This window comes from Apium graveolens, chromosome 4, assembly GCF_009905375.1.
Source record: "Apium graveolens cultivar Ventura chromosome 4, ASM990537v1, whole genome shotgun sequence".
Lineage (NCBI taxonomy): Eukaryota > Viridiplantae > Streptophyta > Magnoliopsida > Apiales > Apiaceae > Apium > Apium graveolens.
This window is the reverse complement of record NC_133650.1, coordinates 311,739,638-311,808,388: the sequence shown is the minus strand read 5'-3', so window position 1 is coordinate 311,808,388 and position 68,751 is coordinate 311,739,638. Positions and strand designations below refer to the sequence as shown.

Genomic DNA, 68,751 nt, shown 5'->3' with positions numbered 1-68,751 from the left:
GGAAAAGAACACCAACAGATTCGCAAGAGTGAGCTAATTAGCTCATCAAGTCATAATGACAGCACTGAGATTTTATAATGATCAATTGAAATGATATAGGGAATCAAGTTTCCTGATAAGCAATGATTAGAATTGGATATTCACTTTTATTTTAAAAACCAAGATTAGGCTGCTGATCAGTCACACACTAACCCCGAGCAAGGCTCCCAGCTTTGCTCTATAAACTAGATCCAAGGCAAGTATTGGCCTATTATGACCACGAATCTGGTCCGACCATAAATATGGTCCATATTTAAAAACAATCCAATTCTATAATAATAACATGATAAGGAATGTAATTCAATAAACAGAATCATAAACAATATTTATATTGAAGCATAAGATGACTCACAATACCATGAAGGTATAACAAGGTAAACAAGAATATTGACTTTCAATTCATGGAAAGAATCAGAGGGTAGAAGACCAATGGTGCAAAGGTTACAAGGAGTGGTCTTCTGTTGTACAAGGCATAAAGGTTTGTCTGATAAGCAATCTCATATCAAGCATCAGTATGTGGTAGATATGTATTTGTGGAGTAGTATCGGATATGTGTGGTTCGTATCCAAGAATTCAACAATCAATGGTTTACAAGAAATCAAGCTTGCGGCTTAAGATCAATATAAATTAAGGTTTAGGGTTAAGTACTGCAAAGTACTTGCAATATAGAATAGGAACTACTACAAGAAAGTTCAGGGACACTTGCCTTATCAATTCGCTTTCACTTTACTAACACTTGACAATTGGTTCCCACTCATTGACCACTTGCTTTCCTTTTCTACGTCTCGCTTCCTTTGTTTGACATCACATATACTCATCAACACTATTTCTCATCTCATTCTATTTAATACAAGCTTCTATTTACCCTTCGTTTCACCCAAATCCGACGTACGGATTGAAAGTTATAACAAAAACAATCAAACAATGCATATACAATCATATTATACAGTAATCAGATCACATAAAGCACATAGCACGTAAGATATTCAATCCAAATAATTTTTCAAAGAAAATTCGGGGTCAAAATGATTTTCCAAGTACTTAATACGAATTTTTGAACATTTTTCGGAATTAAAACGAGACTCTGAATCATTTTATAATTAAATAATTGGGTTCAAACACCCGAATCTGACTTTAAAATAATTTTATAATAATTATCGAGCCTTGAAAATAATTTAAAATAATATTTTAAAGCTCGAAACTATTTTTCAGGAATTTTAAATCGATTTTAAATAATTAAATCTAATTATTAAATCAATTAAAATTAATTAATAGTTAATTGAATTAATTAATCAATTAATATTCAATTAATCGATTAATTAAAGTAATTAAAATTAATTAAAATTAATTAATAAAATAAAATAAATTTATTTTTAAGTAAATAAATAATCAAAACAATTTTATGAATTAAAAATAATTTTCCAGAATTAAATATAGATTTTTAGAATTTAAAATGAATTTTTAGAATTAAAACAGAATTTTAAAAATAATTTTTAAAATAAAAGATATCAGAAACAGTTTCTGATTTTGAGTTAGGGAAAAATAGGATTGAAACGGGTCAAACGGGTCAGCTAAACGGGTCACGAAGAACCCGTTCGACCCGTCCCCAAATTCCAGAACACGGCCACCGGAGATAAAATCCGGCGAGCCTCAATTGTAACACCCCCAAATCCGGGGTCGGGGATCCGGGTTGTCACGAGTTCCATTTACCTTAATAACACCCAATCTTAATAAATAATCAACTACTCTGTACTGTGACCCCACAATAAACACACACACCACAAGTTATAGTCTCAGAGATGAATATCCAAAAATAATCACAAGTCATTTTATTCCACAATTATCTGTCAATACACCTTAAAAGGGTTTCTGAATAAATTACATTTCTTTGCCATTATTAAAATTCATAAATATACATAAATCTGGTACATCAAAAGTTGAAAGCCTAGACTATTGGTAGCTCCTACCTCAGCTACAGCTACATCAACGCCTATAGGAAACTGCGGAACATTTCCTATCCGCTCGCGAATTGGGAGCTTGGTCCTGTTCATCTTGTCTATCTGATGTTGTATGATGAAAGAAGAAAGCAAGGGTGAGCAACAAGCCCACCAAAATAATATGTATACTGATTAACAATATATGAGCATACTCATAGTACTCATGAAAGTCTTGATCAAAAGAAATGAACCAAGCTGATATCTTAACGCGACCAAGTCGCAAAATATTCAGTATATATATATACATATATATATATATACTTTTCACAATCTTTGAAATCCTCTGACATGTATAATATACACAGAGTTCCAGTTTATAACTGTATAAAAATATCGTTGCAAGGTGATCTCATATATCTAACCTTGTCTCAACGTTTTTCTGAAAATCTTTCATATGCATAATATAATCATTTACTAGATATAAGTTTAAAAGATGAAGTTACAAGATACTCCAATATACTTATATCTTTTCCGAATACTACTTGAACTACCACCGTTCAAGTTATAATGAGCTTTCAACAGTTCATCACATAGATGAGACTACAAGACAAGATTTGAATAGATTAAATCCTTGAATATCACTATAAATAATGAAGTTACGAGATACTTCACTAAGTCCCGATATATATATACACCTATATATATACATACGTTTCCTGAAAACCTCTGTCATGTAAAGTATGAACAGAATTGCAATATCCAATAAATTTGGAAAGGAAAGAATTTTGGCATAAACCTGATATCTTGCTGATCAGGCAAAGATACCAATAAGTAACCTTTTCTACTAGTAGATGGACGAATTCCCCACTGGTCATCACCCTGGTCGCAATAGGACCTTATGCTGGACTACCACTCAGTCACTTACGCATTTGATGGACTCCCACTGAGCCACTTACACTATCATGGACGCCCACTGAGCTCATGTTGCTTATGCCGACTCGATAGATGGACTTACTTCTCGAACGTTGGGTAAGTAATCAATTCATTTACCAAAACAGCAACCTCGTTGCGAATATAAAATACACCACAGAGCCGGATCCCTCAGGTTTTGAGCGAGTATTTAAATCCCCTTTAAAAGGAAGATCTTAAATATAAAAAGGAGTTTTGGGATCCGCTCTAACTTTTAAAAATCATTTTGAAGACTCGAAAACACTTTAAAGAGTGTTTGGAGTAATGCTGATTTAATGAAGTAAATCAGTCCCAATGTATTTAGAAAATATCTGAATATTATTATTTAAATAATATTCCCATAAAGAATAATTGAGGTAGAAGTTGGAAAACTTATAATTGAAATGAATAGTAAATAATCAAAGATATACTTATACGAAAGTAATATCTTTATTTGAATAATCAAAAGTAAGTTTGATTATCGAACATTATTCTTTAATAAAATAAAGAATATTAAATAATACACGGAGTCATAATACCTCGAATGAATATTATAAATAATATTCATTAAATAAATAAAGGAGTCATACATCCTCAAATGAATATCCAATTAATAATCATTAAATAATATAAACTGAGTCTTAAGCCCTCGAATGAATATTCGAAATAATATTCAATTAATACAATAAAAGGAGTCATAAGTCCTCAGATGAATATTCGAAATAATATTCAATTAATAAAATAAAGTTAAAGTTATCGAATAAACCTTATTCGATTAATAGTTTTGAAAACTATAACCATATATATATAAAATATATATAATACACTCGGGAACATCGACTCCCGGTTTAGAAAAATGTTCACCTTTGGGTCCCCTATACTAAGGGTAAACGCCACTACTGCTTATCTCTAACATAGGTATTATGCAACTATAAGCATTTTAACCAACAAATACATAATTCAAGAATATGAAACAGGCATGCATATATACCATATCACATGCTACAATATATCGAAAGAATTTGCTAATAACAAATATGCATTTATCACAAGATCATGCATATACACATATACATCACAACAACAGTTATACGGGTAGAAAACTTGCCTGAGTGCTCCCATATAGACTTAAGCTTAGAGTGGGTCCGATAACCTATGAACAACAACATAAGTCGGAATTAAACCCCGGTCGCTTAAGAAACTAGACTTTAACCATTTAGAGTCCTAACGTTCGCTTTCGCGCTTAACGACTTACTTAAGTCGCTCGAGTACCCTCGGCTCCACCATTTTTAATAAATTAACCATTACAAGTTTTAAGGCGATTCTTTCGCAAGTGTCTTACCAACTGCCTATTACACCTTACATAAATACTTCATACTTCAATTAGTCCTTTAAGGTCTTTAACCTATGTTTCAAAGTAAGGTGAGGGGTAATGATTCGTTCGCGAAACGTCGTTACTTAAAACGGCCGTTTCTCTTAAACCGTACATCGGAATCAAACGAACCACATATCAAAATGAAGCTCGTAACATGAGCTATCTAAACAAGGCAATGGTAAAAACGTAACAGTGAGTTCAAGGGTTATGATGTTAAGAACAAAAATAGTCTACGACAAATCGGGCATTACGACGGCTATGTTTACGCGATTTCCCAAATTTTATACCATTCCAATTCAACCCACCATCAATCCACAATCAAAACTCCATCCATACCATACTACAACAGCCCCAACAACTCAATATTACCAATTCATACTTATTTATCAATTATGAACTAAGAGTTTACTTAAGTTCATTAACTAATAACCAAGACTTCCAACTTCAAAAATATCACAAAACCAACCAATCTCTAAACACACAATAATCATGCCTCTCATCAACTAAACTACTCATAACAAGCTTTAAACATGATTACACACCCATTACACTAACCCATCATCTAAACCTTAGGAAATCTAAACAACAAAGCTTAAGACTAAGATCATGAAGAGTTATACCTTCCTTGAAGCTTTTAATCCATGAAAGATCCTTGGAATGCCCATGGAAGCCTTAATCTAACCTCCTACAAGCTTGATCTTTCAAAGAAATCAAGAACACAAAAATTAATTTCAAGAAGTACTATTCACCATCTTCTTCCTTGATTTATAAAAAAAGATTGGCTTGGAATTAGAAGCTTAAACTTATAGGAAGTATGTAACTATCCATGGGGAAGCTTAGATAAATACCTTGCCAAATAGTAAGTGGTGGAGCTTGGATCTTCATTTTTTAAGAAAAGGGCCGAGAGCTTCAAGAAGAAAAAGAAAGGAAATGAATTTTTTGCTTGCTTGGTGTGTTTGATTTGTTTCTGGGTAATTACTTTTCTAACCTTGACTTTGTGTGGTTTTAAATCAACCACATCTCTTTCCCCTTATGTCATGCTTACATAATCAAGTGATGTCACCCTCCCTCCTTTGTCCTCTTCCTATTGGTTTGATGACATCATCCCCACTAATCCCTTTGATTAGCTTCTAATTGTTTGCCTAATGACCACTGATCTGTTATACGGTTCGCTTAACTTTCGCTTTCGTTTATCGTTTGAGGGATCATACCCAGGATCTTATTACTTGGGTTTCCTTAACCTATCTCAATACATTATATTCCTTTTATGATCCTCTCCTATAATCCTTTAATTTAAATCCTTTTTATCCTGTTACCTTATACTCAATTCTTTCCGTATCTAGTGGATTTCCGGGAAAAATCAAAGTGTTCGGATTTGGATTCTGACGATCTTTACATACACTTATATACCACATAGAGTACTAATAATATCCCAGAAGATCAATAACAGAACCCCTACATAGTGTGGTATGAAAAGTTTTCTCATTCAGCATAATCTGCAAAATCACTATTCATAAGGGTTTCAAAATTTTCCAAAAATTGGGGATATTACAGTCACCCCTCCTTAAAAGGATTCCGTCCCGGAATCAGATAGAAAATGAATAGGGATACTCTCTTAGCATTGCACTTTCTAACTCTCGAGTAAATTTTCCCACATTGTGGTCCTACCACCACACTCTGCCTAGTTTGATAACCCTTCTCCTAAGCACTTGTTCCTTTTCGATCTATAACCCTTTCTGGTTACTCCCTATAGGTTATGTCTGGTTGCATGCCTATGCGCTCATATGCCCCTATTTATCTGGCATCCAAATTATACTTCCTTAACATTGATACGCGGAACATATTATGACTTGCTACATGTTCGGGGGTAGGGCTAGCTCATATGCTAACTTCCCAAAACGTCTTAATATATCCAAGAGTCCAACAAATTGTAGACTTAGCTTTCCTTTCTTTCCGAACCTTATCAATCCTTTCCAAGGGATACCTATAACATTACTAGGTCCCCTATTTCATACTCTTTGTCCTTTTGAGTCAAATCAGCATACCTCTTATGTCCATCTTGGGTTACTACCAGCCGTCCTCTGATTAGATCTATTATATCCCTGGTCCTTTGGACTACTGCGGGTCCGAGCATCTTGCGCTCTACAACTTCATCCTAACATAAGGGAGATCGACATTGTCTTCCCTCAAGGATCTCATAAGGTGATACCTCAATACTGACATATGATCTATTGTCGTAAGAAAACTCAATCCGTGTTAAGTGATCATTACAATTTCTTTCAAGTCTATTGCACAGACTCTCATTATAGCTTTTAGCATTAGAGCTTTTGCTTCTCAATACCCATTCTTTTCCAGTTCGTAATCGCTACTACCTTCCGTTCCTAATATTATACTGGTTATACTTTTGCTCGTTAGCGTTCTATAACCTTTTAATAACCACGTCAACCTTAGTATCACGAACGCGTTATAATCGGAATACCACTGTACTGATACTACTTCTTTTTCAGCTGTTTCTATTTTCCAAAGTTTGATTAATCATATAGAAGTAAAGGAATTTGTTGAGAGATCACTATGATCATGAACACTTGTTACATTGCATAGTTAGTACAGAAGGTGGCCAGCCTTTAGTACTTGACAAGCAATTAAACAATAGATGGTATCCTACTAGGCTTCTATCACACAGATAGATAGTCCTTCGGCAATACCTCCCCTTCTGGAAGGGTTGTTCTTCTCAGCTTATATGAAATGAAAAGAAGAGAAAAGAACGAATTGAAGAGAATTGTATATATGAAAAAAAATATACTGCCACAAAATATCTGGCTTGGAACCTACCTCTGAACTATAGAGGTTTGTCATAGGAGAACAAAACATACGGATATATATATCAACATCAAGTATTATCGCATCGCATTTTGCATGCTTAAATATTTACTATTCCATCCATCATTCTATGGACCCATGCTCTTGCTCGAGCTTATACACAATCACCTTCGAAACTCCCTCGACATCGAAAATCGAATCTGGAATCTCATTTTATACATCATCGTTACTAGAATTCTATGCTAGCATCGCAACCACCCTCGTATAGGAATACGACTCTCTATTTATAAGAAGGAATAAGTATTCAATAGGTAGATAATCTACTTAATTAGTCTATCAATGATAACTTATACACCACCATGACCCGATTAGTGGTACTCAATCTCAACATTCATTTCAATACAACTCTCATGGTTGTAATCGACTCATTACTCGCAGAATCATTGCTGCATTACTATGGTCCACCACTGACTTACTGTCGTCATTCATTTTCCATGAAATCTTAATATCTAACCATACGGAGTCCATACGTGTCGTATAGAATACTTATAAGGAGTTAACATAATCACCAATCATAATTCATGAAGAACAATCCAAACTCTGACATACTTTCATGACATGAAGTAGATAAAATTACAGAAGAGTTTCAGTCAAAGCAACGATAGCAGGTGAATACCATTCTTAATCGTATGCCTTAAATAGAAGACTTAACTCAAGGTTCGTTTAGTCCTTTTTGAAATATGGTCCTGGATAATTCTCAAGATAGTACCTTCTGAGATAGATAGCCCGCTCATGGCGATTACACGAATTAAACCTTTACCAACTACTATTACGGTTGGGTATTGCACAGTCATCAGAAGGAATGTCAATCTTCCAAACCATAATACAACCTGCATAGCTTTAACCATCATCACTGTATTCCTTTGGCACAAGCGCCTATAATTATCCTCTTACCTTTAAAGTGTCGGCCACCTCTTTGGCCTTTCCTGATAGTAAAATTTCCTTACAGTCAATGTCATTTTAACCACCTCCAAATAAATTTTCTACCTTATTTCAATCACAGCTTATGTGAAGATGTTTTCCTTAAAATATGATGAGTAAAAAAAAATTACCATTTTTCCATAAGTTATTGCCTCAGTCTTTAGAGGTTAATCACTGTCATGACTGACTCTCAATCATAATTAGAACATCTTTTATCTTAAGTCCTAATTGCCCTGAACAATTTCGACCATTACTGGTTCGATCCATACCTTCTCGTGGTTTAACACGTGCCTCACTTGGCATCATTATAATTACGTCATATTTCCTTTATCAACATTTCTATTCTTGAGAATTTTGAATTTTACCTTTCTCCTTGTAAAACCTCTAAGGTTATCCTTGAATCGTTCCTCCTGTATTCCCTAGATACAGGGCATATCAAAATACCATATACTAATACTAGAATCATTGTCTATATACTTTTGAAAAAAATTTCTCCACTGTTTCTTTAAAGGTTGTTGTTACCTTAATCCTTTCCAATTCATACTGTCAAAACTCATGATGTCCCTATTAAGGGTGAAATGCCAACCTTTATGCATTCCCCTATGATTCGTTTTAAGTTACCGATGTTCTATCCTTAATTCCACCTTTAAAAAGGTACATGCATCCTTCCATGGATAAATCAAGTCATATATCCCTGATAAGGGTGTCTTATTCAATCATTCCCACCTCGATAGTATATGCCTAATTTTCACAATAACATCTGTATTCAAAATGAGGTCAATCAATATGGCCTCCAAAAGATAACAACGGTTATCCGCTTTTCTTGCCTAATTTGGTAATGATAACAAGGATGTTCTGGAAGATATTGGTCGTGTTCAACGTGAACCTCTTTTTAATAATTCCTTATTTACTTTTGTTGTTTATCTCAACAGTCACCTCAATGTTGGGATATCTTTCATATCTGGCATCTCCCTTTCTGGGTATCATGCCACCGGTCTTACACTTCACCTTCTTGAAGGTCACTTCCTTCATCCAATTTTCTTAATTTCTTACTTTCTTGTCTCCTCAGTCTATCCGCGTCTCATTATTTATCCTTCGAATTATCTCAAGGTTTCCTCGAATCTTCCCAACTTACAGGGGATAAAATATATGTATCTCTTATGCCCTCAACCATCAATTTTAACTCATGGTGAATCACCCTCATCCTGACGAATGCATACTTTTCTATTTCTATTGCTACGAGTCTTTAGGGTTTCCTCATACCCAACTCCCTTATCATACCTCAAAATCCATTGCCTTTATATTCCTTTCCACTTCAGTTTCTTTTTATTTTCCTTTCTCTTATCCTTATTTCATGAACCAACACAATATAAGTATTGATTTCAAACATCCCGTCATTCTGGATTCGTGTCCTCAAAACGAATCTTGACAACTCTTACAACTTAGATTCATAATTCATCATACTCATCCGCTTTTGTTCTAGCTCCAAAGCTTTTACACTATCTCCTTATCTTTGGGAATTACTTTCCCAAAAACAATTGACTGAACTTAAATTAGTTTATTATAATCTCTTGCTTCGTGCCTTCCTTGGCCTTTCACCAGCGGGTGGTCTCTCTCTTAGGAGGGTAAGTGACAAAAACAGTCTTTTGTGATTCGTCAATCATTTAGAATCTCAAATGATTCCTATATTTTCTTTAGCCAGGCTCTTTCCTCGACTGGTTCAGCTTGTTCCTTGGAACTCTAAGGGCTTAGCGACTTAAAGGCCCTGAAAGAATTTCTCACCGTATTGTTTCCTCAGGGTGATGGTTGGGGATAATAGTCTAAGTTCTGTCTAGACAGGTCCATAAATTGCCGTATAGGAGTACCGTCTCGGGTCTCCTTTCCTTACTCGACTTTCTGTTTCCTTAGTATGAAATGTTTCAACCTTCTCCCATAATCGGGGTTATCTTATACATTAAAAACCTTGTTTTCCACTCTATTATGTTATGGGTTCTTTCTTTCTTGATGGCAACCTCCCTGACTATCACATTCAGGGTTTGCCCTAAATCTTATTCCTCAAACTATGGCTCTCATCTAAGTTCTCATCCTTAAGCTCTTAAACTTTTGGAACCCAATTTCTGTAGGAACACCTCACTATCCCCTTATCATCTTTCTCGGTATGGATCTCTTCTCCAGTCATTGACTCTCTGCTTTCATTCATCACTTTTTCTGGCACAATATGTTCTTTTCCAAAAATTCGGTCTATATTGAAATCTCAAATAGCTTTTCGGTACCGGCTCCGGTTACCTTCACTTCTATTTCCATTTTCTCAAAATCTCTTATAAACTCTCCCAAAGACATTATTATCTTGAGTCTCTCCTTTTTACTAAGGGCATCAGCCACCACATTGGCTTTCCCTGAATGATAAAGAATCTCCCAATCATAATTCTTGATTAGCTCTAACCACCTCATTTGGCGCATGTTGAGCACTTTCTGCGTGAAAATGTACTAGAGCACTTATGGCTTGTGTAAATCTCGCACTTTTCTCCATACAAGTAGTGCCTCCCATCTTTAGGGCAAAACTATTGCCACGAGCCCAAACTCATGGGTGGAGATATCGAATTTTATATTCCCTTAATTGTCTTGACGCGTACATGATTACCTTGCTGTGCTGTATGAGAAGCACCCTAATTCCTTATGCGAAGCGTCACTACACTTCACAAAATCTCATTTTCCATCCGGCAACGCCAACATAGGGAACGTCACCAACCTTTGCTTCGGTTCTTAAAAGTTGTTCTCATATTTCTCTGTCCATTCGAACTTCTCAGTCTTACGAGTAAGCCGCGTTAAAGGGGCTACTATCTTTACAAACTTGAACGAACCTCTGGTAGTGACCGGCCAATCCTACCTCTGGGAGTTGCCCTAACCATGGTCATCGATTCCTCAGTGGTCCTTTATTCATTCTTGTCAGGATCCTTCACAGGATCCTCCTCAGCAACAATCCCTTCTAGGACAACATCCTCAACCGCTACATCCTCAATATCAACATCATCCGGTCCTGCGTTAGGACGCTCTATCGGATCCACAATCCGATCTCCAATTAGTAATAAAACATCATCGCGCTGTTACTCCTCAACCTCAAGGTTCGGAGTCCCGCTACCATATACGATAACGAACTACGCTTCTATCACGATATTTATAAGGGTTCCCATAAGGGTTTTAACTATCAGTACTACATTAGGTAGTCCGACTATGAACTTGGCAAGAGTTCTTATTTATCTTAGTGTACTTATTATCTTAACGTCACTTCATCTCTAAGGTTTATAACGCTTAGCTCTGATACCACTTCTGTAACACCCCCAAATCCGGGGTCGGGGATCCGGGTTGTCACGAGTTCCATTTTCCTTAATAACACCCAATCTTAATAAATAATCAACTACTCTGTACTGTGACCCCACAATAAACACACACACCACAAGTTATAGTCTCAGAGATGAATATCCAAAAATAATCACAAGTCATTTTATTCCACAATTATCTGTCAATACACCTTAAAAGGGTTTCTGAATAAATTACATTTCTTTGCCATTATTAAAATTCATAAATATACATAAATCTGGTACATCAAAAGTTGAAAGCCTAGACTATTGGTAGCTCCTACCTCAGCTACTGCTACATCAACGCCTATAGGAAACTGCGGAACATTTCCTATCCGCTCGCGAATTGGGAGCTTGGTCCTGTTCATCTTGTCTATCTGATGTTGTATGATGAAAGAAGAAAGCAAGGGTGAGCAACAAGCCCACCAAAATAATATGTATACTGATTAACAATATATGAGCATACTCATAGTACTCATGAAAGTCTTGATCAAAAGAAATGAACCAAGCTGATATCTTAACGCGACCAAGTCGCAAAATATTCAGTATATATATATACATATATATATATACTTTTCACAATCTTTGAAATCCTCTGACATGTATAATATACACAGAGTTCCAGTTTATAACTGTATAAAAATATCGTTGCAAGGTGATCTCATATATCTAACCTTGTCTCAACATTTTTCTGAAAATCTTTGATATGCATAAGATAATCATTTACTAGATATAAGTTTAAAAGATGAAGTTACAAGATACTCCAATATACTTATATCTTTTCCGAATACTACTTGAACTACCACCGTTCAAGTTATAATGAGCTTTCAACAGTTCATCACATAGATGAGACTACAAGACAAGATTTGAATAGATTAAATCCTTGAATATCACTATAAATAATGAAGTTACAAGATACTTCACTAAGTCCCGATATATATATACACCTATATATATACACCTATATATATACATATATTTCCTGAAAACCTCTGTCATGTAAAGTATGAACAGAATTGCAATATCCAATAAATTTGGAAAGGAAAGAATTTTGGCATAAACCTGATATCTTGCTGATCAGGCAAAGATACCAATAAGTAACCTTTTCTACTAGTAGATGGACGAATTCCCCACTGGTCATCACCCTGGTCGCAATAGGACCTTATGCTGGACTGCCACTCAGCCACTTACGCATTTGATGGACTCCCACTGAGCCACTTACACTATCATGGACGCCCACTGAGCCCATGTTGCTTATGCCGACTCGATAGATGGACTTACTTCTCGAACGTTGGGTAAGTAATCAATTCATTTACCAAAACAGCAACCTCGTTGCGAATATAAAATACACCACAGAGCCGGATCCCTCAGGTTTTGAGCGAGTATTTAAATCCCCTTTAAAAGGAAGATCTTAAATATAAAAAGGAGTTTTGGGATCCGCTCTAACTTTTAAAAATCATTTTGAAGACTCGAAAACACTTTAAAGAGTGTTTGGAGTAATGCTGATTTAATGAAGTAAATCAGTCCCAATGTATTTAGAAAATATCTGAATATTATTATTTAAATAATATTCCCATAAAGAATAATTGAGGTAGAAGTTGGAAAACTTATAATTGAAATGAATAGTAAATAATCAAAGATATACTTATACGAAAGTAATATCTTTATTTGAATAATCAAAAGTAAGTTTGATTATCGAACATTATTCTTTAATAAAATAAAGAATATTAAATAATACACGGAGTCATAATACCTCGAATGAATATTATAAATAATATTCATTAAATAAATAAAGGAGTCATACATCCTCAAATGAATATCCAATTAATAATCATTAAATAATAAAAACTGAGTTCTAAGCCCTCGAATGAATATTCGAAATAATATTCAATTAATACAATAAAAGGAGTCATAAGTCCTCGGATGAATATTCGAAATAATATTTAATAAATAAAATAAAGTTAAAGTTATCGAATAAACCTTATTCGATTAATAGTTTTGAAAACTATAACCATATATATATAAAATATATATAATACACTCGGGAACATCGACTCCCGGTTTAGAAAAATGTTCACCTTTGGGTCCCCTATACTAAGGGTAAACGCCACTACTGCTTATCTCTAACATAGGTATTATGCAACTATAAGCATTTTAACCAACAAATACATAATTCAAGAATATGAAACAGGCATGCATATATACCATATCACATGCTACAATATATCGCAAGAATTTGCTAATAACAAATATGCATTTATCACAAGATCATGCATATACACATATACATCACAACAACAGTTATACGGGTAGAAAACTTGCCTGAGTGCTCCCATATAGACTTAAGCTTAGAGTGGGTCCGATAACCTATGAACAACAACATAAGTCGGAATTAAACCTCGGTCGCTTAAGAAACTAGACTTTAACCATTTAGAGTCCTAACGTTCGCTTTCGCGCTTAACGACTTACTTAAGTCGCTCGAGTACCCTCGGCTCCACCATTTTTAATAAATTAACCATTATGAGTTTTAAGGCGATTCTTTCGCAAGTGTCTTACCAACTGCCTATTACACCTTACATAAATATTTCATACTTCAATTAGTCCTTTAAGGTCTTTAACCTATGTTTCAAAGTAAGGCGAGGGGTAATGATTCGTTCGCGAAACGTCGTTACTTAAAACGGCCGTTTCTCTTAAACCGTACATCGGAATCAAACGAACCAGATATCAAAACGAAGCTCGTAACATGAGCTATCTAAACAAGGCAATGGTAAAAACCTAACAGTGAGTTCAAGGGTTATGATGTTAAGAACAAAAACAGTCTACGACAAATCGGGCATTACGACGGCTATGTTTACGCGATTTCCCAAATTTTATACCATTCCAATTCAACCCACCATCAATCCACAATCAAAACTCCATCCATACCATACTACAACAGCCCCAACAACTCAATATTACCAATTCATACTTATTTATCAATTATGAACTAAGAGTTTACTTAAGTTCATTAACTAATAACCAAGACTTCCAACTTCAAAAATATCACAAAACCAACCAATCTCTAAACACACAATAATCATGCCTCTCATCAACTAAACTACTCATAACAAGCTTTAAACATGATTACACACCCATTACACTAACCCATCATCTAAACCTTAGGAAATCTAAATAACAAAGCTTAAGACTAAGATCATGAAGAGTTATACATTCCTTGAAGCTTTTAATCCATGAAAGATCCTTGGAATGCCCATGGAAGCCTTAATATAACCTCCTACAAGCTTGATCTTTCAAAGAAATCAAGAACACAAAAATTAATTTCAAGAAGTACTATTCACCATCTTCTTCCTTGATTTATAAAAAAAGATTGGCTTGGAATTAGAAGCTTAAACTTATAGGAAGTATGTAACTATCCATGGGGAAGCTTAGATAAATACCTTGCCAAATAGTAAGTGGTGGAGCTTGGATCTTCATTTTTTAAGAAAAGGGCCGAGAGCTTCAAGAAGAAAAAGAAAGGAAATGAATTTTTTGCTTGCTTGGTGTGTTTGATTTGTTTTTGGGTAATTACTTTTCTAACCTTGACTTTGTGTGGTTTTAAATCAACCACATCTCTTTCCCCTTATGTCATGCTTACATAATCAAGTGATGTCACCCTCCCTCCTTTGTCCTCTTCCTATTGGTTTGATGACATCATCCCCACTAATCCCTTTGATTAGCTTCTAATTGTTTGCCTAATGACCACTGATCTGTTATACGGTTCGCTTAACTTTCGCTTTCATTTATCGTTTGAGGGATCATACCCGGGATCTTATTACTTGGGTTTCCTTAACCTATCTCAATACATTATATTCCTTTTATGATCCTCTCCTATAATCCTTTAATTTAAATCCTTTTTATCCTGTTACCTTATACTCAATTCTTTCCGTATCTAGTGGATTTCCGGGAAAAATCAAAGTGTTGGGAATTGGATTCTGACGATCTTTACATACACTTATATACCACATAGAGTACTAATAATATCCCAGAAGATCAATAACAGAACCCCTACATAGTGTGGCATGAAAAGTTTTCTCATTCAGCATAATCTGCAAAATCACTATTCATAAGGGTTTCAAAAATTTCCAAAAATTGGGGTTATTACATCAATCCCCTGCCAAACAACGATCTTCGGCTCTTGTGTTAACTGGGTTTCGTTTAACAACTCGACAACAATCTAATTACGGCAAAAACAAAAGCAAATCACGCCTGAAAGCGAGATGCGGGCGAAATCGCCATTAACGCCGGTGAAGCTTCAAGCTTTTCCGGCGGGTCGATTCCGGCATCCAACAGAGAACCTAATTACATAAACTGACTTATTTTTGAACGATATATACACTGTTGTCAACCAATCAAGCCCAGAATCCACGAAATCAAAAATCCCAAATTCGATTTAGAACATTTAAATATTCAAACCCTAATTTATGAATCCGAGAATCAAACCATAATTTGGACATGTTATTGAACTCGGTTTTTGACATATAATATACCAAAATGACCAGGAAGAAAATATCTACATGGTTATGCCATCAAATCATATCAAAAACATCAAGAACAAAATTTTCTAATGTAATCCATAAATAATTCGAATTAAAATAATTAAATCAGAAAAATACCTTGATTTCAGTACAAAAACAGATGATTGATTCAGAAAGAGGTTTTCGAGAGCTTCGTATTGATATATTGCCCGCCCGAATCGGATTTCGATAACACCTTCGTTTGTGCGTTTGATTTTTCAAGAACACAGTATTTTATTAGGGTTTTCTCTGGTTTCCAGTGGGTTGTACTGTCTGATTATGATTATACGAGTGAAATGAAATAAGAAAAGAGCTATTTATATTTACGGAATATTAGTACATTCTGGATCGTGTTGGAATGATAAATACGATAGTTTTGGATAAATATTATCCTGTTTTGGATAAGCACTATCCTGTTTTGGAAAAGTACTATCCTGTTTTGGATAATCATAATCCTGTTTTAGATAAGCATTATCCTATTTCGGATAATTATCAAAACCGGGCTTTTATAAAACTATTTGTACGAAGATAACGTTATCGAAAAGGATTAGCGTATCGAAAATATTGCGCCGGGCCGCGCACAGGTCAAACCGTAATCCGGATTGAAAAAGTCAAAACATGGAAAATGTCCAGAATTACTAGATTAGGTTTGGAATGAGTTTTCGGAAGAGTTTCGGGTTATAAAAACGTAAAAAAGGTTGAGGTTGGACGATTCCCGGCTTTGTAAAATAATTTTGTAATTATTCAGAAAATAATTAATAAATTCATAAATCAATATAATATCATATAAATTCCAAAAATTACCAGAAAAATACTTTAATTCTCTATATTTTATTCTGGACATAATAAAATTAACATACCTAGACATTATCACATATAAACATCCACATAACCCCACCAATCATCAAATAATTCACCAAAAAATCACATAAAAATTATTTATTGATAAAAATAATTACACGTCATGTCCCAGATATTACATAGGTTGGTTACTCCAAAGGTAGTAATGGATTGGAGTATCAAACATATTATGGATTGGAGGGAAGCAAGGAAAAAATTAAATACAATTCGGCCTCAACCGGGAATTATGGAGACAGAGAAGCGATTAAGTGGACAACTCCGGTGAAGGGTTGTGTTAAACTCAACATTGATGCTTCTGTTTTTACTGGTGCAAGCTCGTTTACTGTAGGTATGGTTCTTTATGATCAAAATGGTCAATTTTTGAGAGGTAAGAATCTGAGAATTGCAGGCAGGGTGTTAGTTTTCGAAACTGAAGCAGTGGGAGTTCAAGAAGCAATCTTGTAATTAAATGAAGTCCCCTCTAAACCTGTGACTATTGAGACTGATTCATTACTGGTAGTGAACGTATTGCAGAAAGATACACAGTATCAACATGAAGTGGGGAACATCCTGGAGGCTTGTAGGTTAGTCCTCAGTGAGAGGAGTTTTATTCAAGTAGTTCATATTAAAAAGTTAGCTAACAAGGCTGCCCATTTCATGGCTAGGGTTCCTTGTTCGCTCAACAGCTATATAATGTTTTTAAGTTTCCTACGCAAGGTGTGTTGGAGACTATCTTGTATGAATGTTCTCAGCATTAATGAAAAATCTTTTTTTTTTCAAAAAAAACAATTTTTTTATGTAAGAAGAAAAAAAATTCTTATGTACGAAGAAGGAATACTTGGATCCTCAAATAGGCTTTCCCCTTCAAAATATAAGCTCATTTTCATCTCCACCAGGGGCTTCTAACCCTGCTTTGTTTGATGATTTGTCAAAAAAGATTAGAAAATCATATACTATTACTAAGTCTAGAGAAAACTGGACTGAGCCTGAGCATGAGAAGTTTCTTGAAGCTCTTACACTGTGAGTTTTGGTTTAAGTTATTTTTTTTGTGTTTTGTGTGATATGTGTGTGGGGTGTGATTTTAGGGGGAGTTTGATGGTGGGTGTGTTTTGTTTTTGGGATTGGGGTTGTGGGTTGGTGAAAGTTTTGATTTTTATGAGTTTGGAGTTTGTGTGATATTTTGGTTTGGTGTTTCAGGGGGAGTTTGATGGTGGGTGTGTTTTGTTTTGGTGAAAGTTTTGATTTTTATGAAATGGGAGGTGCTTGTAAGTAGTAATCTTGGTAGTGGTTCTTGGTTTTTGTGACTAGTTTGAGGGGAAATTTAAATGAGAGTGTGTTTGTTTTTATGAATGAACTTGTGGGATGTTGCAAGTTCTGATTTTGATGAATAGAGTGTAGTGTAATCGTAGGTGCTTATGATTAGTACTTTTGGTAGTTTAGGTAGTCATTACCTATAAAGATTATAATTGTAGGTGCAGTTTTTAACTTTGACTTTACTAAAATTAATGTCTTTCTTATGCGTGCCTTGCTATGCTGATCAATTTTATGTCATGATAATTTATATAGCAAAAGGTGTTTATCGTATGCTCTCTGTCATGCTCGGCTGTAGTTAACTAATTTTCATTTATGTATTGTACATAGATTTGATCGTGACTGGAAAAAAATTGAAGCATTTATTGGTTCAAAGACTATCATCCAGGTAACCACAATAACAAACGTTTCATATTGTAGCTCCATCAATGAACGCAAATCAAGGATATTTACTTTTTTTTTTGCTTAATAGATATTTACTTCTTTACTTGTTAAGTTCCATCATGTGCTCTTAACATATCAATTGGCTCTCTCTCCCCCTCTCTATTTCCCTCTCCCATCCCTCCCTCGTCCTCTCCTTCCCTCTCTTTCTCTCTCATTCTTGCATGGACATTAAACTTAACTTCACTACTGCTATGCAGCATCTTTCAAAAGGGTAATACATGTGGCCTTGTATCGGATCAGACTTATATGGTTCTACAGTTAACTTGTACTATTATCCTTCATGATTTCTTGCTTCTAAATTTGATCTCTTGTACTATATTGGTGTATATTATATATTTTACTGGGGTTGTATGTAATAAGATTTAATATTGTCTGTTAAAGCTGTGGCAGTATTGCACGACATAATAAATCGGTGAGTGCACGCACAGTTATCATATCTAAGTTTCCTTGATTTTGCTTCAGTAAGCAGTTGTCCCAAAGTCTATAGTGCCAAGAGATATCATGAGGCATAGTTCAATTTTAGACTCTTTGAATTCTATATTAAACCTATGCTGACACGTAACCAACCTGAGGGCTGGTTAACTCAGTGAAACCAGTTAAATTATTTGAAACATAAGAATTGCCAACTACTTGAGCAGAACAATAGAAACTCATGCTTTTATATATGTTGCATTACTAATTAAACAAGACAAAGTACTAAAACTAGATTGAACAAGGAAATAGAATTGACGGAAATTAAAATACAAACAAGATTAAGAAATACTGAATTGAAATAACAGGAACTGAAACGAACTGTAAAAGATGATTGATTCTTGGATACCCGCCCCCTCCTGCTGAACAGTTGGGCTGAAATGGGCCTATAGCTGCAATTGGGCTTCTTGGTACTCGACTAGCTGGTGACCCAGCTCCTTATAAAACACTTCTCGACCCAGTCTCTCCTGCTGGTTACAATCCATACCCCTTGAAAAGATCCTTGTCCTCAAGGATGATTCAAACTTAAGATACACTTTGCAAATGTCACCCTCCCTGGATCATATACAAGTGTTATGACATTCCAATACCAAGCAAGGGCCATTAAATAATTCTCTTTCTTCAGTTTGCAGCAGACATTACTTATACATTTCTCACTTATTGAAACCCTCCCCTTACTTGGACTTGCACTCCTACCTTCCTCAGGACTCTCGTTCTCATAATTATTGTTATATCTTCCAACATGTCTAGTCAAGTCATTAACACTTTCTAAAGTCGAGATATTAATATCATAAGCTATATTATCACGGACCTTTTTATCATGCATGTTATGCAAAAAAATTTTTTTTAGTTGCTCAAACATGTCTGAAGTCACGCAACTTGAAGGTACAACAGATACGGAGAAATTGAGTACAATCTCACCTTGAGTACAAGTTGCTACTTTAGTGCTTTTGTGATCCATAGTGTTAAACAAGCTCCTTCCCCTGGTAGAATTTAGCACTACAAAGACATCTAACACGCCAAACAACCACTTTTTTTTGAATGTGAAGCATGATGATTAAGAAGTTGTATAAAGTTTAAACTAATCATCACTTTTTTGTCAGAACAACTTCCAAGAAAATGGCTGAATTCAACATATGTTTGCAGTCTTCTGTGCATAAACTTTAAAGGTCTTTTAAGTTGATGTTCATGGATTGCAAGGTTGCTAAAGTTAGAAGTCCCACCCCTTAACAAAAATAATCCGCAAGCTAATTCACTTGGGCATTTACAAATATGAAGCTCTGGATAAGATTTTATCTTCTGAACAAGGGATTGAAAGAGATTCAAAGGACCTATTTTTAATTCTTGACAAGCTGCTGGAATAATATTAGTAACATTAAACACCACTTTGTCAACAGATTTCCAAGACAACCCAGCAAGATCAGAATTTATAGGTTTTTTAATTCCAATCTTCTGTAAAAATTTAGCTTTGTCGAGAAACTTCAGATACCATTTTGGTGTTCTATTTATCCACATAACTTTAAAGTTTCTAACTAGGCATGAATAAGTCATTTCTAGTTCAAGAAATATACTGACCTCGTCCCAATCACAACAAGATCTTAGCCAATGGTTTATTCCACAACCATGTTCCTTTCTGAATGCTAAGTGCTTATTTTTAACTACTCCAACTACCTTCACCAATATCCAAGAGAGTATGCGATACTGCAGTTCATGAAGAAAAAATGGTAGAGCAGTACCTAGCTTCACGTTCCATACAGCACAAGCTGTATATGCAAGGACATAAGTCATGGCCACACGTGTCCATACGATGAACTCTTCATTGACAAATATATCAGGTTCGATAACTCTATTCTCCTTACGTATACCAAGTTCTACCAATGTTTCCATCAATTCCAAAGAGCTGCTAATTCCAAAAATATTATTCGTTTGGCCTTTTCTTTCATTATATCCATCCTTTAACAGACTTTTCCTCTTATCCTTATTAAGTAATTCGATACCAACCTCCATTACTTTGCAAAAGCAACAAAATGAATTTTCAAGAGAATTATATCCTTGGAAAATGACCATGAAAGCATAGTTTCTTATTATTAAAATTCCATCAGCCTGAATTCTCAATATGATCTGAACTTTTAGCAACTCTAAAATGCCCTCTACAATAGTAAACAAAGATGCAACAATTGTGCCTCCAGCAGGATCAAAGATTATCAGTTCCTCTTCATCAACGATATTGTTAAGCTTCTTATCCAACCCATAGGTATCTGCCACGTCAATTAAAGCCACAACACTCTCTTCAATCTTAGTATGAATCATCAAAAGTGTTTCTTCTATAGCCATTTATTTCTCAATTTTACAAACATCACTAAACATCTCGTTAAAATAATTAGTTGTGGTAGAAACTCCTGATTGAACTTGTGACTCCAAATCTTTTAGCCCTGTATCCGATTTCATCTCCATCTTATCAACCAATACATTCTCATCAAACAAGGACTGCTGAAATGCTGCCAGAGTAATAGCCTCTTGTAGAGTCCGCGGTGCCCATACTTTCAAGGCATCTCAAAGTTCTTCTTTCAATCCTTCAACGAAACAATAAGAGAGAAGCTCATCATCAAATTCACGCCTAAAAATGAACTCAGCCCTATTTTTAACATGTATAAAATCCTTAAACATACTATGTAACAGAACTTGATCTCTGATATAATAATAAGCTATCCAGAACAACTGAATCATCAAAAAAAATTTCAATTTTTCCGAGTTACTAACCGTTTCAGTCAAATTTGTTGAACTTCCATCATCCATAGTATTCTCATTTTCTTCGACACCTCTTTTCATTCCTTTCCTTTCGATATTGTCATCTTTAACAACATCTTCTAAAGTTATATCAATTTCTCCTTTAAATCCCTCTCATCCGTCATGTCCACCCACACATTTGTTAATACTTTCATCTTCACATTCCTTATAGCCATCAATTTCGACAAGTACAGAAACATTATTCACGACTTCATTTATATTTGTAAATTGTTCGCCACACACATGATTATTGAAATTTGAAATCAATTCAGTGCTAGATGCAATAGTAGAACAGGGAAGTGGTAATGGACTAGTAGATTTAAGAGCATAATAAAGTTGGCCAGTAGAAAGGGTATGACATGTCAGAGTATATGGTGAAGCAATTATGCTACTGGTGTCAAAATTTTCATCAGCCAAAACATATTCTCTCTCAGAACTTGTATCAAACATCTGATATGCACATAACTCATAAGCATATGGTTTTGATGCATCTCTGGGTTGTGGTTCATGCTCGTATGAATAGTACATGTCAGGGTTACTGACCTGATGTTGGGGAAAAAATACGTAGTTGAATATAATGGTGAAGTATCCTCCAAATTCATCCTTGTCATGTCCGAGGAGCGATGACTCTGATACCAATTGTAACCAACCTGAGGGCTGGTTAACTCAGTGAAACCAGTTAAAGAATTTGAAACAGAAGAACTGCCAACTTCTTGAGAAGAACAATAGAAACTCATGCTTTTATATGTGTTGCATTACTGATTAAACAAGGACAAAGTACTAAAACTAGATTAAACAAGGAAATAGAATCGACGAAAATTAAAATACAAACAAGATTAAGAAATACTAAATTGAAATAACAGGAACTGAAACGAACTGTAAAAGACAACTGATTTTTCGATACCCTCCCCCTCCTGCTGAACACTGTAATATAGTATAAATATTAGTTGGGCTGAAATGGGCCTATAGCTGCAATTGGGCTTCTTGGTACTCGACTAGCTGGTGACCCAACTCCTTATAAAACACTTCTCGACCCAGTCTCTACTGCTGGTTACATGACGACTCTAAATATATAACAAGGGGGGGTTTATGTGCAGATTCGCAGTCACGCACGAAAGTACTTTTTGAAGGTTTAGAAAAGTGGAACTAACGAACATCTACCAACACCGAGGCCAAAAAGGAAAGCTGCTCATCCGTATCCACAAAAAGCTCCTAAAAATGGTTATCATAGTTCCTTATTTTTGTTGTTATTATTATGACAAACTTATTAGAGCTTGATTATATAATACTTCACTGCTTTGACAGCTCCTGTACTTTCACAAGTCTACGCATCACTCCAGACGTCTTCCCTGCCTGAAACTGGTTATATGCGAAGGTCAAATTCTTCCCCATCGTTAAGAATTCCTGCAGCAGGCACAACAGTTGTGCGTTCCCACACCGAGAACTCTACACAAATAGTTGGTCTTTCAAACACGACAAAAGGTTTAATTATTTTTAGTAGTCCTCACAATATGGTATATATGATCGCATCTATTGTAGTGTATGGTATTTACTCTAGTGTGACAATTGATTATTTTTTTTCTTTACAGGAGATATAAATTCTACCAGGCAACCAGTGGCAAATAACTGTTACATTAGTTCCAAGAGCACACCAAAAATGCAACAGACACGTGAATCAAATGAACAAAGGAATCATGGGTCATCATTGAGAGGTAAAAGATATCCAATGAACTAACATTAGTTCTATCAGTAGACACTATTACTTAAGGCAATGCATTATACATGCATTTCAAGGCTTTTTCATCTTTAAGAATATGCATGTCCAGGACCTGAAGCAGAGCATATAAGAGCAAATTCGAGTAAATTGGGACACATTTTCCATGTTAGTTTTAGGAGAAGAGCATAGTAGTTATTATGGGGTGGGATATTGGAAGAAGTATATTAGGGAAGAAAAATAGAAGAAAAATTGCGGTTGCAATTATCCTAATTTCTTCATGTTCAAGCTGCGGCTGTCATTATATATTAAACTTTAATCACTTCAGAGAGAAAATTTATAGTCAGAGTTGTGTATATGTATTGAAGATTCTTAATTTGGATAAAGCAGCAAAGCAACAAATATATCTCATTTTTTTAAACAACAAATATATCTCCTATTCATCTAAATATCTAACCTTTTTTGGAGCTCCTTCCTTTCCATTTAAGGTCTTTATTCGGACTTGGTCTTTGCTTTCCGTTCTGGGCATGGGCTCTGTCCTTTAATTCCTGGGCTTGGGCCTAACAGTTTTGTTGCAAGAATCAGGGTCTTACAAATTCCATTGTCAGGATTTGAATAAATAATATTGTTAAAAGTTAAGAATAATCAAAGGTAGGTTTAAGTGGTGAATTTTGTTAATAATAGCTATAGATTTGTTATGCTTGACCCAATCTTGGAGGATAAACTATCCGAAGTTTGAGTAGTGTAATAGACAATGTTGGTAAATGCATGTAATTGTCTATTTATACTGAAGTATACTTCTAGCTACATGGTCTTGGAACCCTTTTGACACTGTGTTTTGTGTGGTTCATGTCCAGGTGTTACTGTTGATGAGAAACCTCTCAATTAATTCGACCAGCCCCAAGTTTGAGGATCATGTAAGTTCTCTGTCACCCACAAGCCATCTTATAAGTTTTTCAAAGATGATTGGTCTCTGATAAAAATTTATATTTTGAAAAGCTGCTGCGCATTACTAAAATTTGAGAAGCATCGAGTCAGGATGGCATATTCGGTGTCTTGCCTTGCACATTCAAGTTTGCTGGTTTTTGCTTATCAAACAAACACACAACATGCCTTTGTTTCTTGTTGTCTCCCCCCTACACAATCAAGTATTCCAGTTTTTACTGATCACACAAACAATATGCCTTCATATTTGGTTACTTGGCTACTGTGAAAGAAACCAAAAGAAGTGATTTCGAAATTAAACTATCCGTATTATGTAATGCCGGCTGCATTCTCTGTAGCATACTAGGGGCTCTATCGGTTTTCATCACTAGTAACTGATACATCTTCTATTCTCATAGTAAGTTGCTTTCATCCTATCAGATTGACTTGGAGAAAGTGAACACTGAATATATGGTTAACAATTTCCTCGACGACAAAACTGATCATAATGCTCAATTTGGGCAGACCACATAAAAGTGGTTAAGTTTGAATGAGTCGCGGGTTGCAGTCGGCAAGTACCAAGATACTGGTTGCAGGTTGATATGCTGAAAATTTTGGCACACCATAGGAAGCAGTCTTTCTTTCTTCTTGTAATGAAAGAAAGGAGTAACATGTAATGTGTACATTATCAGGTTGTAAAATCTTGGTTTGTGTAGTTGTTAAAACATGTTTCTTTGTAATTGTATTCTTTATTATTTATGTACATATCGATGCAATTTGAAGAAGTAAGATTTGTCATATATTCTCTGCAACAAAGCTTGGAGAAAAGGGCAATTTATATAGTTTGCAATTTTTTCATAAAAGTTTTGAGGTTGGTATTCAAATCTCATTAACTAGACTAATTTACAACCCTGCACGGTATCTTCAATTATTTTTTAATTTTTTATTTTGATTTTAATAATTTTATGTACAAAATCAGGTAGAGAATGACATGTGCCATAGCATATTCAGTCCCAATTTTTTCTCAAATGACACATGTCAATCTTTCTATTCTTGTTTTTCATATTAATAAATGTAAGTATATGACACGAAAGTGCACGAAACGAACGAATTGTCAGCTATAATTAATCACATTGTATTAAATATTATATTATCTTTGTTTACACTAATTCTCTCTTCTACTAATTTCTTCTTCCATTTATATTTTCACTAATTCTCCGTTAGTCCTTCCTCTTCATCTCTCTAAATCCAATAATTTTTTCTTTTCAAAATATATTAGTTTTCTTAATTAAATATTTATAAATTCTTTTATCAATACTTGTTCTTTGTCGCCGTCTTCTATTACAGCGACCGTTGTGGTACCGTACCGTCGTCGTAGCGGTTGTCGCACATTTTCTCCACCATGGTCGTTGTAATCTCCCGTCGTAATGGTCATCATTAAACTTCATATACAACATCACCAATCTTCGTCATAACTTCCCATCATCAATAGTCATGGTTAACGACTCCCATGCAGTAAGAGCCATATAGGGGGCGTCCTAGGCTCCCTTCGTCCCAATTTATCTGTCGTATTTGAATTTTTGCGGTCAATCTAAAACAGCTGAAAATTTTATATTGTACATAATTAAAAATATTTATAAAAATTATATCACCATAAAGTATATTTAATCTATTTTAATATTTATTTTCAGTTTTTCAAAATAATAAATGAATAAGTTTTTATTTACGTTCAAAATTGAGTTAATTTGAACATAAAAATTAAATTTGGATGGAGGGAGTAATTTATAGATTGAAATAGGAGTGTTTAGTGTTCATATTAGCTCACTTAGAGCAACTCCAACGGCATGGAGCTGTTAGGTATATTGTCCACATGACAGCCCAACAGTAGTGATTTAGCTATCGAGCAAAAAATAAGTCCCTCCAACGCAGTACACCTCTTAGCTATTATTTTAGCTATCGTCTTTTGGTCCTTCAAATCTGTTGATTCTCATCCCATCCTCTAAATCCAGTCCACCTCATCTCCTGCTCAAAACTATCTCTCCTTCTTCCTTTTTTTGCCTTTTTTTTCTCTTTAAATGAATTTATTAAAGTTAAAATTATTTTAATAATTTTAATAATCTACAAAATGAAATATTCATAAAACAAATAAATTCATATCGCTACCTCAAATTGAATTTAAATATAATATAAAATATATATTTTAATATTTTCATGTCACTGCCTCGAATTTTATTTAAATATAATATAAAATATATATTTTAATATTTAACTAATAATTAATACCATTATATACATATTTAAAATATGATGATTAAAATAACTATTCATTATTATTACTCATTATTTCATAAGTTACAAGTTTGATTTTGTGTATAAGTTACACAATCCTACTTATTCAGTAGATTGAATTCAATGTATCAGTAAATTGAATTCAATCTACCAGCAAATTAAATATTTAACTCATACCACCACCATGAATCATTCGTGTGGTATTTTCCATTACAACTGAATATTTTAGAGATGTGAATGAATTTGAGTTTGTCTTTGGTTTGTACTTTTTTATTCTGAATTATGATATTTATAACCATAAAAATATGACCGTTGTAATGTAGTTGTTGGAATATGACCGTTGTAATATGGTCGTTGTAATATGACCGTTGAAATATAACCGTTTGAATTTGAAAATAATATTAAAATACTGTTTTTGAAATATAGCTAACTATTATAGCTAACACCATTGGAGCACAACACCTTACAGGTTCAGCAAATTTTAGCTAACCATTATTTTAGAATATTTTAGCTAACCATTATAACTATTCCCGTTGGAGATGCTCTTAAACATTACTGTCTTCTTCAAACATGGCAACTGTATAAATTAGTTGTCCACTCACCCACTTTCTTCTTTTTCAAACATGACAACGTTATAAATTAGTTGTCCACCCATTTTAATTATTTACCGAAATAACTTTAATTTTGTTTTCTATCTTCATTTTGTCCTTTTACCATGATGCACGGGATCCGAGGGTTTCTTGTTGTGATTTTATATTAATGATTAGTTCAAAGTGTATGCTTCGTTATGGCGTAAATACTCGTTTTTCTTTATATCGCGCTCTTAATAAATTAATAAGAATAACTTAATAAGAAAGACCCCTAGCTCAATTTTATAATATTAAGTACAAGATAACATTATAATTCTTTAAATTTTTGAATTCATATAATATCGTATGTTTATTGTGGTGGACTCCTGTATATGATTATAATATTATTTAATTCCCCCGACCAGTAATCCTCTAAATCATAATCACATGTTAAACAAATATAATATTAAAAAGTTAAAAAAAGATTATAATTCAATTTTAATGACTATTTAACGAAACAAATATGAGATAAAATTTTAAAAGATTATAAGTTTAATCATCAAAACTAACATCGAACATAATCATATTAAAGCACATAGTTAATATTGATGACATTAGTTATTCCACTATTACATTATAATCATTGAAACTAACATGACCTTAATTTTAAATTATTTGTTCGTGTGATACACCGGTGTATTCATAAAATTAAACCTTCATACATAAAAGTTAACGATTTTTTAATAAGTGAACGGTTCTAGAATATATTTACTTGAATAAAATTGGGGTCATGAATGTGATTTCACATGCATTATTATGTAATTTACTCTGTCCTTCCGAGTTAGTTGTCTTAGTTGATTTTTGGATCGTTAAAATAAATAAAATTTGGCTAAAATTTTTATAAATATATTTTAATTTGAGAAAAAAATAATTCACTTGAAAAACATATTTAATCTTTTCAATATGCAATTTTTAGTTTTTCGAAATAAAATGAAGAGAGATTTTAATTTTATATTAAAAATTGGTTAATTTGACTAGTAAAAGTTAGAGAAATTACCAAAAATATTTTTTTAAGATTTTAGATTTTTTTGCAAAAATACGGAATTAACCAAAATCAAGCAGACATGCAACTAGTTGAATCAAGTTTTTTTAGTTCATTTGAGTTTGTACGAGGTTGCATGTACGGAATTAACCAAAATCAAGCAGACATGCAACTAGTTGAATCAACTAGTTGCATTTTAGTTCATATATTAATTGAAAATAATATTTTTGCAAAAAAGAAGATATTTCTGCAAAAAAAAATGAAAAGATGACAGTATTTTTGCAAAAATCTTGTAGGCCTTCTTTATTTTTCAAAAAAGAGCAGAGTTAAATAGGATAGTTAAAGAATGACGTTCACAAATTTATAATAAGGCTGTTCATTTTAAAATGTAACTATGTGTAAAAAAAAAACTAGAACAAAAACCAGTAACAACTCTTGAATGTCATTGTAATCAGTGTGATCAGGTTAAGATGAACTACGCTTTGCTTCTTTTTTGCGTTTGGTGGATTGGTTGTTAGCACTTAGCAGACACTAGTGGACTGCTTTCTCTTTCTAAAAGTAGTGATACAGAATTGCCTCTTTTCCCCTCTTTTTCAAGACAAATGTCTTTTTAAAAAGCAGAAAAAAAAGCAGTAGTTCTAGTACACTATATTACTTGTATTCTAGTACTCCTTCCGTCCTGGTCAGTTGTTTATAGTGTGAAGTAGTAGAACTTATTGATTTTTAATGTATAAAAAAGAGATAGTGGAGTAAAATTAGTGTGAAAAGAAAAAAAAGTAGAAAATTGGCAAGACCCATTACTATTTTTGTAAAATTTTGAAATGTAAACAATTGGATAGAATATCGTAAAACGAAAATATAAATAAATTGGTGGAACACTTGCAACCATTTCATCCATCTCAATATTTGTGCTTCCTTCTTATCAGTACTCTTGCTCCGTCCTTCTATTTCAATCTTCCTTTTCTTACACTTCAAATTGAAACATATTATTACTATTATTACTATTATTATTTTTGAAAAAAAAACTAAAAATCATGGTGGGTGTAGCTGACATTCCATGCATCGGAAAAGTTGTTGACAAGGTATCAGATTATACAGTTGAAGCTGTGTTTCGTGGTTTGAAGTACATGTTCTGTTACAAGTCTCTTGTTGACCAACTCAATTCCGAAACTGACAAGCTTAACATTCAGATGGCAGACATGTCCGAGAAGATCGAGGAAGAAAAAAATAACGGTAAAAGTATTAAAGTCCATGTATCTGAATGGAAAAACGATGTTGAAAAAGCTATCCAGAAGAGTGACAGAGAGTTATCACCTTCATGCAGCTGCCTGCCCATTCCTAATCCTGTGTCTCGTTTTCAAATCGGGAGGAATGCAGCAAAGAAGGCCGCAGCCGTGATTGAACTCGCGGACACGGGAAATAAATATCTTGCTGGAGACATTGCATACCTTGCACCGGTTATAATTATGCCAAAATCTGATACCACATTCGAAGAGTTTCAGTCCAGAGAAGATACTTATCGAAAGCTCTATGACGCGCTAGTAAACAAAGATACTCCTCTGGTTCATGGCATCTATGGAATGGCAGGGGTGGGCAAAACTCGCATGATGGAAAAATTTTGGGAAGATGCCATAAAAAAGGAGATTTTTGACAAGGTGGTACGCATAAATGTAGGGAACGAAAACACGGGCGAAATAAAGTTACAAGACCAGATTGCTGGCCGTCTAAATTGCCATCTGGATTCGCAAGATGTGGTGGAAGATAGAGCTTCTCAGCTGGAACAGAGTCTAAGGAATGGGGGTAAGATTCTCCTTATATTTGACGATGTTTGGACTGCAATTCCCTTGGACAATATTATTGGAACTCCATTTACCGATGATAGTAATTCCAAGGGTTCTAAAATCCTCTTCACATCTCGAGAGAAAGATGTGTTAGAGAAGCTTAACAAGTGCGAGCATGTTGTCGAGATCAAAATCTTGAGTCCTGGTGAGGCTTTAGATCTGTTCAAGAACACTGTTGGTCCTGATACAATTAACTCTCTACAGGATGAATCCTTGGTACAAAAAGTGTGTGACGAGTGTGGTCGTTTACCATTGCTCATTCAAGCGGTTGGCAAAGCACTGAAATGCGAGGATCAAGATTTGTGGAAGGATGCACATGATCAACTTCGAAAGGGGAAATTTGAAAAAATTGATGGAATAGATGGACAAGTATATAAATGTATTAAATTAAGTATTGATAAGTTGAAACAGAGAGATGCAAAGTCATGTCTTTTTCTGTGCTCTTTCTTTCATGAAGATGCTAACATTGATACAGAGTGTAATATGGAGATGCTGATCCAGTTAGCAACAGGCTCTCAACTTATTCCTGAGGGAAGGTCAAGAATACTTGCTATGGTTCAATCTCTCAAGAAGTCTTCTTTGTTGCTCGACTCTGGAACTTTCTACCATAATGAAACTAAAGTTCACGATATCATTAGAGACGTAGCAAGATCCGTAGCTGTCTCAGATTCAAACTATGCTTTTTTACAGGTGACGTGCAACTCAAAATTCTTGCCTTCTAATGCCGATTATAGTAATCGGAAATTCTTACGTTTAGAAGTGGAGACTGATGATGTCCAGTTCCATGAGAATGTGGTATGCCCAGACGTGCTGCGTACCTTGTGGCTACAAAGCAACGACCATCCGCAACAGTTCTTAGGTGGCTTCTTCATAATGTTTGCGAATCTCAGTTTTCTGATGCTACAAAATGTAGAAATATCTTTGGAGAAGTTCTCTCTTCAATCCTTGGATAATCTCCGGACCCTTAGTTTATTAAGGTGTGACATAAGTAAGACAGATGTCACTCTTTTTCCCAAAAAACTAGAATCTCTTTGGATTTATGAGGGTAAACTCCCAAGTCCGCTGGATGTAGCAAACCTGGAATATCTTCAAAAGCTAGAGATTCAACATTGGAAAGAATTTGCAATGCGGTCAAGTGTCAGATCTAGTCTAGCCTGTCTGAAAGAGTTAAACATATCAAAGGGTATCATCACTGACCGTGAAGAGTATGATTCGGTAGTGATGGAGATTAGTAAATTGACTGATCTCAGAAGTTTACAATTTCATTTCGAAGATGATGATACTTTTCAAGGTAGAGATGTGTTTTCTAATTTAGATAGATACAAAATATCTGTGGGTGAGCAATTACAGTTGCTGTTTAGTTTGCAGAGAGTTAGAATTTTTCCACCAGGATTTAATTTTGGGGATGTATTTTTGAAATTATTTAAAACTTTTTCACCATTAAGGAGGTCGATTGAATTTTATGGCAATCACTGGCAACCCTGGGAAGGTTTGATGGCGAGGGCTGAACAAGTGAGATTCGGTAAAAGCGGTATTGAAGTGAGTAGCATTTGCAAAGGCCGTGTAAAAGCATTTGAAGACTTGACAAGACTGTATATTTACGAATGTCACAACATGGGGTATCTAGCAAGTATATCACATGAGGAGATCCATAATGAGGCAACATGTTTCTCTAAACTTACCATTTTAGATATTATTTTCTGCTCTAAATTAGAATACCTGTTCTGCAACAGCATTGCAAAAAGTCTGGTACAGCTGCAATACCTCAGTGTGATAGATTGTGAATCTATGGAAGCCATCATAATGAATGACGGTACAAGTGATAGAGAAATCATTGAATTCCCTAAATTAAGATCACTGGAGATAGAAGGTGTCGGAAGACTCACAAGCTTTTACGCGAAAAAGAAAAAAATGCATGCAGCTGGTTCAACATCAGCAATGGACAACTCTTCTCAACATCAACTTCTTTTCGATCAAATGGTATGCTTTCTTTCCTTTCTAAGAAGATTACAAAAATAATAGAAATAACTGAAATTTTTAATAAAATTTAAATCAAATTAAACCGAAATTAGCTGGTTCAATTCAATTTTTGGATTTAGGTTTGGTTTTACTCAGCTGTACTCCATATCAATATCATTCTTTTTTTAATGGAAGAGTAAGTTTTTTTACTTTAAAATTTATTGTGTTTTTTTCTTTATAACAGGACCATTAAAAAAAGGACAAATGATTGTAAAAATAAAGCTCATATTTATTAGCTAGATGTTCATTTTTAAAAAGTATATATAAATTCTTAGGCTCTGAATTTAAAGTTTATTATTATTATTATTACTAGTTGGTAACCCGTGCGAAGCTCACATTATTAATTGCATAAAACTGAAACTCATAATTGCAAAATACAGATCTAAATATAATATATAAAATACTGTTAAAATATGTAGTTAAAAAAGAGTGTAACTCTAAAATTTCAACTTATGTAGTTATGCATGCACCTGCATGCACCTAATTATTTACTTATATAAATCTGACATGTTAACTTACTAATACAATTATTTTAAAATAAACTGACGCTTGGTTGTTCAGCAACAAATAACCCGACACACGGGCCCCGAGACTAAAAATGTTGAATTAATATTTGTAGAGAATTATTCATAATCCGTGCAAAACACGAATTAAAATTAATATATTAATATCAATATTAAATTGGTACTTGTAAAAAATAGTTATGTGGTTAAAAATAATCGAATCAGTTATGAAATTTTTCACTGTAATTCTAATTTTACATTGTTTTACTTGATATAGAAATCTAACATATTAATTTTATTTTTGTGAAACGAATTGTATCTTTCTTATGAACCAAGTATCTGTTCTTTAGATAATTCAATAGTAATTAATATAATTTGATAATTATCTTATAATTAGCTTTTGCAATATAGTTTATTTAATATTACTAATTAGTTATCGATAAAAATCACGATTGGATAAACAATAACTAAAAATAAAATAAAATTTACAAAGAATCTAAGTCATTTTGTGTTAAAAACAAAATTTATTGAGAATAAAAGTCGACGTAAGTACCAAATTTGGTAATTTGGTACTTTGGTACTTTTAGCACCAAATTATATATTGTTTCGCTTATTAATAAAGAGTATAGATTTAGAGTTATCTATCGTGAAAATAATATGTTTATAAATTCCTAAATTTTATAATATTATTAATAAAATTAGAATTATGATACAGCTAAGTTTATATGAGTAAAAGTAAACTAATATTCAAATATTGATAATTTTTATTCAAGATAATTGAATATTTAAAATAGATTAATATATATATATAGTATATTACTGCAGAAAAATTATTTGAAATCTTTTTAAAAACAGTTTTAGAACTTTTTAATAAAAAAATTGAATATTAGAAATATATACAGGTAGATGAAAAATATTATTACATAAACAAATTTTTTAGTTATATGATGTAGGTGGCCTTCCCTTCCTTGGAACAACTGACTATCATGAAGTTGCCAGACACAAGTGTAATTTGGGGAAAGGACTGCTTTGATAGTGACACTTTATCCTCCTTTTCCAAACTAAAACTTCTTCATGTAACTTGCTGTGACGAACTGGAAATTGTGATCCCAGAGGCCATGTTGCATAGGCTTAATAATGTGGAATACTTAATCGTAAATAGATGCAACAATTTGAGAACCATGTTCCCAGTTTCTGTTCCAACTGCTCTTAAGCACCTTAAGAAATTGGAAGTATTGGAAGTAAAGTCCTGTGTGAAGATGACAGATATTATCGAGGCAGGTGAACAAGTAATCTCTTGCCAGGTACATATAAATCTGCATTGCTAAATGACTCATTTCAATATTTTATATATGACGGTTTGAGGATGTTCTATAGGTTCACTCACTACATATATCCGTTCGTACAAAATAGTATTTTTTCCTTGCTAGAAATTCTCATTGAGAAAAATTAACCAACAAAACCTTGATGTTCATGCTAAAGTAAAATGTATAGAAATGGTTGGAAGTGGGAGTATCATCTCGGTTAAGATTCTGAACTAACCATTTATGTAGCTGTTTCTAGTCTTACACATACAAGGAGAAAGTTCTAACAGTTTCAAATGTTTTGCATAGTCATCTTATAGATTGTTATTTGTTACTTTTTAATACTATATATACATATTCTATTATCAAGGAGCATTTGAATTATTCATATGTACCTATATATATGCACTATCTGCTCTCTTTTACTATAGCCAAGTTGACGTCGCATTGATTTTTGTAGGATTTTATACTCCTTCAACTCGAGTCAATTGTTCTTAAAGGCTTGCCTGGTCTCAAAAGGCTTTTTCATGGTGCGAATTTCGAGTTCCATTTTCCGGCTTTAAAGGAAGTGGATGTTAAAACCTGTGGATTCTCAACTCTTTTTACGTTCTCTATGTTCAAAAGTTTCCAACTCAAAAACTTAGAAGTAAAAAATTGTATATTGTTGGAGAACATTGTTGAGGACGTAAGGGGTGATGAGACTTGCAACAAGACTATCACACTCTCTCAGCTAACAGCAGTTACTCTTTCAGGATTGCCGAAGCTCAAAAGTTTTTTCTATAATGCGAATTATGAGTTCGACATGCCGGTTATAAGGGAGGTGATAGTTCATCATTGTGGGTTATCTAACACTCTTTTCACCCGCTCTATCTTCAAAAATCTCAAGCAACTGAAAACATTAGAAGTTTCTGATTGCGAATTGTTGGAAGGCATCTTTGAGGATGCGAGGGGTGATGAAACTCTAAATACGAGTGACAAGATTATCACACTTAATCAAGTCTTTACAGTTTTTCTTGATGGCTTACCTAAGTTCAAAAGTATGTTCTGCGGTGCAACTTTCGAGTGCTATATGCCGGCTCTAAAGAAAGTGAAAATTGTTAGGTGTGGACTCTCTGTTCTTTTTACGTGCTCGGTGTTTGAAAAAATCCAACAGCTTGAAGAATTACATGTATCTAACTGCGATTCATTGGAACATATTGTTGAGGAGGTTGGGGGAGGTGAAACTTCTGAGGTAAATGGTAGGAGTATCACATATTCTAAACTCTCATCAATTACTCTTGAATCTTTGCCAAAGCTCAAAAGTTTCAGTTGCAGTTCGAGCTATGTTTTCAATATGCCCAGATTGAAGAATTTCAGGCTTATTAAGTGTCCCCAGATAGAATATTTCAGTTCCTCGAAAACAAGCACTGGATTGGTGAGTGTTACTAGCGACTACTGCAGTGGAGAGGAATTTCAAGACTTGAACGACTATGTATCCCAAAAGAGGAAGCTACTTGAGTGGTTGTGCACGAGAATCGAGTTATAATCAGAGATAACTGAAGAAGAGTCTGACTGAAGCTGAAACTTTTGTCTGGTATAGACAAAATCGTTGTGTTATGTAAAAGCTTGAACCATTTATATTGTCTGGTTTTGTTGATGATACACCTATTTCTAGAGTTGTTAATGATAAATCATCTTCTTAAATAACTCAAGATACATATAAACAACAATATAAATAGGTAATATAGGAATGTTCTTTAAAACTGTACTTATCATAATATAGTACAGAGGTGGTGCTAAATAACATAGCATTTGTCTAATCATTGTTTATTATTTCGAATTTTGGACGTGACACAGTATTTTCTGAAAAGAAAAAAGATTAGTTAGTAACAGTGAACTTGAAACCATACATTTCCAATGGCTTAAAACTTAATAGTGCAAGCAAGAACTCATACTCTGTAGCTAACAATTAATGGAACAACCGTCTCAGCTGGTAATAGTTCGGTTTGTGCATTTGTTAGTTGAAGTTTCAAAAATATCTAAAGTTGTACGTCAATTATTGGGTATCTAAGTAGGGCAATCCAACTTCCACAGAAGAAACTGTTGGAAAATATGGGTATAAGTCCCATATTGGTAAGTCATATTTTTGAGCATTATGACTAAAAGATGTGTGAGATATGATGATATTCTCTTAATAATGGAAATTATTATTTTCCATTAGAATTTGGCTCAAATATTATGGCATAAATTAATTTGATTTTGTTTCAGATTAATTGATATGGTGTATGTCTTGATATATTTAATCTGATTCTGTTTCAGATTATTTATGGAATAGAGTAGCTTGCAAGTATTACACTGATTCCATAATTAATGATATTTAATTATGGAAAAGAGTAGCGCACAAGTCTATCTACACCTATATAAACACCTCTAAGGCGTTAGGGTTAGACACACCAAAAACATATTCGCCTCTAAAAACAAATCTCTCTCTCTCGGTGATAGTTTCGTGCCCGTTCAAGCTCGCTGAAGGTGCTCGTTATCCGTAACGCCGCCGCTACCTCGTTTTATCCTGGGAGGCTATCGACTCGCACATACGGTGAGAGGCGAAATAGCTTTAAGGAGACAGTTTCAACTGGACTCGAGGATCTCTTTTTGTTTATATCTTTTCTTCCTCCGTTTGATTTCGTTTACTCACGCACACACTTGTTTGATTATTTGTATTAATCGCAGATTGTTTTCACAATCTTAAAGCTATTTTTTTTTATATACATCTGTGACTGATACATCTGTATCTGCTTGTTTTGTTGAGTAACATACGATCGATGGAGAACCAAACTATGAACGATTCGATGAACACGACGGCTGATCCCAACGCACAGATCACTGGATCTGATGGGGTTCACCAGCAGCCGATTAACCCTAACGCACGGATCGTACGATCTGATGGGGGTCAAACGCCTGTTGGACATGTGCCTTCGGGACATGTGCCTGTGGGACACACTGTCATTGGACAGTTTAGTGTTCCTCTTGGACAGATATCGGCAGGATTCACTCCTCCGATCATACCTGCGGTGCCTACTGGTGTGCATACACCTGTAGTACAGACGCACGTACCATCTGTTCCACCCGTGGTGCCTGCTGCACCTGTTATGCCAACTGTGCCTGCTGCACATGCTGAAAAACCTGAGAAGTTCAACGGAACGAACTTCAAACGTTGGCAACAAAAGATGCACTTTTATCTGACCACGTTGCATATGGATCGCTTCCTTAAGGAAGAACCACCGTTGCTCACTGCTGAGAGTAACATGCAGACTGTGTATGCTGCTGATGCTTGGAAGCACTCCGACTACATCTGTCGGAATTATGTGTTAAATTGTTTGTCTGACTCGTTGTATAACGTATATAGCGCGAAGCCAACAGCTAAGGTCTTATGGGAGTCACTTGACCATAAGTATAAAACCGAGGACGCTGGGGCAAAGAAGTGGATTGTTGGCCGCTTTCTTGATTATAAGATGGCAGACTCTAAGACTGTGGTCAGTCAGGTGCAGGAACTGCAGGTGATCATTCATGACATTCATGCTGAGGGAATGGTCATAAGTGAGTCTTTCCAAGTTGCTGCTGTTATTGAAAAGCTTCCACCTGGATGGAAAGATTTCAAGAACTACCTTAAGCACAAACGAAAGGAGATGTCTATGGAGGATCTTATTGTTAGACTTCGTATTGAAGAAGACAACAGAGGGTCCGAGAAGAAAGTTAACGCTGCCACTGAGAAGGCAAACATGGTGGAGCATGCTCAAAGCTCCAAGCCCAAGAAGGCTAATTCTGGTAAAGGGGCAAAGCTGGCACCCAAGGGAGGGATTTCGAAGTCGAAATTTCAAGGGAAGTGCTACAACTGTGATAAAGTTGGTCATAGGTCTTCTGACTGCAAGAAGCCCAAGAAGCCCAACAAGAAGAAAGAAGCAAACATGGTAGAGAATATCTCCAAGGAGATGGGTGACATAGACCTATGTGCTACGGTCTCTGAAGTGAACCTGGTCGGTTCTAATCCACGTGAATGGTGGATTGATACTGGTGCTACTAGGCATGTTTGCTCAGACAAGGCGGTTTTCTCTAGCCTCAAAGCTTCCGATGCTGGTGAGAAGCTCTACATGGGGAATTCAGCAACTTCTACCATTGAGGGTGAAGGCACGGTGATCCTGAAGATGACCTCTGGGAAGAATCTGACTTTGAAGAATGTACTTTATGTGCCTGATATTCGCAAGAACCTTGTGTCTGGTTCTCTGTTGAATAAGCATGGCTTTCGCATTGTAATAGAGTCAGATAAAGTTATTTTGTCTAAGAGTGGTATGTTTGTAGGCAAGGGTTATTTAACTGATGGGCTTTTTAAGCTCAATGTAATGTCCGTTAAGGACGATAATGAAATGAAGAATTCTTCTGCTTACTTGCTTGAGTCTCCTAATTTATGGCATGCTAGATTAGGACATGTAAATTATGACACTTTACGACGTTTAAGTGCAAAAGAATACATACCTAAACTTACTATCGATCCAAAACATAAGTGTGAGACTTGTGTTGAGGCAAAATTAACAAGATCATCATTTAAACGTGTGGAAAGGAACACCAAAGTGCTAGACCTAATACATAGCGACATATGTGATTTAAAATTCGCTCCAACAAGAGGAGGAAACAAGTATTTTATTACATTCATTGATGATTGTACAAAATACTGCTATGTATATTTGTTGAAAAGCAAAGACGAAGCTATAGATAAATTTAAAATCTATAAGGAAGAAGTTGAGACACAACAAACTGAGAAAATCAAAACGATACGAAGTGATCGTGGAGGTGAATATGTTGAACCGTTTGGGGAATTCTGTTCACAACATGGTATAATCCATGAGGTCACTGCACCATACTCCCCTTAGTCAAATGGTGTGGCTGAAAGGAAGAATCGCACTCTGAAAGAGATGATGAATGCGATGTTGTTAAGCTCTGGGCTCCCACAATCGATGTGGGGAGAAGCCATCTTAAGCGCAAATAATATTTTAAATATTACGATGCGCAAGAATAAGGATGTAAGTCCTTATGAAATGTGGAAGAAAAAGAAACCAAGTTACCAACACCTGAAAGTGTGGGGGTGCCTTGCAAAGGTACTGATCCCTACACCGAAGAAGGTGAAGATAGGTCCTAAGACTGTGGATTGTGTCTTCATCGGATATCCTCCACACAGCACTGCATATCGGTTTCTTGTTCATGAATCCAAGATTCCTGATATTCAAAAGAATACCATTATGGAATCAAGGAATGCCTCATTTTTTGAGACGATGTTTCCCTGTAATCCAGGAAACCAACAACCTACGACGTCTAAACGATCTCATGAGTCTGTAGATGACGATAATGAGAGTGATGAAAGTGAAGACGAAAATGTGGGGGTAGTGAGAAGGAGCAAAAGACAACGAACGGAGAAATCCTATGGGTCTGATTTTATGACCTATTTGCTCGAAGAAGGTGACCCAAAAACTTATAAGGAGGCGGTTACCTCACCTGATGGGCCTATGTGGAAAGAGGCCATCAAGAATGAAGTTGATTCAATTATGCAAAATCATACTTGGGAATTAGTGGACTTGCCAACTGGTTGCAAACCATTAGGTAGCAAGTGGGTTTTCAAGAAGAAGTTGAAAACTGATGGCACTATTGATAAGTATAAGGCCAGACTTGTAATTAAAGGATACAAGCAACAAAAAGGCCTTGATTACTTTGATACATATTCTCCTGTAACGAGAATAACGTCCATAAGGATGATGTTTGCTATTGCTGCAATGCGTGATCTAACTGTACATCAAATGGATGTGAAAACAGCTTTCCTAAATGGAGACATAGATGAAGAAATCTATATGGAACAACCTGAAGGGTTTGTTGTCCCAGGACAAGAAAGGAAAGTGTGTAGATTGGTGAAATCATTGTATGGTTTGAAACAAGCGCCTATGAAATGGCATGAAAAATTTGATGAGGTCGTGCTGGCCAATGGTTTCAAAATCAATGAATGTGATAGCTGTGCCTATTACAAGGATAACGAGAACAACTATGTCAAGGAGAATGACAATGGCTATGTCATGATAACACTATATGTAGATGATCTACTTATTGCTGGAAGCAATGATAAAGTTAGCAAATCTACAAAGGACATGTTGAAATCAAGGTTCGACATGAAAGATATGGGACTAGCAAATGTAATTCTGGGAATTCAAATTTCTAGAACATCAGAGGGTCTCGCATTAAGTCAACCACATTATGTTGACAAGATCCTTGAGAAGTTTCTTAAGGATGACTTTGAGAAAGCTAGGACACCTGTGGATATGACTTTGCACCTATCCAAGAACAAAGGTGTAGCTGTTTCCCAATTGGAATACTCGAGGATAATTGGTAGTCTGATGTACCTCATGAGTTGTACAAGACCAGACATTGCATACTCAATTAGCAAGTTGAGTAGGTTTACGAGTAATCCGGGAGCTGATCACTGGAAAGCGATTATAAGGGTACTAAGGTACTTGAGGGGAACTCGAGACTATGGACTGCACTATGGTAGATACCCAGCAGTATTAGAAGGATATACTGACGCAAATTGGATATCTAGCAAGAAAGCACTTAAGTCTACGAGTGGCTATGTGTTTACATTAGCTGAAGCGGCAATATCATGGAAATCCTCAAAACAAACGGTGATAACTCATTCCACGATGGAAGCTGAGTTTGTGGCACTAGATAAATGCGCTGAAGAGGCTGAATATCTACGTCAATTTTTGGAGGATATTCCAAGATGGCCAAAGCCTGTAACTGCAATAGGGATTCACTGCGATAGTCAATCCGCTATTGGCAGAGCACAGAGCACGATGTATAATGGAAAGTCTCGTCATATACGACGACGACACAGTTCCATTAGATAATTGATCTCAACCGGAATTATCACTATTGACTATATACCGTCAAAGGATAATATCGCGGATCCACTAACCAAAGGGTTATCAAGAGAAGTGGTTGAGAAATCATCGAGAGGGATGGGCCTTAAGCCTATTGCTTAACGGCATCATGGTGGACACCCAACCATTGCTGACTGGAGATCCCAAGAACTTGGTTCAATGGGACAACTAAATCATGATGACCAAATCACTGTGGGGGTAACCCCTGGCCTGTTCCTATGATGAGGAAACAGTGAGACCCGTAAGGTACGAGGTTAAGCTTTGAGCCTTTAATGATCTTTGATGAATACATGGAGCTCAGGAGTGAACGCATGGAATTCAGTTGAGTAAACGCGGGTTACTCTATAAGATAAAGATCACCTATGTGGGAGAGAAGTGGGGCCGCTTCAAAGGAGAATTGCGAGGCACAATTCTTTAGAAACTTCTGCAGAACCAGGACGATGTTCCATGGCCAAAATGGACATACTCATGAGAGCTGAACGAGTCAGAAACGATATAGTGATAAGTATATCATCGTTTACATAAACGGTCGAACAGTTCAAGGACAAGCACGTCTACTGTCTACCAGTAAAGTCGGTATGCTTACTCGAGCGAAGGTTCAAGGAGCATTCTCTACCTATCGTATGCTATATCTGATCGAAGAAACTATCACCAAGTCAAACTCCGTGTCTGTCTGTCTGTCTGTCTGGTGTGTGCTACTAAGATCACCAATCTCACCCATGTGGGGGATTGTTGGAAAATATGGGTATAAGTCCCATATTGGTAAGTCATATTTTTGAGCATTATGACTAAAAGATGTGTGAGATATGATGATATTCTCTTAATAATGGAAATTATTATTTTCCATTAGAATTTGGCTCAAATATTATGGCATAAATTAATTTGATTTTGTTTCAGATTAATTGATATGGTGTATGTCTTGATATATTTAATCTGATTCTGTTTCAGATTATTTATGGAATAGAGTAGCTTGCAAGTATTACACCGATTCCATAATTAATGATATTTAATTATGGAAAAGAGTAGCGCACAAGTCTATCTACACCTATATAAACACCTCTAAGGCGTTAGGGTTAGACACACCAAAAACATATTCGCCTCTAAAAACAAATCTCTCTCTCTCGGTGATAGTTTCGTGCCCGTTCAAGCTCGCTGAAGGTGCTCGTTATCCGTAACGCCGCCGCTACCTCGTTTTATCCTGGGAGGCTATCGACTCGCACATACGGTGAGAGGCGAAATAGCTTTAAGGAGACAGTTTCAACTGGACTCGAGGATCTCTTTTTGTTTATATCTTTTCTTCCTCCGTTTGATTTCGTTTACTCACGCACACACTTGTTTGATTATTTGTATTAATCGCAGATTGTTTTCACAGAAACTACCGGACCATGAAGATGATTGTCATCCGTAAAACAAATATTGCCTCCTTCCCCAAGTTCTTCCTTTGGGTCAGAGTACATAAGAGAGCGTTTGGAAACTTACATTTCATTTCAAATGAGAGATTTCAAATAACAGGATTTGAGTTGTGATTTCAAATTCTCATATTTATACTAATATTTGAATGTGCTGGATTTTCCTTGATAATCCGTGTTGAAGATCCTCATGTCATGGCCACCACCTAAACGGGTAAAATATTTCTAGTTGTCATCGATAAAGTATATGGAGTTTGGCTTTATGATATCTGACGATGGTACAGATAATGATGAAGCCCGGCCAACAAATATAGCATCATTCCCCAAGTTATTCACTTTGGTTAAAGTACATGAAGGAATCTGAAGAGAATTACAAAATTTGAGATCCAACGGCCATACGTCAAAATTAGTTGTCCTGTACTTGGATACTTTACGGCGAACTATATATTTTGAAAATTTTATTCCTGTCATTTCGCACAAGAAGCAAAAGACCAGACCCGGACAAAGTCTACCGCACAAAAGTTTCTCTTGTGGTAAACAATATCGTGGAAGCCAAACCTAAAACACCTAAATGATGGTAGATAACCATTACAATTGACGACGAAGCAGCATGGTGATTTAAAAAGCTGACATCGGTATTTTTCTTTGTTAGTTTAGAAGACATAGCAACTTTTTGGATAAAATCTTCACTGACATCTTCAAGAGTGAATCCTCGGGCGCATAACACTCTGTTGGAAACGAGACTTGGTGCCTCTTGGTGCCACAAAACCGCGCTTCTCACGGGTTCAAAAAATTGTACCAAAAGAAGAAGCAGACAGTTGTGAAGGAAATAGAAAATCTGAAGGTGCACTTTCCATTAGAAAAAGAATTACATGAAGATATAGTTGAATTATCATAATTCTTTAGAAAACTTTAACTCTTGATTATCTTCTAAATTGATAGAACTTCATGGCTGGATTGAATGCTGGGCAACATGAAGATATTCGTGAAGTCGATGACCTGGTTTAATTCATTAATGGAGGAGATGGAGGTATCTTCCCTTCTTATTCCCCTCATTTGTAGTATGCGTGCTTTTTTTACTGGCTTAAGTATCCAGTAATCGAAGCACTGTACAATTCCATATTTTGCTGTGTGTTTGTACAAATCACAATGTTTCAAGGACACAGAAGAAGTCTATTTGTTATCAGAATATTGAAGAAGTAATGAAATCTGGACGAAGTTGCTAGGATGTGTTTCTTTAGTGTATAGTAGAGTTCTTTACTCTCAAACACGTTTTCTTTTATTTTCGAAGCCCTAAAATCACTTATTTGCTCTGTTTTGATATATCAGTAATGTGTCTTCTGCAGTCTGATGTTAAAGGTTAACCTTGCCTACCTCATCAAATAATTTGCAGATTAGCATATCCTCAAGTAATATGTATAATGTACAAGCATTTCATTTTGTAACAATAGAGTAACGGAATATGTATGTGGTATTCTTTGGTGTCGTTATCTCATGCTATCTTTCTAATTATACTTTTTGTTACTCAGTACAGGTATGGATGGTAGTTTGAAAATAGATGCAAGGATTTCCCTTGATTCATATTCTACTTCATACCCTACTGTTGTGCATTATAGTTAGAAAATTGATGCAAGAATTTTCTTTAATAGTTTGCTTCCTATCCCCTACAGCCGTGTTGTAGTTGGAAAATGATACAAGATACCTTGCTTTTCCATTATGTAACAAGATTGATTAGTTCCATTACTTTTGCAGAGACACAAACTTCAAAGAAGAAAAAAAATCGCAAGAAAAGGGGTCAAAAGAAAATTTCTTCCAGTATTACTTCTTCTTCATCTGAGAAACCTATTGAGAACCATGCCAAGGTTAGACACTTGATGTCCATTGTGATATTGCACTTCTTCCTATTAGCGTACTGCTTAGTTTTACTGTCTAGTTTCTGGCATAATTTAAGTAATTAAAAAACTATTCAGAATTCAAATGCTACTGATTCTGCAATGGCTAGAGGTCCCCATGCTGATACATCAAAGCTATATGGGATTCAAGATGAGAGCTTCAAAGTTCAAAAGTACTTTGATGATAATGATATGGATCTTGTTTTGAGACAAGCGATTCATAGGTTAGCCATAGCCATGTCAATCTTTTAGGTGCTCTAAACATGAATCTGTTATGCCCAAAATTTTCATGTTGCTTTAGTTGTATATTTGTGTTGTATTATATACTTCAACTGGCGAATCAGTTATTCTATTGAAAGTGAAAGATAATCATATTGACGATTTGACGGTAGTTTTGTCATTTACAATTTATTCGGACCTCTCTACTTGAAATTATCTAAGTCCTGTGCGGAAATTGTATATAATATAAATATGATAGTACTTGTGTGCAATTTAACTATTAAATTTTATGTTTTAACCCAACAACAGAGATATTTTAGAGGCTTTAGAAATTACATTATTTGATTTTGTGTAGAATGTTCACTAGTAATTTTTTTTACTAGATGGCGAGTTTTGAATATATTAATTGGTTGTAACTAAAGGATAATAACATACAATAATCTGAATGATTAAAGCACCTTAAGTAGATTGCTTATTGAAGATAATTATTTATCTTATGTTATGCCCAAACAAGCAATGACACATTTATGTATAATGCACTTTATATTTTTATATTCAAGTCAATGTGTTAAGATTGGATAAACTTAACATGACTTGATTTTAATTGAATGCTCTTTGCCCACTGATGCCCTTGTTTTGAGACAGAGTAATGTTAGTTTCAACCAACATCCCTGTTTAAGGTCATCATTAGTCTAAATTACTCATGTGGTATCTGGTATGTTGCTAGAATTTTATATGTAAAAGTGAGTAGATGATACTCCGCATTACTTAACCTACTCTTTGCTCATTTATTGTATTTCATAAATACATAAAAAAAGTATATTTATTATCTCTTACTTGAATTATAAAAGAGGAGGAATTGTTTAAAACCAATACTAAAATGCTAAGACAGTTTCAAGTTACACGTACATTTGTTTATATATTTTTTATAGAGTAATCCTCTAAAAAATTTACTTGGGTAGTTATCTATGGGTTGTAGATATATTCATATCTGTCAACTTTTGATTCTCTCTATTTTGACTAAAGCATGTGAAATTTTTAAACTAACATGTCTTGTAATCAATTGTGATTGGAGTTATATATTAAGACATCTTTGAGACTCAATAACAATGATTTTTTGTTGCAAATGTGTTGTCTGAGTTAAGTATCGATCCTTTAACGAATTTTGATGAGGAGGTACTTGGTAATGATGAAAAATCACGTTGCTAGAAAATGGGAAAATCAAAGACTATTGATACGACTATTGATTCTACATATAAATGTGTTAACTAGGAAGCTAAGAAAATTTCTTACCAAAAAAACTGATCATTAATAATGTCTACTTTCCAATATTAGTACATTTACCTTTTTCAAATAAAGGAAACCAAATATTATGACTATATAAAAATAAAAATAGAATGGAAAATGCTAAAAATCCCAAATTTTTACACCAAAAAATTCCCCAAATCTGATGTATGTCATTTAAATATTTGGCAATTTTCCTAATAATAATATGAGACCCCGCTTGCATATATATGCGCCCACGAATCAAAATCAGCCATATGTCAGCAACGTCATTTGTTAAATTTTTTGGGAAATATATCTGGGATACCTAGCACTACTCAAATAGAATATTCATATTGATCTACTAGTCTAATGTAAGTGAAACAGTCCCATATCTTACAAATTACAAATAATCTTTATTCATGAATGATTATTAATAAATATACACAACTTGAATCTATCAATTATTTTGTTTGCATCAACTCTGAACCTAATATTTGTAATTTATCTCAACTTGGAACTGGGAACTTTAAGAAACAAAATCATTTGAAACTTCATCCGAAAATCTATATTAGAAAATATTTATTTTTGTGGACATATTCTGGCATCTGTATTTAGTTTATTTTCATTTTAATAACTTGAATTTTTAATTAGTATATTTAAATGCTTGTATAGATTTTTTTTTACCATTTTCTCAATAGATGTGGTTGACTTAAACTTGCTCACAGTTTGTTAAAAATAGCTGAGCTACATGTTTTAGTATTTAATAATTTATTAAAGTACAAAATCACCTTTTTTCATGTTACGTAGACTCTGGGTAAGATGTCGGAAATGAGTGTTGATCCAAATATTGGAATGTTAATCTTTTTAATTTATATATTTTTAATATAGATCCAAAATTGGAGACGGGGCGGGGAATAGGCATGTAAATTTTGTAGAAGTGAAATTTATATAATCATGTACATCGTACATTTAGTTAAAATTACTGCTATTAATGAATTGGAGACACTTAACCATACATGTCAATCAACAGCAAAAAGGGGAGGATTTATAAAAACAAGTCCTCCAAGAATACTTAGTTACATAAACTTAATTTATATGTCACATAAGTATTTATAATATAGTATATACATATATAAGTTACTTTATTTGATATGCATGCATTAAAACCATGTTCAAGTGTGTGCCTTCATTTTTGGGTAAAATAATACGCGCACTGCGCAACAAAAGTTAATTTAGCCTTCACGCAACTGCGGCTCATTATATACTTGTTTATTATCTAAGCGTTCATGATTAGTGCGCAGTAAAAATTAATTTAGCTGCGGCTCATATATACTTGTTTATTATCTAAGCGTTCATGGTTGTATCATTCTCATATGCATTGCGCGGAATCTTTACACAAGGTAAAACAAGCCCGCATTTAAAAACCTTTTCATGAAAACTTGAATATTACATTTTGAACTTTTTCATGTAAAAATATTGAGTTTTAGTTCTTTTATGTTGCATCTTCTCATATAGTGTCATAGAAAATAATTATCATTTTGAAATGTTCCGTATGATGTTCTGGTGTTGCGCTTTTGTGTATCAAATTAAGACTAACTAATACTATAATGCAATGGATAAAAAGTATGTATTATTAACCCTTCCACCTTCATTTATGTTCCAGTTCGCATTCCTAACACGTGAACTGTAGTCAGATTGGTTTGGTTAACAAGGATGACTTGTTTGATGCCCTATAAAGTGCAAGAATAGTCCTGCTCCACATTATCACTTTTTTTGGTTATTTTGCATATATGAGAGTTCACTTCAATATCTTCTTTTTCTGCAATTTTTGTTTGCATTTTCAATTGAGTGACTTCGATATAGATATGCATCTCATAAGCTTCAACTGTTCTACAATTTTTCCTTTTATATTGGATTACTTATTTTGCTGGTTGACCGGATTCAGAAAATTGTAAAAGTGGCCCTCCTCAACTTTCATGATAGCTAGCATGATATTTACCTTATTTCTTTCCACGTCCGATTCCTTTTTGGTTCCCGCCTTGTGCAGGGAAGTAGTGGAACTTGCCCGGAGATTTAATTTAGATTAGCTGATCTTATTTGAGTCAGAAAAGCAGACTTGTTCTAGCTACCGGTGGAATTTAATGAACGACAAGGTACAATTTTGTTTACCATATTTTTAGAATGTGCAATATTGTTTAAAAGCCACTGACCTAAATTAGTTGTAATAAGGTTCCTTAATATTGCTCTGCATACTTTTTACCTTCTTGAAAATAACTATGAATTTGCAACTGATGCATCATATTCGTTTATGAGTGTGTGTGTTTTGTTGAAGCTATTTTCAGTGTCCAAGCATTTCCGAATTCAGAACTGTAATGAAGTTATCATACTCATACTTGGTTTTAGGTCAAATAATGCATAGGTAAATATGTGACTATCTGTGTGTTTTCTTGTATCATTAGTCATGACACAGGACGGAAATCATAAAATTTGGACGAACTTCATGACTAGTTCAGCTAATTCCTGTTGTATTTTGTCTTTGCAACTAATAAGTTCCATTTGACCCCTATCTTTCTTGTGTACATCAACATTTTTCTACTTATTCGGTCTTGCTTTGTGAACCTTGCCATCTTATTATCATTGGTTAGTTGCGCATAGTAAAGATAATTAAATAATCAAGTTATGCTACCAGTAAACAGTTTTTATCTTTGTAGCATATTGGTGTGAGAAATTCATATAGGAATATAGGAACATGTAATTTTTTACAAAGATTTATGCTATTGATATAATATAGTACCAGAGTTTCTTTTTTAATCTACACGTTTAAATTTGGTTTTAGGAAATTTTGCGACTAGTTTTAGACTCTAGCAGGATAACTTGTTAGTATGTCATTTGCTGATGTCTGCTCTGAGAAAGGCTCCTGCCTCGACAAAGGCACGAGTCTTTTTTTTCACGGGCATGTTTTATTGGGGTTTTAGAATACCATGATGGCATATGACTGGAAGTGATTCGTATTCGGCAGTACCTCCTAGGAGTGGCTTATGAGTTGCATTTTTGGCAACTCTTCTTATCGACTTAAGGGTCGTTTGGTTCAAGATGTGTTATTAGGTTAAATTAAAAATCGGGTTAGAGTGGTATGGGGATGATGCATCATATATGATATTATGTGTTTGGTTAAGTGCTATAATAAATATTTTTTAATTAAAATATTTTAAGTCAGTAATTTTAATTTAATTAAATGTATTAATTTTATTATTATTTTATATATTTTTGGTTCATAAGTTTATATTTGTATTAAATATTTACATTTAAGTGTTTAAAAATATATTAAAACAAAATTGGAATTGATATACATGTTCCTCACTCTTACCCACCTCCCTACTTAGATATTAAAAATCCATATTTTGGGGGTCTGGGGAATGAATATAAAATTTTCCCAGCTTCGGTATGAAAAACCCAGACCTTGTGGTTTTGAGGAATAAGTATAAAATAATTTTTTTTTTCTGAACCAAACGTCTGGTATGGAGTTTAAATTACTGAAATTCCTTACCTAATTTCAGAATTTGGCCAACCAGACTAACTCTGAATGTGCTAAAATCTTGATATCAACTAAATCTTGATAACATTTGAAACTTTGAAAATGGGTGGGATGAGACTATAAGACCCATTTCTATACTTATTATTTCCCCAATTTGTGTAATAAAAACCTGAGTACTTTAGTATTTAATACTAGGGTTGGTGAGTTTCGAGCTTTAATGGTTGTTCTTGCGTTCGGGACTATTGATGCAAGATGCCTACGTATTACTGTGTTGTAAAGAATCAAGCCAAAAACGTAGTTCTAGGTTGAGGGGTAGAGCCCTTTATATAGAGGTGAGTCTAGGGTTAGAATTCTGTTGGGAGACTTGGTGGACAAGTCTCCAACTTAGATGGTGATTAGGAATACTATTGAGGACGGAGTTCCAGAACCTTCTGTGTAGGACTTTGAGTCCGTTTAGAATACATGTCTCTACTTTTCCAGCCGTATTGGGCCTAGTCCGTGAACAACTTGTGTTCGTGGACCTTGACGACCTCAGCTAATGGGCCTCGTCTACATGGGCCGTCTTGACGCTGCTATGAGTTCGGACCAGACAGGTCTGTATTGGACTTTTAAATAAGAAGCCCAAGTGTAGTTAATGCAATATTTAATGTGCCTTTAGGATATATTTTTCATCCATATCATTTGCCCCCAACTTCCGTGAATATTGCTTGATTTTTCGTGGAAGTTATATGGTGTATTCGCGACTCGGGGTACTTTTGGCCCTTCTCGGGTATCGGCCCTTCATGGGTATCGGCCCTTCATAGGTATCAGCCCTTCATGGGTATCGCCGCGCTATCGTAAAGTGTGGAGCGACCTACACGTTTACAACGGCTTATTAGTGTGAGCATACACACTTAAGGCCTTCACATGGGCTATTCGAATGGCGTTCAACACTAAACGGTCCTAATCGGGACTATAAAGCAAGCGGTTATCACCCCTTAACCTTCCTCAAGGTCAATTATAGGGCGAAAACTGCTAATTGGCCCTAATCGAGGCTAATCGACCCTAATCGGGGCTAATTTCCATATACAAATTGCTAATTAGGCTTAAAAGAGCCTAATTTTAAGCTATAATGCACTAATTGGCCTTAATAGAGGCTAATTTGCCCTAATCGGGGCTAATTAAGACTAATTAGTATGCAAAAGACACTAATTATCCTTAATTTACACTAATTATAAGAGTGAATGGGTTAAACGACCCTAATCTGGGCTAATTTCATCATACGCATCACTATTTATCGCTAATCTGGGTTAATTACGCTTAATATACACTAATCAACCTTAATCTGGGTTGATTACGCTTAATATACACTAATCGGCCTTAATCTGGGCTTAATTTCACTAATCGACCTTAATCTGGGTTTAATCTTAAAATCCTGAAAATTTAAAAAAATTCAAAATTTTCTGATTTTTTCATATTTTTTTTTGAAATTTTTCAAAATTTTCGAGGGGGGGCATCAGCGTTGAGCAGAACCTCCTGGGGCAGGGGGGGCATCGGCGTTGAGCAGAACCTCCTGGGGCAGGAGGCTCTGCTCGGCCTCATGCCCCCAATTGTGGGCTACTCGACAACTTTGGAGGAGACCCTCCTGGTCGGCCACCTTCTGGTCGACCACTTCTTGGTTGGCCTGGAGGTGGTTGACCAGGGGTTCCTGCACCTCACTTTTTTATTTGAACTTCTCACTAAGAGTTCTAGGTTTCTACACACCTTATCGTGCTCATGTTGTCCTTGATTGTCCATGGAATTAATTTCAAGGTTTCCTTTAAGTTCCTCAGGGCTCTGCTATGGATGTTTTAGCGAATATTCTGTACTCATCCTGGTGGACGTTCTGTATTCGTTTTTGCTGAACGCTCTGTGTTCTATTGTACTTGTCCTTATAGGAAGCCGTATACTTCATTGAACTAGTCCAAACTTCTCTTGTATGATGCTATGCACCTCAACTAACTCGTTCTCGTAGACGTTCTAGTCTTCACGAAACTTGGTTCTGCTGAGAGCTATCCTTTTCAAGAAATCTCCAAAGGACCTCTCAAGAGGGTCTCCGGAACAACTTTTGAAGGTCTCAAAGCTCTCCTTCAGGAGCTTCTGATAGGCTGAAAGGCCTCAATTTGTTAGCTGGTAGGCCAAGGCCATTACGGAGGCAAGTTGTGGTCGTCATGGCTCTACTACGTAGGCTCCTGGTAGGCCAAAAGGCCCCAACTTGTGGGATGGTCAGCCGGGGCTTCCCCGCATGTAAGTTGTGGCCGTCATGGCTCTGATACGGAGGCTCCTGGTAGGCCAAAAGGCCCCAACTTGTGGGCTGGTCGGCCGGGACTTCCCCGCATGTAAGTTGTGGCCGTCATGACTCTGATACGGAGGCTCCTGGTAGGCCAAAAGGCCTCCATTTATTGCATGGTCGGCCGGAGCTTCCCCGCATGGAAGTTGTGGCCGTCATGGCTCTAATACAGAGGCTCCTGGTAGGCCAAAAGGCCTCCATTTGTTGCCTGGTCGGCCGGAGCTTCCCCGCATGAAAGTTGTGGCCGTCATGGCTCTGATATGGAGGCTCCTGGTAGGCCAAAAGGCCTCCATTTATTTTCTGGTCGGCCGGAGCTTCCCCGCATGGAAGTTGTGGTCATCATCTCCTGTGACGCAGCCTGGTTGGGTAGTGATTCAACACCGAGCCCACGTTCCTCAAATGGTGAACACCAGTTCCCTCAATGAATCAAACCATAATTGGAACAAGAAGTTTGTGGTCGTTGAGTGGAAGGATGGAGACTGGGGGGCATACTTCAGACGTGACTTTAGTAGCCCAGTTGATAGTTCCCACTTCATTCTTAACCTTTCTGATGTCGAGCTTCATGCCCGAGATCTTCTTATTGACGATGATGGGAGGACCCCTTATTGGGAGTTCGTGGCAGAAGTAAAGCTTGTCGAGGTTGGCCTTAGTTGCCTCTCTATAGAAGGTATTTATACTTGTTTTCATTAATTTGTGCAAGTTTATTCTTACATCTGTTTCTTTTCTTCTTATTTCAGCTGCTAAGGCTCTTGACGCCAAAGCTAAGCCGAGCGATGTTGTTACGAGCAGGATGGCCAGAGATGCTATCAAGAAGGCCAACCATATTCCTAAGGTCCTTGCCTTCCTCGAGGCGTCAGGATCTGGCCTTAAGAGGACCAAGGATTTTGACGGGAGTGCCAGGACCCCTTTCGAGCCCAGATGGGGTATTTCTTCCAACGACTCCGTTCTCGGCAACCCGCCTCTTGCTCTCGAGTGGTCGAAAAACTGCATTACTCCTCCCGACCTCTTATTCGTCTCTTCTGGTGAGAAACTCCTCGAGGCTGAGATGTTGGGTGCTCAAGCCCTCTATCAGGTATGTTTTTCCTTGTGCAAATTTTCGCTTAAGTTCTTAATTTCTTAGAACTTGGAAAATATTGTAGGAATCACTCCTTGGGGGCTCGGCCCTTTATACTCAAACTCATATTTTCTTTGTCCAGGCCAATGCTTATTTCGCGGCGTCCTCTACTCAAGCTATCAAAATGAGAAACGACTACAATACATTACAGGATTCCATGAAGCAGATGACTATATCCTCGGGGGAGTGAGAGTCTAGGGCTCATGAGGTGGAGGGAAAGCTCTCCATCATGGAGAAGAAATATGTTAGCTCGGAGGAGAAGAGGAAGAAGGAATGGAAGGACCTCGAGGCTGCTTATCATAGATCTACTAGGTTCACCACTATGATGGATGAACACAATGACGAGATGCACCCTGTGTTAATGTTTGTGCCCTAGAGATAACACTATGATGTTTTAGTTTATGACATTAGGATTATTAATGTTTATGCTCTATCGATTATTCCCTTTATAATTTATTATTTCTTAATTTACTGCGATATAAATGTTGGATTAATAAATGTCCTTGGAATATGATATGCAATTCTATATCTCTAAGTACGTGACTTAGAAATGAGATTATGAGAATAGTATCAATATTCCTAAAGGCCCCTAGTCGAGTATTATTATTAAGGGACAATAATAATGTATTAAGACCGGTGTGTTTGTTGACTGATGATCACATCTCATTGATCATAGGTATATTGATACTAAAGTAAAAAACACAGGCAGATGTATATGTACATGGTGCTGGACAGACCCGATGTGAGATTCTACATGTCTGTTGTGTCATAAGTAATTCTTATAGTGATAATGTTGTAATGGTCCTTAGACCTGAAGTCATTATATTTCTATACGAGAATAAATATACATTGATTCCATTAAAAAATTTCCTTGACTGGGTAATGATAAAAGTGGACATTGGGTATATTATGAATCGTATGAGAAATATGAATGATCTAGATGAGATTTAACCCTCCTATTTTAGGAGTGATATTATTGGCCTCTTGTGTGAGCTAGACTACGAAATGCGTGGCCACGCTCAAATGTTGATTTGATATGATAGTCTACTCATTGATCAAGGAAACTTGGATTAAACTATGATGAGGGTGACACATTAAATGCCTCTAGTTTAATCTATAATATTTGGTTAAAGGGATTATATTACATTATACATTATTCGCAAAAGGTTTAATCGATCACCGATTCAATTATTATTACTTGGGTAACAATGATGTATTACTAGATGCCGCATATTATTTACGATTTTAAATTAGATTTAAAATTCATTGCCAACGTAATAATAACCTATAGGGTCACACACTAAGAATGCTTTAAGGATTATTTAATTTAAATTATATTAAAGTAATCCGAATTATTTATAATGTTAATTAAGTATGACTTAATTAATTAGATAAATATTGATATTCGAATTTACTAATATTAATTATGAAATTTATTTGTTAAATAATTAAGTGAGACTTAATTATAATACAAATAGGAATTTTGAATTAATAATAACTCCTAATTAGTTAAGAGTTATAATTCATTTTTCTACTCTCTATATAAAATCTCTTGTGTGGCTGATTTTTCTGTGAAAAAGACTTTACTAAAATCCTAGCCACCAAGAGAGAGATGAAGAGAGCAAGAAGAAAGGAATTTGTGCTAATACACATTCAATCCTTGCGTTCAAGCATTCGTGTGGATACCGATAGAGCGTAGATCGCGAGAGCGGGATGCGTGGTGATTGAACAAGTTTTGGATCTCCATTAGTCAACCAATTGGTAAAGCTTCTTAAGGTAAACAATCTGATCTACGAATTAAATATATGTTTTTTGCATGGATCATGCGGTGGGTTTCGAAAATTCTGATTTTTTTTTTACGTTTTTAACTATTATTTCCGTTGCGTTTATGTGCTCGAAACCCAACAATGGCATCAGAGCTACTTGCAAAAAGTGTTTAATTCGTTTATGTATTTACTGGTTTTATGATGATAACATGTATATAATATTCCATGACTGTTATGTATGTGATTTTGTATGTTTTACATGTTGTTATGTTTATATATGCGTATGTGTATATATGTTTTGAATATATGATATTCATGAGAGTTTTATAATCATATGATGATTATATAATCTGTATATATACTGATATGTACATGTTTTGTGTTTGTTCTTATTATAAGAATCGTATTTGATACGATTCTGAATCGGATGCAGCAGATTTGCTGAAATCTGGATTTGGTGTCCGATTTTGGCGAACGAATACGCTATTTCATATGGAATCGAGTGTCTGAACGTAATAGATAGCTAAAGCTATAATCGACTGATCTGTAAGGCGTTTGACGTCGTTTAGGCCCTGTAATCTACGATTTAATGTTATCAGATTTAATTTTAATTTTCTGATTTTTTTTAATATTTGGTTTTTATGATTAGATCATGATGGGTATGATATGTTAAGATCAGATTATGTGTTTTAACATGTTATTTTGTGTTAATTAAGCATGGTGGATAGTTATGGCTTGTGACCTTAGGTTAATGGTTTTGGTTTTTCAAATACGGCTTGCATGTCGTTTAATCTTGTAATTATTAAATCTCGAATGTACACTACAAGAAATATTGAATCAGACAATGATTTTCCACCGTTGTCTAAAAGATGAATTTTTCGTTGTCTATCCGGGGGCGGTGTGTTTGGCACTCATACAATGGTTACGCACCATTGTAACAAATACATCACACAACCGAATATAAAACCATTGTCTCTTTTTATTCACACAACGCATATGACCCTTTATAATATTCTACAAACAACAGTTTTTTAGCCGTTGTAACAATTTACAGGCACAATAGTTAAAAATAGTGTTATGAGAATTGACTCCTACAACAGTTTATGTATTTATTTCATCTAGTTACTCAATGGTTTTTATTAAGAAATAAATGTATGAGATACTTTACGCAACGGTTTTTTATTTTTTAGGTATTGTGTTTTAGCTATGCTCACAACAGCTTTACGCAATGGTGTAAAAGATTTAAACCATTACAAATAATATCAAAAGACAACAGTTTTAAAAAAAAACTATGTGCACTGAGACATACAACGGTTTTTATCATTTTTAATGTGGCTTTCACACAACTGTTTATAAAATTAATCTCATTATTTAAATTAAACCAGTTTTCAAATAAAATGGTATTATAATAATTCAATTATTATTTCACAATTGAAATTAAATTTACAATACAATGGTTCTCTACAAGAATTATAATTATAACTTAAAATCTATTTCTACTAATGCTCATTAATGTACACATTTTAATCAGCTTGGCTATTGAAAACATCAAGTCCCATTTCTGTTGGATCAGTGGCTGGCAAGTCAAGCTGGATGCCGTCGAATTCCCTCTTAAATCTGTCTTTATAGCTTGCGTAAATCATTTTGCTCCTTACCTTGGACACCTTTACAACCATATACAGATCATAAATAAATGAACTTAACGAAATGGAATGCAAATAAAGCAAATTTAAGACCTTGCATTTTGTACTTACCATTCAATGAAGAAAATTCTGCTCTTCTGCCAATTCTCTACGGTCATAAAATCATAGTCATAAATCGCATAATGACACTCATCTTCAGGAAGGCTAGCTTCATAAACATATATTGAATGTAAAATCTCATGTACTCAATGCAAGAAAAGTATAACACGAGTTCACAGAGCAATTACCTGCCGAAAAGGTACATATGAAGGTAAATACGACACTCAACGCCATGTTCTACTATCCCTAAAGTAGAACCCACCTTTGACAATACCTATTGTTGATGATCATTGATAAAATGCTAATTCTTTATAATATAAACAGAGCATACATATATTAGTCTAGTAAATTAGTATCAATTTCTCCATTCTTACTAGTATATTCCTGTCACCACTCCAGGAATCATTTACATCATTACTTCCTGGAGATATTGGCTCCCTTCCTCTCCTGCTAAAGCCAGAGCCTTTATCCCTCATACACATTTCTGAACAAACAAAAGACTTTTTTGTAATTATAAAAAGATTATTGAATAATAGTGTTTATATTATAGACAGATAGGTGAGAAGCAAACCTTGTTTATTACTATCAATTTCACTATCATTATCTTCAGAAGTAAGAATTAAATACTACTATATCACAAGGTAAATCACCTGTGTTGCCATAAGCATGTGTATATAACTTATCCATAATGATTGTTTACAATGTTCAAAGAAGAAGAAAAACCCAGAGAGAACGAAACATAAAATTAACAGCAAAGGATATTTTTTCTTATTGCCTAAATCACTTGCTCTATCATGAAGATGAGTGAGCCGCAGCATTTCTGATTCAAGCCACTGGATCATAAACATTATACATCTTTAGTATTAAAATGAAGTGCAGTTATGTACAATGCATTAAAAGAACAAAACTAATAAAGATAACTGCTTCAAGACCACAGCCCTAGATCTGCACAAGGCGGTTCTGAATCCAGTCGGTTTTAAAAAAAACATAACATTCCTAGTATATGTAGCATAGGCAGAACAACTTTTGCAAAATAACATACATATGTCTATTATCTAGATACAATCTACAAAACCTGTGTAGATATATCTACTATATAATTCAATTATGTGGCCTGACAAGGAAATCTAGATACTAAAAGCCGTTCATAACAGGAAAATTGTTTTTGCTGAATCATTTGCAATCAAGTTAATAACATGCTTGCTTCTCTGAAAATATTAGATTACAAATGAAAATACTTGTGGAAAAAGAATTAAGAAAGTATGAAAAATAGGTAAGAGTCACAAATAGTATATGCTAGTATTCTTAAAAAAACTAGCAGAAGTATGAAGCTGATCAATTTGAAATGTTTCATATTTTCAAGTTATTCAGCTTGGAAATGGAGAAGGAAATTAAGGTCACACAGAAAATAATCATCACAGTATATGTCGGACTCAAAGTATGAAGTTGTACCATTGAATTATCTGCAATATCCAGAAAACGTGTCCCTCTCCAATTTCATCTGGAAGTCATAAATTAATTTGATCTATTACTACCTGTGGCCCGTGGAAGAAGAGAAACAGCTCCTCCCTCAGCATTTGAGTACTTCTTGTATATGAGATTTCAGCTTATTCTCTGCTGCACCTGAGTGGAACCTAACCGGTTCTTTAGCACATTCCCTGTGTTTAACAACCACAAAATTAACACACATATATAAGTGTCATTCACTCAAAATTATGGCTGAAGAACACTATGGAATTTAGACAGAGGAGTTTTTTGTGTAAAATAGAGGACCATCAATTTTAAAAATCTCCAATTAGTTAAACCAAAACCCATAAATAATCAGAACAAAACTCCAAATAAAGCATATATATTTACCAATTCATTCAGATGCCCATTTTAAAGCCCAAATTACCTGTAAAATCAGCTAAAATTAGTAATTTCCATTTAACCAGCAAGAACAAGAAGAACAAAATTCAATGTTTACTGTATGACCAATACCAATTCCTCTAATACCACAACTAACTTTCTGAAATCACACAAATCACAAATAGGGGTCAGCAAGATTTATCAAGAATTCAAAAGGGTACATCAAAAATCCAATAATTAACATAAAATATGAACCTGGATAGGAAACTGAAGAGTATCTTGAATGACCGGCGATGAAGATTAGATTTTGTGGAGGAGTAAGAAGATTGGCCATGTCTGAGCAGAAGAGGAAGAGGGGTAAGCCTACTAGTAAATATCAATGCAAATTGCCTCACCTTCCAAGCACTATCGATACTCTCATCTTTGGTCTCGTCAAAATTGTCATTCCAATTATATCTTCAACATTCTAGAGGGAGATGGTTAGGGTTTGAAAACTCAAAAATCTAAACCCATCATAATACACACTTAATCCACGGCAAAACCATGTAGAGAGAGGACAGAGAGAAAAGTCGTGGGAGAGACATGGAAGAGTAGAAAGAGGAGAAGAAGAGGGGTCAGATCTAAAGAAAGGGGAAGGGGGAGGTAAGGGGGGGAATGAAAATTAGAAGGAAGGGGGAAATGAAAATTAAAGGGGGAAAACCAAAAATGGTGTGAAAAATGAAAAAATCATTTTTCATTTTTTAATAATTTTTTCATATGACTAAAATTGATATATCTTAACATCCGTACGGTTGGATAAATTTTCCTTTAAAACTCAAGGAAGATAAATTTTGAAATTTTTTATTATTTTTTTACATGGCTAAAATAAATATATTTTAACATTTGGATCGTCCAAAAAACCATTTCAAAAATTATTTCGATAATCAGCAACGAATCTTGTTTTAGGGAGTTGTACTTTTACCTCATTTTCCTTAAAAACTCAAACAAGATAAATTTTATTTATTTATTTTTCTACGTGGCTAAAATCAATATATGTTAAGATCTGTAAGGTTGGATCGCCCAAAAAATCATTTGAAAAATTTATTTTGTTAATCGGCAACGAATCTTATTTTAAGAAGTTGTACTTTTACCTCATTTTCCTTTAAAACTCAAGGAAGATAAATTTTGAAATTATTTATTATTTTTTTACATGGCTAAAATCAATATATTTTAACATCCGTACGGTTGGATCGTCCAAAAAATCATTCAAAAAAATTATTTCGTTAATCGGCATCGAATCTTGTTTTAGGGAGTAGTACTTTTACCTCATTTTCCTTAAAAATACAAACAAGATAAATTTTAAATTTTTTTATTATTTTTTTACATGGATAAAAACAATACATGTTAACATCCGTACGGTTTGATCGTCGAAAAAATCATTTCAAAAAATTATTTCGTTAATCGGCAACGAATCTTGTTTTAGGGAGTTGTATTTTTACCTCATTTTCCTTTAAAACTTAAGAAAGATAACTTTTAAAATTTTTTATTATTTTTTTACATGGCTAAAATCAATATATTTTAACATCCGTACGGTTGGATCGTCCAAAAAATTATTCAAAAAAATTATTTCGTTAATCGGCATCGAATCTTGTTTTAGGGAGTAGTACTTTTACCTCATTTTCCTTAAAAAAACAAACAAGATAAATTTTAAATTTTTTTTTATTTTTTTACGTGGCTAAAATCAATATATGTTAACATTCGTACGGTTTGATCGTTGAAAAAATCATTTCAAAAAATTATTTCGTTAATCGGCAACGAATCTTATTTTAGGGAGTTGTACTTTTACCTCATTTTCCTTTAAAACTCAAGGAAGATAAATTTTGAAATTTTTTATTATTTTTTTACATGGCTAAAATCAATATATTTTAACATCCGTACGGTTGGATCGTCCAAAAAATCATTCAAAAAATTTATTTCGTTAATCGACATCGAATCTTTATTTAGGGAGTAGTACTTTTACCTCATTTTCCTTAAAAACACAAACAAGATAAATTTTATTTTTATTATTTTTTTGCATGGCTAAAATCAATATATGTTAACATCCGTACGGTTTGATCGTCGAAAAAATCATTTCAAAAAATTATTTCGTTAATCGGCAACGAATCTTGTTTTAGGGAGTTGTACTTTTACCTCAATTTCCTTTAAAACTCAAGGAAGATAAATTTTGAAATTTTTTATTATTTTTTTACATGGCTAAAATCAATATATTTTAACATCCGTACGGTTGGATCATCCAAAAAATCATTCAAAAAATTTATTTCATTAATCGGCATTGAATCTTGTTTTAGGGAGTAGTACTTTTACCTCATTTTCCTTAAAAACACAAACAAGATAAATTTAAATTTTTTTATTATTTTTTTACATGGCTAAAATCAATATATGTTAACATCCGTACGGTTTGATCGTCGAAAAAATCATTTCAAAATATTATTTCGTTAATCGGCAATGAATCTTGTTTTAGGGAGTTGTACTTTTACCTCATTTTCCTTTAAAACTCAAGGAAGATAAATTTTGAAATTTTTTATTATTTTTTTACATGGCTAAAATAAATATATTTTAACATCCGTATGGTTGGATCGTCCAAAAAATATTTTGAAAAAATATGTCCTTAATCAGCAATGAATCTTATTTCACGGAGTTGTACTTTTACCTTATTTTTCTTATAAAGTCAAGCAAGATAAATTTTAAAATTTTTTAAATTTTTTTACATGGATAAAATTAATATATTTTGACATCCGTACGGTTAGATCGTCCAAAAAATTATTTCAAAAATTATTTCATTAATCAACAACGAATCTTGTTTTAGAGAATTGTACTTTAACCTCATTTTCCTTAAAAACTCAAGCAAGATAAATTTTATTTTATTTTTATTTTTTTACGTGGCTAAAATCAATATATGTTAAGATCCGTACGGTTGGATCGCCCAAAAAATTATTTGAAAAATTTATTTTGTTAATCGGTAACGAATCTTGTTTTAGGAAGTTGTACTTTTACCTCATTTTCCTTATAAAGTCAAGCAAGATAAATTTTGAAATTTTTTATTATTTTTTTACATGGCTAAAATCAATATATGTTAACATCCGTAAGGTTTGATCGTCTAAAAAGTCATTTTAAAAGATTATTTCGCTAATTATCAACCAATCTGAATTTTAGATTTTACACAACGGTTTCTGCAAAATACCGTTGTGTGATAAATTCTCACAATCGACGGTCCTCATTCTTCCAACTAAGCAATCCAAGTAAAATCAATCAACGACTCTCATTTCGCCAACTCAGCGATCCAAGTGAAATATTTTCCACCAATCAGGTGGTGCCATGATTTCTTGTAAACAGACGACAGTTATTCTGTCAAAATTGTAAAACCGTTGTATGATGCTTCTCTGTTGACTCCTTTATACAATAGACTCCGTAAACCGTTGTTTATATGTATATTTTGTAACAACTGTTTTTTCAAATTAGTCCAAAACCATTGTCTGAGATTACAATAAGTTAGCTTATTAACAACGGTTTTGGACGGTTATGTTAAAGATCTATGACAACAGTGCAATTTAAGAACTGTTGTCTACCTCGATAAGAGGATGCCACAGAGACAAGTCTTTCGAAAAACTGCTATAACCGTTGTTCTACATGTTGTCTAACAACAGTTATTCGCAGAAAAAAAATTCCCCGTCGTCTCCTAATTTGGGGCAACGGTTTTTTGGTCGACCGTTGTTTCATAGGTGTTGTGTGATTGCAAATTTCTTGTAGTGGTAACTCGAGTTCTTCTTGTAAGTTCATTAGATTAGTTTTCATATTTAATTCTTGTAATGTACACGAAGACATGAAGATTCGAAGATCAAGGGTAATCCCACAAGGAGGACATCCAAGGAAGCAATACAAGAAAGAAGACATGTAATAGTTAGCTTGTAGTTATTTTTCACCATAGATTGACCTAGACCTTTGTCATTATCTTAATGAAGATCACATAGGATAAAGCCATAACCAACCACGTTTATTTATTGCACTTTACATATATATGCGCATATGATTAATGTATGTGTAGAGTAGTTTATAAAGATGCATGCTTAATTAGATTAAAGATGTATGTATTAGATACGACAACCATGCCATGCTTGCTAAACAAGATAAAATCTGTAACGACTCAAGATTTTAAAATAAACAAACGATTATGAGATTCTCGTGTTTATGAAACACGGAATAAAATACAAATTTTCTTTGTTTCTGACATGGGGCGATTTTGTCAAAAGCGAGTTCATTGAACTTGTAAGGTTGTGGGTTTTAAGCGAGACCGTTGTGACTCCCTCACTACCTGGAAATCAAACCATTGATGAATATTGATTTGAAGTATTTTATTCAAGGAAAAATTGGGAATCTCTTTATGATGGGATCATGATCGTTTTAAAATTAACAAAATCCTAAAGTTAATATTAAGTTGATCGGATGCCTTCCAATAAGTCTAATACGTTAACCCTAGATCGATAAGGAGTGGGTTCGCCAAAGTGAAGTACTCCCATCTATCGTGGGAGATGTGTTAAAGTATATTGATACTTTTTGACTATTGGATTTGACGTAACTAAGTTACCACAATAGGATTGTGAACTTAGAGGCATAGAGTTTGGCGAAATTTATTAGATAAATATGAACAGATGTTGTTCCACCAAGCTATCTAAGAGTTATATTGTTGATATAATTGACAAATGTTGTCTACGTAAATAATCATGTTTAGGAGAAAAGCCAAAGCTAACCTAACGCATAGTGAAATATGGATCTTGGCTCACTAGAAATGATATAAAAGATGTTCTTTCCGAATTAATAGTTAGAGCTATTGATTTGATAAAAATAGTGGGAGATGTATATTGTGTATATATATATGAATAATCACTTGAACATAATTTAATGATCATCTGTAGACTAAGTCATTTTATTAACTTTAATATTGTAGATATCAAATGACAAATAACACAAATAATTTCTCTATGTAATAGTCCTTGAGAAGGACAAGCTGACATGAAATAATTTCCTCAATTGACATGGTAACTTGAGGATTGTCCTTAGGTTCAAGGATGTCACTCAAACCTCTCCCTTATTTCTTCTAGCTGAGAATGAAACATGTGCTGAACAAAATGCTTACCAGAAGCAAATTGATTATGCAACTGATGTTTCATGTCTCATGCTTGTAATTATGAGTACTGAGCTTTAGAAGCAACAAGAGCATAATGATGCTTATGATATGATTGAGCACCTTTAACGGATGTTTAAAGGATAGGCTCGTCAGAAAGATTTGACAATAATAAGGCACTATACTTTTGCATTAATGGGAGAATCATATCCGATTGGACTACATGTTCTAAAGGTGATAGGCATATGTACCTTGATATTTTGGGTTTCAAGAATGGTCTAGAGACTCAGCTTGATTTGATCAAACGAACTTTGAACAACTTCTATTCTCAATTTGCTAAGAACAAAAGAAATGAGATAGACTGAACACTCACTGAGTTGTTAAGCATGTTTAGAACTGCTGAAAATAACATGGTAAAGGCATGAATTACGTCCATATTGATGATATACACATGGAATGCAAATGGGAAGGGAAAGTGGACAGGAAAGGTGAAGATTTGATCTTATTCGGTGCCAAACCAAAGTCCAATCCCAAAGGGCTTTTGAAGCCTAATAGTGGTGTTGCTACAGGAGATGATTGTCATTTTTGTGGAAATAACTGGATGAATGGAAGTTAAATAGTCAATCTTATTTGGAAGATCTAAAGAAGAAGACTAGCAATGGTCAAGCTTCAAGTATAGGGTTAGAATTGGAGCAAAAGTTATTGTTCTAGTTGAAGGAACTCGATACCTAATTTTTCCCATAAGGCGAGATTGAGAACTTGATAAATTGTTATTACGTGCCTTCTTTAACGGATATATTAAGTCAATTTCTTGTCAGGACAAGAAAGGTTTTCATTTTAATTTAATAAACAATAGTTGTTTATTCTATTTTAATGATAAGGCTTATAATGTTGCACAATTAGTTAATAATTTATATGTTCTAAGATGACTCAAATCAAACATTACCTCTACCATTGTCGTTAAGCCATATTAATGAGAAATGCATTTCTGAGTTACATATAGATGGATACTTGGATAAGTTTGATTTTGAATCATACAGAAGATGCGAACTTTGTCTCATTGACAAAATGACTAAAGCTTCTTTTACCTGATCAGGTGAAAGGGCCACCGAACGATTATGACTTATACATAATGATGTATGTGGTCGAATGCGTGGTGGCAGGGGGGCTTATACTACTTCATAACATTTATTGATGATTTCAGTAGATATGGATATGTGGTTCTGATGAAGAACAAATCCGATTATTTTGAAATATTCAAAGAATATAAGGCCGAAGTAGAAAAGAAAACAAGGGAAAAGTATAAAAGTTTTATGATCAGATCATGGAGGAGAATACTTAAACCTCAATTTCAAGAGTTTCTTGAAGGAGTGTGATAGTGTATCATAACTTACTCCTTCTGGAATGCCTCAATGGAATAGAGATTCTGAGAGGAGAAATCATACCTTGGACATAGTGCGATCGATGATGAGTCAAACGGATCTTCCATTCAGTTTCTAGGGTTATGCTCTAAAAATGGCTACATATACACTTAACCAAGCTCCGACTAAACCGATTCAAAATACTCCGTATGAGATATAGAGTGATGAATGTCATAGCATGTCATTTATGAAAATTTGGGGACGTGAAGCGTTTGTAAAACGTTTAGCCTCTGACAAGCTTGGACCAAAATTAGATTGATTCTATTTTGTGGGATATCCAAGTAAGACTAGGGTATAGTTTTATAATCCTTTTGAGAACAAAGTGTTTGTTGCTCGGACCGCTGTATTTTTTGAGGGAGAACTATTTTCTAAGAAAATCAGTGGGAGGATAATATATCTCGATGAAGACCGAGAACCACATGATAACATTGAACCAGAGTTGGAATAAGATCAGGATGTACATCAAAATATTGAAAGTAATCATGTTTAGGAAACACATGTTATTCGTAGATCCAGTAGGATTTACCATGAGCCCTGGAAAAATTGTAGATTTCTTTTAACTCAAGATGGTGATGTGATGCTTACGGATAAGGATAAGCCTCACACCTTGTAATAACCCCAATTTTTTTTTGAAATTTTTGAAACCCTGATGAATAGTAACTTTTGTTGATGATGCTGATTAAGGAAAATTATCAGACCACGATATATAGGAGTACTGTTATGGAAATTCTATGATCATATTAGTATTCCATAAAGTAAATGAATGTATGTAAAGGTCGTCAGAATTCGAATTCGAATACTTTGATTTTTCCCGAAAATCCACCAGATACCGAAAGAATTGAGTGTAAGGTAACATGATTAAAATGATTTAAATTCAAGGATTATAAGAGGGGATCATAAAAGGAATATAAAATATTGAGAAAGGGTAGGGGAACCCAAGTAATAAGATCCCGGATATGATCCCTCAAACGGATAACGAGAACGAAAGTTAAGCGAACCGTAAAACAGATACGCGACCAAGAGACAAGCTTGTACAAGCATCCAAGGTATTATGACATCATCAAACCACAAGACAAAGGCATGTGGCAAATGGATGACATAAGGAAGATGACATAAGCATGACAAGTGGGTAGGTTTTGTTGGTTGATTATTAGCCAATCATTATTAACCATGATAAAAAGGTTAAAATCAATTCCTAAGTCAAAAGAAGAAGCAACCAAGCAAACATATTCATTTCTCCCCCCCCATCTCCTTGCTCACGGCTTTTTGAAGAAAAGCAAGGAAGAAAAATTCCAAAACCCAAGCTCCACTTAATCATAATTCAAGAGGTTTGTTTCTTTAGCTTTCATAATTCATAACTTAGATGAGCCATAAGTGTAAGCTCAAGATTTCATGTTTAACATAGCTAATCAATTCATCAAAGTTCTTGGTGAATAGTGTTTTCAAGAAAATAACTTTGTGTTTTCTCATGTTTTCTTCAAGATCCAAGCTTAGTAGAGATAGTTAGTGGTTATTTAAGGCTTCCTAAGTGATTCTCCACTCTCCAAGGAAGGTATAACTTCTCAAACCCTTAGTCTTAAGTTTTGTTGGTTTGGATTTCATAATTTTTAGATGATGGGTTAGTGTAATGGGTGTGTACTCATGTTTAGAGCTTTATTTAGTAAGTGGTTTTGTTGATTTTGGAGTTAGGAGTGATACTTGTTGGATTTGATGTTCTTGGTCACATTTTGACTTAGTTTAGATGAATAAGTTGAGATCTTGAGTTATAGTTAAATGATCTTGTATTGTGGTTGAATGATGGTGGAACGGTGTTGATTGGTGGTGGTTTGATATTGAATTGATTGGGTAAAAATTTGGGAATGGCTAAGTTATAGCTGTCGTAATGCCCAATTTTCCTTAGACTGTTTTGTGCTTAACTTGTGCACCCGAACACTCACTGCCATGAACTGACCATTACCATGTTTAGATAGTTCATGTCACGTGCTTCTTTTTGATATGTGGTTCGCTTGAATCCGATGTACGGTTTAGGAGAAACGACCGTTTTAAGTAACGGCATTTCGCGAACGAACCATTACCCCTTGCCTTACTTTGAAACCTTGGTTAAGGCCCTTAAGTGACTAATTGGAGTATGAAACAATTATGTAAAGTGGATTAGGAAGTTGGTAGAGTACTCGCGAAAGAATCGCCTTAAAATTCTTAATGGTTAATTTATTAAAAATAGTGGAGCCGAGGGTACTCGAACGACTTATGTGATTCGTTAAGCATAGAAGTGACCATAAACGAACGTTAGGGTTCAATTGGTTAAATTCTAGTTTCTTAAGCGATCGGGGTTTAATTCCTACTTATGTTGTTCTTCATAGGTTATCGGACCCACTCTAAGCTTAAGTCTATCCGGGAACACTCGGGCAAGTTTTCTACCCGTTATACTGTTGTTGTGTTGTAAATATATTTATATGCATTATCTTGTGATAAGTGCATGATTGTTATTAGCAAATCTTGCGATATATTGGAGCATGCTGATATGGTATATATGTATGTCTGTTTCGTAATCTTGATATATAATTGTTGATTTAAATGCTTATAAGTTGCATAATACCTATGCTAGAGATAAGCAGTAGTTGCGTATACCCTTAGTATAGGGGACCCAAAGGTGAACATTTTCTACACCGGGAGTCGATGTTCCCGAGTATAATATATATATATATATATATATATATATATATATATATATATATATATATATTTATTTATTTATATACATATATGAATAGTTTTTAAAACCATTAATCGAATAAGTTTTATTCGATAACTTTATTTTAGTTAATTAATATTATCTTGAATATTCATTCCAGGACTTATGACTCGGCTTATTTTATTTAATTAATATTATTTTGAATATTCATTCGAGGACTTATGACTCCGCTTATTTTATTAAATAATATTCTTTATTTTATTGAAGAATTATGTTTCGATAATCAAACTTAATTTTGATTATTTAAATAAAGATCGTACTTTCGTATAAGTATATCTTTGGTTATTTATTATTCATTTCAAGTATAAGTTTTAAAACTTCTACTTCAATTATTTTTATAAGGATTATCTTTATGGTAATATTATTTAAATAATAATATTTAGATATTTTCTAATATATTGGGACTGATTTATTTTATTAAATCAGCATTACTCTAAACATTCTTTAAAATGTTTTCGAGTCTTCAAAATGATTTTAAAAGTTAGAGCGGATCCCAAAACTCATTTTTAGATTTAAGATCTTCCTTTCGAAGGGGATTTAAATACTCGCTCAAAACCTGAGGAATCCGGCTCTGTGGTGTATTTTATATTCGCAACAAGGTTGCTGTTTTGAGAAAACATTTTGATTACTTGCCCAACGTTCGGGAAGTAAGTCCATCTATTTGAGTCGGCATAAGCAACATGGGGTCAGTGGGCGTCAATGAAAGTGTAAGTGGCTCAGTGGGAGTCCATCAATGCATAAGTGGCTGAGTGGCAGTCCAGCATAGGTCCTAATGCGGCCAGGGTGATGACTAGTGGGGAATTCGTCCATCTACTAGTAGAAAATGTTACTTATTGGTATCTTTGCCTGATCAGCAAGATATCAGGTTTATGCTAAGGTTTTCTTCTTTCCAAATTCATTGGATATTATAACTCTGTTTATACTTTTCATAACAGAGGTTTCCAAGGAAAATATGAGATATATATATAGGTGTATATATATATCGGGACTTAATAAAGTATCTCGTAACTTCATTTATTTTGAATGATATTTCAAAGATTGAATCTATTCAAATCTAATCTTGTAGTCTCATCTATATGATGAACTTTTGAAACTGATTATACCTTGAACGGTGGTAGTTCAAGTAGTATTCGAAAAAGGTATAAGTATATTGGAGTATCTCGTAACTTCACCTTTTCAACTTATATCTGGTTAATGATTATCTTATGCATGACAAAGATTTTCAGAAAAATGTTGAGACAAGGTTAGATTTATGAGATCAGCTTGCAACAATAATTTTATACAGTTATAAACTGGAACTC

General features: G+C 34.5%; 1 protein-coding gene and 1 long non-coding RNA gene across 2 annotated transcripts; both read left to right on the top strand.

Annotated features, from left to right (window-relative positions):
- Positions 1–29,299: 29,299 nt before the first annotated feature.
- LOC141721770 (uncharacterized) lies at positions 29,300–35,864 on the top strand. The gene is made up of 3 exons (XM_074524859.1): positions 29,300–32,221; positions 33,717–34,067; positions 34,528–35,864. Exons 1-3 carry the CDS (start codon positions 29,435–29,437, stop codon positions 35,590–35,592), a joined length of 4,203 nt encoding a protein of 1,400 aa, XP_074380960.1. The 5' UTR covers positions 29,300–29,434; the 3' UTR covers positions 35,593–35,864.
- An 8,328-nt stretch (positions 35,865–44,192) lies between these two features.
- On the top strand, positions 44,193–48,852 carry LOC141717336 (uncharacterized). Its single transcript, XR_012573578.1, has 4 exons — positions 44,193–44,291; positions 44,400–44,545; positions 47,854–47,959; positions 48,809–48,852. It is a non-coding gene; the product is annotated as an uncharacterized LOC141717336 (long non-coding RNA).
- Positions 48,853–68,751: the final 19,899 nt, after the last annotated feature.

Coding starts and splice junctions, on each gene's coding strand:
- LOC141721770 (XM_074524859.1), top strand. CDS start 29,435: ATGGTGGGTGTAGCTGACATTCCATGCATCGGAAAAGTTGTTGACAAG. Junction 32,222..33,716: donor AACTTCTTTTCGATCAAATG/GTATGCTTTCTT, acceptor TATATGATGTAG/GTGGCCTTCCCTTCCTTGGA. Junction 34,068..34,527: donor AACAAGTAATCTCTTGCCAG/GTACATATAAAT, acceptor TGATTTTTGTAG/GATTTTATACTCCTTCAACT.